The sequence below is a fragment of the Salvelinus namaycush genome, chromosome 25 (assembly GCF_016432855.1).
Source record: "Salvelinus namaycush isolate Seneca chromosome 25, SaNama_1.0, whole genome shotgun sequence".
Classification (NCBI taxonomy): Eukaryota; Metazoa; Chordata; class Actinopteri; order Salmoniformes; family Salmonidae; genus Salvelinus; species Salvelinus namaycush.
The window spans coordinates 28,138,269-28,210,357 of record NC_052331.1 but is presented as its reverse complement, the minus strand read 5'-3'; the positions used below and the strand labels follow the sequence as shown (position 1 = coordinate 28,210,357).

General features: G+C 42.1%; 3 protein-coding genes across 4 annotated transcripts in view; 1 reads left to right on the top strand and 2 right to left on the bottom strand.

Moving 5' to 3' along the window:
* LOC120019866 (chromodomain-helicase-DNA-binding protein 7-like) overlaps window positions 1-5,064 on the bottom strand; it is a 96,670-nt gene extending 91,606 nt beyond the window's left edge. Inside the window, exon 1 of the mRNA XM_038963280.1 lies at window positions 4,842-5,064. The gene's annotated coding sequence lies outside the window, so the exon portion shown is untranslated. The remainder of the gene's footprint in view (window positions 1-4,841) is intronic.
* Window positions 5,065-7,382: 2,318 nt separating this feature from the next.
* On the bottom strand, window positions 7,383-28,041 carry LOC120020423 (ras-related protein Rab-2A-like). The gene is made up of 8 exons (XM_038964079.1): window positions 27,839-28,041; window positions 24,606-24,677; window positions 23,242-23,309; window positions 12,962-13,044; window positions 12,489-12,581; window positions 11,943-12,054; window positions 10,833-10,901; window positions 7,383-9,712 (listed from the first exon to the last, which is right to left on the bottom strand). Exons 1-8 carry the CDS (start codon window positions 27,882-27,884, stop codon window positions 9,617-9,619), a joined length of 639 nt encoding a protein of 212 aa, XP_038820007.1. The 5' UTR covers window positions 27,885-28,041; the 3' UTR covers window positions 7,383-9,616.
* Window positions 28,042-42,565: 14,524 nt separating this feature from the next.
* LOC120019800 (carbonic anhydrase-related protein-like) lies at window positions 42,566-52,927 on the top strand. 2 transcript variants are annotated; one of them, XM_038963212.1, is made up of 8 exons: window positions 42,566-42,638; window positions 44,766-44,957; window positions 45,246-45,370; window positions 46,070-46,165; window positions 46,979-47,041; window positions 47,792-47,840; window positions 47,938-48,050; window positions 52,793-52,927. In XM_038963212.1, the coding sequence occupies exons 1-8, from the start codon at window positions 42,566-42,568 to the stop codon at window positions 52,925-52,927; spliced, it is 846 nt and encodes a 281-aa protein (XP_038819140.1). The 2 variants fall into 2 exon arrangements, with proteins under 2 accessions (XP_038819140.1, XP_038819141.1); XM_038963213.1 differs by lacking the exon at window positions 46,070-46,165.
* Window positions 52,928-72,089: the final 19,162 nt, after the last annotated feature.

Below are 72,089 nucleotides of genomic sequence, written 5' to 3'. Positions count from 1 at the left end.
TTCCTTGGCAAATTGCGCTGTTACGACACTGATGCCCTTTGCAACAATGTACCTATGTGAGAGTGGATTCTCAGCCCTCACTAGCATGAACACTAAATACAGGCACAGACTGTGTGGGAAATTATTTAAGACAGACTCTCTCCAATACAACCCAACATTGCAGAGATATGTGCATCCTTTCAAGCACACCCTTCTCATTAACCTCTTGAGCCTATGGGGGCGCCATTTCGACTTTGTAAAAATGAGTTCCCAAATTAAACTGCCTCGTACTCAATTCTTGCTCGTACAATATGCATATTATTATTACTATTGGATAGAAAACACTCTAGTTTCTAAAACCGTTTGAATTATTTCTCTGAGTGAAACAGAACTCATTCTGCAGCACATTTCCTGTCAGGGAGTGAGATTTCAGAAATCGAGGTCCCTGTTCTGAGGTCAGTTTATAAGTCCCCATGTAAGCCATCGGGCTACATGCACTGCATACGTCTTCCTCTAGATGTCAGTAAGCGGGGAGAATTTGAATGGAGTGGATTGCGCAATCTGGGACCTTATATAAGACCGTGGAACGGAAGTACCGTCCTTTTCAACGGTGCGCCTGGCGCATCAGGGACATCACTATGGCCTCCTGCAAAGCTTTCGTTTTAGCAGTTCTGTATCTCCGGTCATGTTTTTATTCGTTATAGTTGTTAAAGACATCATAAGGTAGTTAATTTAAACCGATTTATAGCAGTTTATATCAGTTTATTGCAATTTTCCTGGATTGCTTTGTCATGTGCTTTCACGAGTTGGACACCTCTCCAGTGGGTGGCTAACGTTAGCGGCTATTTCGACAGGACAAGAGGACATCTTTCAACCAAAAGACGATTGTTCTGGAGAAAGGACACCTTGCCCAAGATTTTGATGGAAGCTCAGCAAATAGTAAGCAGTCTTTATGCTGTTAATTCGTACTTATGTTGACAAATGTCAAATAATAATTCCGCCATGAATTATGGTGCGGTCTCGCTTTAGCGCACGCTGTATTGCGCAGTAACGTTAATTTTAAAAATCTAACACAGCGATTGCATTAAGAACTAATTTATCTTTCATTTGCTGTCCAACTTGTATTTTTTAGTCAAGTTTATGAATAGTTTTCGATTAGAATAGGTGCCTCTCCAAGATGGCGCCGGACAGATTGCTTGAAGTTTAGCCCTCTAATCACATTGTATAAGCACGATTTGTGCCGCTAAATATGCACATTTTCGAACAAACTCTATATGCATTGTGTAATATGATGTTATAGGACTGTCATCTGAAGAATTCTGAGAAGGTTAGTGAAAAAATTAATATATTTTGGTGGTTTATACGTTATCGCTATTTTTGCCTTGAATCAATGCTGTTGTGATGTTTGCTATTGTGGTAAGCTAATATAATGCTATATTGTGTTTTCGCTGTAAAACACTTAGAAAATCTGAAATATTGGCTGGATTCACAAGATCTGTGTCTTTCATCTGCTGTACGCTGTGTATTTTTAAGAAATGTTTTATGATGAGTAATTAGGTAATACACGTTGCTCTCTGTAGTTATTCTAGTCGCTTTGGTGAGAGTTGTGATGGTGGCTGCAATGGTAAACTATGATTTATACCTGAAATATGCAAATTTTTCTAACAAAACATATGCTATACAATAAATATGTTATCAGACTGTCATCTGATGAAGGTGTTTCTTGGTTAGTGGCTATTTATATCTTTATTTGGTCGAATTTGTGATAGCTACTGATGGAGTAAAAAAATGGTGGAGTAAGAAAGTGGTGTCTTTTGCTAACGTGGTTAGCTAATAGATTTAGATAGTGTCTTCCCTGTAAAACATTTTAAAAATCATAAATGATGGCTGGATTCACAAGATGTGTATCTTTCATCTGGTGTCTTGGACTTGTGATTTAATGATATTTAGATGCTAGTATTTACTTGTGACGCTATGCTAGGCTATGCTAGTCAGCTTTTTTACTGATGGGGGTGCTCCCGGATCCGGGTTTGGGAGGAACTAGAAGTTAACCTGTGGTGAGTTATTACATTTTTGATGAACAAATAAGGTTTTATGTAAGATGCTTAAATAAAGAGCAATGGCAAAACACATTTGAGAGTGCTCTGACCCTGGTGCTAGAGGGGGTAGGCAGCTGGAGGTTGAATGTTTGAAGGGGTACAGGAAGATAAAGTTTTGGAACCACTGCTCTACACCATAAAAATGGGGAGGGGGGCTGCTAAACAATGCTAATTTTCACAGAAAAAACAATATGGCACTGTTTACAAGGGCCCCTAGTGTTCACTCTGTCAAGAGGGAAACAATGTATCTGTTTCGTCTTGGTTTCCCCTCAACTCTCCAACTTTGCATTTTAAGTTTAGTTTCTCGAGCGTGGCCCCTGGGGATCGACGGTGTATGCTTGTTAGGATCCTGTAGTTGCATCTATTTTTACATTTTAGTAATTTAGCAGACGCTCTTATCCGGAGCGACTTACAGTAGTGAGTGCATACATTTTCATACTGGTCCCCTGTGGGAATCGAACCCACAATTCTATGCTCTACCAACTGAGCCCCACAGGACATATGGGGCTAAGATCGGAGACTGGGTTTTGAGTCATGTTTCTTTTAAATACTGACACCACAGATCTTCAAATCTGATCTTGCATACATCTTGCCGAACCACAGGTTTCTCTCCAGTCTAAAGATGGATGAACTGGCACAATATCATACAAATATTAGGTAGAAGAGATCACTCCCAAAGTACTGTATGCAATTTTCCTACACTTGTGCTAGGTGGATTCAGAAATGCCACGGTCATAATCCTTCAAATGATCTTGAACTCTGACAGGGCCTTGGATTTTTTTTGTCAGATAAATATATATTTTTGCAAAAACTGTTTAACAGTAGGGCATCAAAGAAAGCTGATCTCAACACTGGTACCATTGCTAAAAACGTTTGTTCAAGAGAACCCCACCACACTTCATACCCGACCACTTCATGAAGTTAACGCAGCTATATAAGACAGTCGAATAAAGTACCTCAACAACCACAAGAAAGGGCAGGCTATGGTGGAAGCCACAATAGTTAAAAACATCTGTTCCGCCCGACATACCCGGGACCTCTTATCTGTTGGCTGAGTGACCCAACTGACTTTAGAAGCTGCCATCTTAGGTTAGAGACTTCGCCGAAGGTGGGGTAGTATTTCATGGGATGCTCCATTATCAGTGAACACTTAGCTAGCTTGGTCGTTCAATAAAAGTGTGTTTTTTCTATGTGCCCTGTTTTTACCCCGAAAAATAACAGTTCGTTTTCGTTCTGTTATGAAAGGTTGAAAGTAGTCACGTCTGTAGTTGCTGGCGTCCCATTATGCTGGTTGACTGATTACAAAATAATGGAGAGAAAGACCGACGCGTTCGGGAAAACAATCGTCATCTCGCACTTAGAAATTCAGCCAGGATCTATACAGCGGCAGGTGCTTTTTAATCGAAAATACATGGATGAACCAACGGTAACAAGTGAAGTTATTCCAAGTTCACCCAGATCCAATGTTTAATGATAAACAAGCCCCCTTAAACGTTAAAATGCGGAAACGCACTAAACAAACTGCAACCGGATCACTTGCTGTTGATCAAAGTGGCACCGCAGGAAAATGTTTGTGCAGGTTTTTTTTTCGACGAGCAACAACCGCCATCAATGTAATCCACTGGCACATGATTAGCCTTTGGGCTAGCAGCAAGACAATGAGGGCGATGATACAGTGCTCGAATGTTGGCTACAGGCTAAACTTCTCCACTAAACAATGGGGCCACCTCCAACTAGCTAGCAGCAAGCTAATTAAGGCTATCATTACGCACAGTTGACGTTAACGCAGAGCTCGCCTAGTTATTCCCTACTAAAATATAACAATCCCGAACCATATAACCTGAATATATCTATGTACTTTAACAATTATATATAGATATAAAGGAGAGAAAAAAAACATATGGCTAAACAGGGATGACCGTCTGGCCTCAAGCAACCCTCTGTCCATATTCATCGTTCAATAACACTACAGACAGGCTACTTTCTTATCTCGTCATTAGCAAGTTAAATACCATGTGAATAAACTCAATTTAAGAAATGCAAATTGGGCTTCTGTCTGAACTATGTATCAAAATCCAGCTGTGTGGTATGCAGTATATATATTTTTTTTTATTAGTTTTCATGGCTAGTGTGCATCCAGGGAATATCCCTTGCGCTAGCAACCTACAGTATTAAATAATTCAGCTCGGCCACCGACTCAACTCTAACTACATTTGAGCCACCTCGTGTCTCACTAGCTGAACACAAAATTAGCTAGCTAACCCAAGCTAACGAACACTCACCCTTGCCTATTGTATTATAAATAAATAAATACAATTCAAAATGTTTCTAAATTCAACAAGTTGTTTACATTTGTCTACTTATCGAGATCTCGTCGTGTTGGCTATGTAATATTCTTCACATTGTGAAAAAAAACTATTCGACTCAGAGCGGAAGGCGAGTTAAACTTGCTAATTGTAGTTAGCGTTTCAGCATGGTAGTTTACGGACCTGCAATAACTTGTGTTGGAAATTATTGTATCCCCTTCTCATTTACTTAAAAGAATAAGCTGTGTTTACAGTAATTTGCTAAATAGACTAAAAGTCAGTTTCCAAACAAACTTGCATGGTAGATTAAAAGTCGATTGTAAGTGGGAAAACTCGTTCTATAAGATTACATGGGTTACTTACAGGTAAGAGTAACACACAACTAATTTACCATGTGAACAAATGGGATATAGAGCGACTACGGAATTCAACCATTCAAAAATCATTGCTTGCTTACCTAACAAGCTTGGTCAATTCAGGTTTTCTCAAATTAACTCCCGTTAGTATCTCCAGTACAATCCTTTCTGGTCCGTTAATAAATGACGAAATTCAAGTTATTTTATCATGTTCGGCGTGTCGGTATCCCGTCTTCACCGACTCGGTTTTTCTCCTTTGTGTTAATTTCACTCAATTCGAGTTTAATCCGATCGATCCCCGCAGTCGCGTACTCGAGTCGTCTCTTCCAGATACTCTCACCTTCTACGGGCAGGGGGCGCGTTCATGGCTCCAATGGATAAACATGCGTGCGCGTGAATGACCCTGCTGGGCTGTGACGAATGTGCGCTTTATTTTTCAGTTCTTGAAACATAGTAGCTGCACCTTTTAATTTCTTATTTTGGCGTAGGGTTATGGGTGTTATTCATACATGTAGTGTGGACATCAAGTTGCTTTTAAATTGATCCAATTGATTCTCAAATTATAAACTGGAACTTGGCATGGGATAATGACGTCTATAAATAAAAGCTTATTTTTCTGTTAAAACCTCAAATTATATGGTATTCTAAAAGCTCATACAGGTTCAAAACATGTTCCCAATTGAAATGGAACTGTATCAACTGAAATGAGTGGATGGTTTTATTTGTTGTTTGGAGCATCAGTTCGTCCCCGATAATGAGTTTCATAATAATTCCATGTGAACTGCAGATTAATAATTATGATTATTAGAGATGGACATCATGCTAGTTCACGATTCAAATTGACATAATACTTGCTCTACCGAGCCTGAGAGCCTATTCTACCTGGTCCCTTGGGCACGCACAGGGCCAACCTGAGACATAGTGGATTTCAGAGTAGTTCGAGTCCTTGAATTTTGCGAAGTTTAAAGCTAAACATGTGCAACCATTTTCGATAGAAATATATCAAAATGAAGAAATATATATTTCACACTTGTGTGAAGGTCTCATCCTTGATGAACACTGCATAGGAATCATCGGGCAAATAACCCGCAAGTCCCTTGCGCGGTCATTCATTTGCTTAGCATAACAACCTGCCCCACAGGAGTACCGTATTTAAAGGCGCAGGCATCCACTTTCTGTATGCCCAAATAAATATCCTCTCAAATCGACTGTATATATTTTTGTGTTTACATGTTTATGTGGTGATGAATATATGCTTGTAAATATTCCAATGGATCACTTATACATTTTGCAACATAATTTAAAAAAATAAATGTCCTTTGCGTTTGTGGGTCACACTACTTGAATTGCATTTACTAAAATCAAACTTACATTTTTGAAACAGTTAATCCAATTTATGCAGCGGGCATACTACTAACGTTTCAGAGGGTTCACTAATCTGTTCAACACAAGATTTTCCCTTTTCCTTTCTTTACTGCTTTCAAAAGTAGGTCATGAGAATTGTAAGGATTTGATCATGTGATCTCACCTATAACATCATAAGCTGTTGCTGTGTGTGCTACCAACAAAAAACTATTTCAGGTTAGATCCTAATGTTAAGGGATGTAATGGGGATGATGAGTAAAGATTATATCTCATGAACTATATCTGACTGCAATGCACCCCCACCCAACATAGATTTTTGATTTGCTGTAGGCCTATTTGACAAACCTTGCGCACTGGGCCGGTTTCCCAAAAGCATATTAAGAATAAATGGATTGTTTGAACTATAGGATCATATGGTTCTAAGGATGAACTTAGCCTTAGAATGCTTTTGGCAAACCAAGCCCAGAGCAGTGGTTCTTTTATAATAGACTAAAGCACACAAATAAGGTGAAATAAGGTGCATTTCCAGTAAGTTATGTGGAATTATTTCATAACGACATAGGAGACTTAGAAATTAAAATCACACTTTCGATTGAATATCACCTGAAAAGTATCAAGGCCTACCTGAAACGCATGTAACACAGAGCAAAGAAGTGTGTTAAAAAGCCAGTTGAATTGGTACTGGGTGCATATGCCCCTTTAACCTTAGTGTTAATAATTTAATGCGTAAATCGTAGTCCACAGACATACAGTAGCTACGCAGCTCTGCACCATCTGAGGATGCAAAGCCCAAACGTGCGCATCCCCACAATTCCCAACCAACTCGGCTCCAGTATGAATCCGCTATTCATTTGAATGTGTTGACAGTTGGAGAAATTGCTTGAGCCATGCTGAAATATTCAGAAAGTATGAAAGCCAACAGTCCAATATTCTAGAACACTGCTGTGTGTAGGGGTACACATTTTGGACTATGATAAATACATGGAAAGGGTGCAGTGATCATTTGAGAACCAAGCCTGTATGAAAGCGTTTCCCAAACTCAGTCCTGGGGACCCCAAGGGGTGCACATTTAGTTTTTGCCATAAAACTACACCGCTGATTCAAATAATCAAACTTTGATCATTTGAATCAGCTGTGTAGTGTGCCATGAAGAAAAACCAAAAGGTTCACCCCTTTGGGTTACGAGGATGCTGCATGATCTTACAGGAATTCCAAAACTCCAGGCAGCTCTGAGGACACACATGCTTCACTTTAAATTGATAAATCAAGAGATACAATACAGTATGGATCCATATATAATTGTTTCATTCATATACCAACACAGACACTCAGAAAAGTACTATAGGGAGATGCAAAATGCAAAACATTAACTCTAAAAAGGAAATTACAAAATGTAAGTTTAAACATTGCACATTTCTTCCACAAATTTATATTTCAGTTTATAATTTTGTATTATTTGTGATGGTTTTTCTTAAAAATAAAAAAATGCTAACACAGCAAACGTCAAGGGGGGGTCACAGACACTCCAGGTTCGGCTTTTCCCGCGCCGCTCTTACAACTGACGCGATGTTCACCATAATATCTACTAACAGAACGCACTGCCAAAGAAAGCAAGGCTTTACACAGCCACTCACACACCTACAGGAAAACGCTGCTCTGCACTGATGCTCCACAGCGGACTGCTTGGAAAACAAAATCCTGAAGAGAAAATATGTATGCATCTACGTATGCATGCAGATATGCAGACTTTTATGTATAAATAGACAATCGTGTGTGCGCATGTAGGTACACATATATGCATTTAGGAAGACATGTACTTTCTTAATATACGTGTATACATACACACACATTTAGAGCAGGGGTTCTCAATCCTGGTCCTGGTGATCCAAAGGAGTGTACAGTTTTGTTTTTGCCATAGCACTGCACACCTGAGTCAAATGATCAACTCATCATCAGGCTTCGATGATTAGAGTCAGGTGTGTAGTGCAAAAATAAAAATGTGCACCCCTTTGGGTCCACAGGACCAGGATTGAGAACCAGTGATTTAGAGTATGCATGTCTGAATGTATGCAACGCGTGTTTGAATGTAAAAAACATTGCTGTGTATGTGCTGTGCATGTATAAGACTATGCATATGTAGTTAGTGGAATGATTCCTTCGCAACCCGATTATATTTTTCTATTGTTTTTCTGCTGTCCCAATCTTTTCGTTAAGGCAAACAGCTGAGATCCCTTTCCAGAGTAGAAGTGATCAAATTCTGGGGTTTGTGGTTATTGAACACAGGTAAACACAACATTTTGGCATTAAAATAGATAAGATGCAGAATATTGAGCCAAAGTTTCTATACACAGTCATAGCAGATCTAGGGCACAGAGAGATAGCGAGGGGAGGGGGATGGCAGATGGCAGGACAAACTAAAAGTAAAATCTTAAAATGGTGTTAAAGTAGGTTTTTTAGCAATACTGTTGCAGTTTCAAGCTCTATTCGTACAGTATAGATTTTTCCAGGAAATTAAGAATTCTAGCTCGGTCAACATACACCAAAGCAAGAAAGGATTACTATATATATATACAGAATGTGAGTGATAAATACAGAATTAAAACAGCCCTGTTTTTTCTCCTTTTAGCTTCTTCACTTCAGACATGGCCGCTGCTCGACACAACTCTACGTTTCTTTTTCTCTTTTATTTCAAACTTCTGTGTTCACCACACGTTCCCAAAGCTTTCTTTCTCCCACATGAAACCAATTAAAATACTAATTGATGACCAAGCTTGTAGTGTTCGATACAATTCAGCTTTAAGTCAAAACATCACAAAAAGAAAGACATGATCCACAACTGGCTCACAGATGTACAGATATATAGGAGACCCTATCCTAAAGCATCCTGCCTGTTTGATGTACAGATAGATGAGACCATATCCTAAAGCATCCTGCCTGTTTGATGTACAGATATATAGGAGACCCTATCCTAAAGCATCCTGCCTGTTTGATGTACAGATATATAGGAGACCCTATCCTAAAGCATCCTGCCTGTTTGATGTACAGATAGATATGAGACCCTATCCTAAAGCATCCTGCCTGTTTGATGTACAGATATATAGGAGTCCCTATCCTAAAGCATCCTGCCTGTTTGATGTAAAGATAGATATGAGACCCTATCCTAAAGCATCCTGCCTGTTTGATGTACAGATAGATATGAGACCCTATCCTAAAGCATCCTGCCTGTTTTGCCACAATAGTAACAGTAAACCCTACCATTCTACAACCCAGACAGGCTCCAATGCTCTGATGCAGGACAAGCATTTTTTCCCCAGGACCGGGGGTACTTTAACGTGTTTTGCTTGGTATATTTTGACTGACAGTCATGGAGTATACAATTAGACTCTCCTGTGGCAAGGCTGTGTGTAGGGAGGGGTTAAGAAAATGTTAGTGAGCCCGACCAGTCCAGAAGAAACGCGAGGGGCAGGATGGGTGGTTGGGGGAGGGGTTATGAGACAGAGGGGCAGGGTGTTCAGCAGCATCCCCCGCCAGCCTGTTGGCCCCCCTGGCTACCGGAGAGTGTGGAGTTGTTGGCAGCGTGCTGGGGCCCAATCTTAATGCCGTTAGCCTGCCGAGAGAAAACCACAACACAATGCAACCGGTTAGTCAGGAAAATGGAACGTGATGATGGTCAGGTGTGGTTCGACGATTTAGATTTTGACTGTTTGTGTTTTTCTGGGGTGGATGAAATGGATATAACAACAAATATCAATGGTGACAAATTATCTTTGGCTCACAGTCACACTCTTTCGTAAGCATCTCTCCCACACACACCAGCAAGTGGCACTTTCATCAATTGCCCCACTTTCATCTCTCCAGCCCTTTAGTGGCTAAAGAGAACGCAGAGTGGCTAAAAGGCATCACTCCCATGTGAGCCTGTGCTGCTGTGGCTTTAAGCAGTAGTAGCTATTAAGTAAACTCTGAATCGTTCTAAATCACATTTATAGTGTTCAGGGAAGAGGAGGAGGGTGGAGAAGGGGGGGTTCTCACGACGCCTGCCAGCAAGCGACGGGAATTCTGACCAGGGCTTCCCCCTACGTCAGTCAGCTGATGCGGTTTGGACCGTGTGCCTAGCCTCACTTTTTCCCTCCCTCTCCCCCTTATTTTTTTACCCTTTACTACCTCTCAAAGAAAGCATACCCAATGGCTGCTCAGGGGCTCGCCTCCTTCACGCTGGCTGTAACCTTGTGGGATGTGAGGAATTTATGCGCTGGCCAGCAGCCAGGGCTAGCGGAGAGAGGGAAGGAGAGAGGGAGGGGAGAAGGGAAAAACAGTGGAAGTTTTGCTTGGCTCTGCAGACTTCCTTTAGAGGAGAGAGATGGGGTATGGGCCACTACAAATAAGCTGATGTGGAGGGGCTGCCTCGAAAATATGAATATGGGTGCAGTGTCTCCTAGGAGCATGTGACTATGTAACAGCGTAAGCTAACAATGTCTTTCTGGCCTTCAAATTGGCCTTTTTTCCAATAGGATGTATCCAACGTCTGCTCTGTCAAGGTTTTATCCTCTTCACTCTGTTTATGACGTGGGCTTAGGGCACTACGAAGGGAGCAAGGGCATTTGACCACTTGGCCATATCTCAGTTGATGACTTAAAACTCAGAAGTCAAGCCATGTCAAGAAGATGGTCTTAGTCAAAGCTGCGGTGTACAAAATGGACACCAAATGTGTCTCTCCCATGTCAAATGACCTCATTGTTGATGTCGAAGACACCCTCCTGGATCTTCTCGTAGATCTCCTTCGCTGTGTTGATGAATGCCTGAAAAGAGAGAGTGCCTAGTTAGTATAGGATCAGAGCTGAAATCCACAACATCTAGACGTGACCGTTGTAATAACTGATAAACTCCCCTGCAAGATATCAAGCCTTGGACCAGTCAAACCATATATGTGGTTCTCGTTAACTGAATAAGTTCTAAAAAGAGTGGGATTTACAGGAGTTTAGCCTCTGGCTTGTTGCCACAGAAAATACATCTACAGCGCTCCGCTTTACAAACGACACAAGCAGACGTATAAACAGAGCCTTAGTTTTAGCCTGAATGTACAGCATGGTAGGCCTTATATAATCATTACCTTATGTACACCCCAAAAGCGAGACTAGTCCAGGGTGCCCATCTATAGTAAATACTGCCTGTAATTCAGCTTTTTACCACAGAGGGAGGCCTACTTTAGAATTTGAAAACAAATGTCCACCTCAGTTTAGCTCAGGAGGCTCCGGCCTGATTTGGTCCCCTCTAACCTCCCTGCCTCTTCACACATGAAATGTTTAACAGCAACAGATGGGTTTCCCTCAGCCTGAGGCAGAGCTCCCCCACCTGACCATGGAGTCCCAGGGCATAACCCAGGGACCCAGCATTAGCCTCAACACATTACTCTCCATATAGTGCATACGGTAGTAGCACGGGAGCCTGATTGGCATTCGGCTGTCACTTAGGACAGGAGAGCAGAGGGGAGGCTATGAATGTAGGCGATGTACACGTCACTGTGAGGGAGAGGGGGACGGATGGAGATAGAGGAGAGGAGGAGAGGTATCGGGAGGATTCAGGGGACACTAATGAGACAAATTAATCATATCAGGGGTTTCTGCTGGGGGGAGGGGTTATATAAACCAGTCTCCCCCTGCCTTAAATCCTCAGAGCCTGGCTACCCAGCACACTGAAGAACAGATGTGTATGTGTGCGTTGGAGTGTTTGAGCAAGAGAGGTGGGTATATTAATAGGTGAACGTGTCAATGTGAGAAAATGTTCACAAACAAACAAATGCAAAACACACACACACACAATACAGTGTGAGCAGGAGGTACCTCTTCTACGTTGGATGCGGTCTTGGCGGAGGTCTCCATGAAGATAAGGCCGTGCTCTCTGGCGAAGGCCTCTCCCTCCTCCTTCTTCACCTCTCTCCTGGACTCCAGGTCACTATGGAGAAAACGCCACACACATTCAGTATTTCACACACATTACCATAGACCTGTTATGCTAGCATGGTCTTGTGTGTCTCTGTGTTTTATTGCAAATGATCTGTTAATTCAATCTGTTATGTTTTCCAGTTAGGAGATATGTCATTAACTAGAGGACACGAGCACACAGGGAGCAGGGCTGTGAACTGGGTGGGTGTATCTCAATTGTCAAAAATGGCTTGCTCACACTTTTTCCTTTCCTTCATTTGAAAGCAAAGAACACAAAGCATCCACCATTTAGACTTGACATAACCCACGCTTTCAGATAAGTATGGACAAAGACAAAATGAAGAAAGGATGCCATTTCAGACCTGAGGCATAGCCTGTTTAGTAGCCATGACAACCATGACTAGGTTGTTTGGTAACCATGAGTGACAGGGAGATGAATCTGACCTCTTGTTCCCAATGAGCATGATGACCATGTTGGAGTTGGAATGTTGGCGAGCGTCCTCTAACCAGGTTGTCAAGTGGTTGAAGGTGTCCCTTCTAAAACAAAAACAGTTGAGCAACACTTAACATAAGAACAATACATTTTCCTTTCCTAGTAAACTAATGCATAAACATGTCCTTCATTAGGTGAATGTAGGTCCCTTTTGTAACAACAGTTGACCCACATGAGCAAAATAAGGGCATTGGTGTGGGAGATTAAATTACATCCAAAATGTATTATACAAACAAATCTCAGTGGCTCCAACTATTGTTAAACTGAATGAACTGGATAAGAAAACAACATTTCCTTTCCTCCTAAACAAACTAATATATATATTTTACATTTGTCAAGAGCAATACCTAAATCCTAGGGTAGACTTAGTGGCCAAAGTATTTACATAGATAAGGCCTGGGGAGAAAATGGCCACCAGACTGACCTTGTGATGTCATACACGAGCAGGGCGCCAGCTGCCCCTCTGTAGTAAGACCGGGTGATGGAGCGGAAGGACTCTTGGCCGGCCTGACACACACACACACACACACACACACAATTAGTGCCAAAGACAAACAGACTTTGTCTTTGCTTTAACAGAGCGTCTGTGTGTGTACAAAGTTCAGCACAGAAGCATAGTAACCCATAGAAAGTGTACAAACAATAGCCAGCAGTACTTCAAAGTAGTAGTAGTAAGCTGAACAAAGCAACTACTCTTAAAGGAGTCTTACTTCAATGCTCAAGGGTGTGTTGAACAAAATACCAACACAGATGTACTGTGTTACTAGGGTCAAATCAAATCAAATTTATTTATATAGCCCTTCTTACATCAGCTGATATCTCAAAGTGCTGTACAGAAACCCAGCCTAAAACCCCAAACAGCAAGCAATGCAGGTGTAGAAGCACGGTGGCTAGGAAAATCTCCCGAGAAAGGGCAAAACCTAGGAAGAAACCTAGAGAGGAACCAGGCTATGAGGGGTGGCCAGTCCTCTTCTGGCTGTGCCGGGTAGAGATTATAACAGAACATGGCCAAGATGTTCAAATGTTCATAAATGACCAGCATGGTCAAACAATAATAATCACAGTAGTTGTCGAGGGTGCAGCAAGTCAGTACCTCAGGAGTAAATGTCAGTTGGCTTTTCATAGCAGCTCATTAAGAGTATCTCTACCGCTCCTGCTGTCTCTAGAGAGTTGAAAACAGCAGGTCTGGGACAGGTAGCACGTCCGGTGAACAGGTCAGAGGTTCTTCTGAGCCCATGTCCTGAAAAACTCCTGGCCCGAGCCATGTTTTACTCATGCATGTCCTGCCTAGTGCCTACTACTCTCTTCCAGTCCAGGCTTTCCAGCAGCTTTCTCCTAGATATTACTCATAGATATTCCCAACCAGAGAGCCAAGCCTCCTGATTTTCCTTGTGCAGAGAGGCAGAGCACAGGCAAACCTCTGTCACTGTGTACAAAAGACTCCTCTCTTTCTCTGCATCCCATACCTGACTGACTGACTGACTCCTCATAAACAAGGGGCCCATTGTGTTCCACTATAGCCCACAATACAACATTCTACCTCTCTCCCCACACTCAGTGTTGGGTTAAAACAGCAGGCAGGCAGATCAGACCTGTCGATAGATGCCATTGTCAGCAGCTTATAAAATGGCTAGCAGCCGTTGTACCTTGGCTTACTCTACGCTGTTCTACCTCAATTCCGGCCTGGCAGCAGGTGAGTGAGAACCAGGCAGCCCAGCACTGCAGCACATTTGAATTCAATAAGGCCCTGTTGCCACTGACTGTTGAGTCAGTGGCAACAGTCCCCCTGAGGCAGCTGCTAACGTTGGAGCTAATGGAGGCCATTGTGAATAAATGATGAATGACACCTTTATGCCTGCCATCTGCCGGATCTCAAAGGTTACAGGAACGCCAGAAATGCAGATTTTGGCTATTACATCACTCCCAGGGCAGGCAGTACCTCCCTACTCCTCCTCCTGTGCTCACACACATGCCGGAACACACACCGATACAGCTACACAGACGGTACACATGCCCTGTGTTTGATTTGAACTCTGTCTTGGCAGGGTGGACATGTAGTGGTCTGGGGATGTAAGCTAAACCACAGATCATTCTAATAGAGAGGGTATATTCATAGTGGTGTTTCGAATATATAAAAGTGAAAGTGTTTCTCAAAATGCCAGCTAGATGACCAAAGTGCCCAATCAAAGGTTGCCATTCTTATCCCCCTTGGCATCAATTTCTGCTGAATTCCAGGCTTACCTTTTAATCAACCAAAATGCACCTGTGTTGCCATGTGGCCTAGTAAGCACACAGCAGCGGGCTCGGTCTGAAGGCCAAAAGGCCTTGCACCATTCAGAATTACTGCTGAGATTCTATTCTTATTTATAGAACTGTGTCTCCCCCTACAGGCCAATAGAAATACTACACTAACACCAAGATCATATCCTGTAGTGTTCATATTTCCTCAGCACAGTCAGTAGGGCTCTATAAAATCTGCACGAAATCATGGAATCCAAACTTTTAAACGGAATTTAACAATATATTAAACTTGAAATTAATACATTTGCCCAAGTTAATCATACGACATGAAACTGCATCAGTGTATTTTCCTGCAAAGGCACAGGAATGCCTTTGTGTGCCCGGTGCACGCGTATGCCTACATTTATGTAACCGTCAGTGATGATGTAATGATTAGCTTCTTCTGGTAGATATGGAAAGGCTTCCCCAAAATGATCCTTTTTTTTAATGTACTACAAAAGTAGCCTATACCTATTTCATGACATTGCCCTCTTTGGGTGCAGCGAGCACCATCCCCCTCTCTGTCTCCTACACTCAGGCTGCTGCGACCTCAGGTCGTAGATTCCTGGAGGAGATTATCTCCTTATGGCCACAGTATAGAGAGAAAGTGAGTTTTCATAGAGAGAACAAAGGAATTTCTTCCACCTCACAGAACTTGAGGTCCGAACAACATTTATGTTCTGGAGAAGGTATAAAAGATCGGTGAAGAATCCAGCTACGAACTTGTCCGTTTGGTACAATTTTGTGAAACTCATGGGAGACCATACGGCCACATTACCATAACGCTGTTTATACAATAGCCTCAGATATGAGGCTTACATCTAATTGTTGTATAAGATGAATGAGTGAGGATGATACTGTTTGTGGAATTGTGTAATGTGATTTTGGACTGTTTAATGAAGGAAACTCCAATTCCCTTTGGAGTTTAACTAAATCAGAGGACCGCCCATGAGCACAGTTAGGACCTGGCGTCATGAGACAGCCTTTTTCTGCTCTTCCGAATAAAACCCCCACCCGGGTTTTCTATCACCAGACCAGCTTACCTCGATAACGAGAGGGACAAGGTTTGAGAGGAGACCATAAAGCTAAGGTTTGAGTAGATGGCTGAATCTTTTAACCACATGGTTAAACTCTTAGACTATCGATACCGACAGAATAAGAACAAGTCTTTGATATTAATTACTAGTCTGCAGCTAGGAATTCGGTATCATTGAACGCGAAGACCGACAACCGCCGAAACATCTATTCTATAACGACATGAATGAATGTCACTCTGAACTATCCATTCTAACCGCGACAGAGACAGGGCGGACAAACTCTCCAACAGAAACAAACTTTTCAACAGAGATCCCAACGACACACTGAGCGTAAATATATATATTGATTGCAATTATTCCCGAAGGGGTGGGCGTTCATGTGCAAAGGATTAGCATTTCAATTGTTATTATTATCAACTTTGTAGGTTTCTCATCTCAGTTTACCCCCACTTCCCTTTTTGTCCACCAAGCCGCGATACCGGTTTATCCCACTAGGGAAACTCCGTTATCATTTCCTTGTAACTATCTACTGTTTGTTTATGCATTTCTGTGAATGACTTATAATTTATTTACTTTAAGACAATTGATGTATGGATGACTCATAGTGAAGACTGGGTTCGTGCAGATAACCAACAATTTACGACGTTTGGAATGAGACTACATGAGGTAAATAATAATTCATTAATTCGAAGACTAATTGATCAGATATTAAATATCTGAAAGTTATATTAGGAAAATTATAACTTTATAATCTGAATATTTTCCTTGGTGCCCCGACTTCCTAGTTAATTACAGTTACATGATTAATCAGTTTAATCGCGTAATAATAATTACAGAGTTATTTGATAAATAAGTGTTCAGTTTAATGATGCCAAAGACACGACACCTACCTGGCAGAACAATATGATGATAGTTTTCATCAATCCAGTGCCAATTTGTTTTGCACACACCAAAAAATTTAAATATTTTTCCTAGACCTCAAAGGTCTCATGATGTGGTTTAAGCAGTGTTGTGGACTTAAAGAACTACAAATTGGATGATGTTCTATATATTTTTTAAGTATGATTTTGAGAGCTAAATAAATAAATAAAAAGAAACTTAGAAAAACAGAATGGGATGGAATTATCTGGAATTTGGGAAAAATTCTAAAAGAAAAATAAGGCCAAAAAATGTAAACAGCTTTTAAAATGGGCCCTAGCAAAGCACAGGGAATCCCACAGAATTAACAGTAGGGCACACTGAGAAACCCTAATTAACACTTCAATCTTCACTCCTAATTAGGGATGTTAAATGGTTAACGGCTAATTGGTTAGGCACCGAAAACACATTTGACTGGTCATGCTTATCAGTCTATAGGTTAATTTGCATAATTTAGTGTAATTAAAAATTGCGGTGTGTGTTTGCCGTCATGCATCTTATTTATCACATGCGCACAGCATATAGAGCCTAGTTTGAGAAGCGGAATAGCCTATCAAATCAAACTCCAATTTATTTGTCACATGCTTCGTAAACGAGAGGTGCAGACTAGCAGTGAAATGGTTACATGTCTTCTCAACAATGCAGAGAACAGACAATAGAAAAGTAACACGTAATAATAAAAGTTCAATAAGTAACGATAACATGGCTTTATACACAGGGTACCATTCCTGAGTTGATGTGCAGAGGTACGAGATAATTGAGGTAGGTACAGTGGGGCAAAAAAGTATTTAGTCAGCCACCAATTGTGCAAGTTCTCCCACTTAAAAAGATGACAGACAACTATGACAGACAAAATGAGAAGAAAAAGAAATCCAGAAAATCACATTGTAGGACTTTTAATGAATTTATTTGCAAATTATGGTGGAAAATAAGTATTTGGTCAACAACAAAAGTTTCTCAATACTTTGTTATATACCCTTTGTTGGCAATGACCGAGGTCAAACGTTTTCTGTAAGTTTTCACAAGGTTTTCACACACTGTTGCTGGTATTTTGGCCCATTCCTCCATGCAGATCTCCTCTAGAGCAGTGATGTTTTGGGGCTGTTGCTAGGCAACACGGACTTTCAACTCCCTCCAAAGATTTTCTATGGGGTTGAGATCTGGAGACTGGCTAGGCCACTCCAGGACCTTGAAATGCTTCTTACGAAGTTCTATTTTGGTTTCATCTGACCATATGACATTCTCCCAATCTTCTTCTGGATCATCCAAATGCTCTCTAGCAAACTTCAGACGGGCCTGGACATGTACTGGCTTAAGCAGGGGGACACGTCTGGCACTGCAGGATTTGAGTCCCTGGCGGCGTAGTGTGTTACTGATGGTGGGCTTTGTTACTTTGGTCCCAGCTCTCTGCAGGTCATTCACTAGGTCCCCCCGTGTGGTTCTGGGATTTTTGCTCACCGTTCTTGTGATCATTTTGACCCCACGGGGTGAGATCTTGCGTGGAGCCCCAGATCGAGGGAGATTATCAGTGGTCTTGTATGTCTTCCATTTCCTAATAATTGCTCCCACAGTTGATTTCTTCAAACCAAGCTGCTTACCTATTGCAGATTCAGTCTTCCCAGCCTGGTGCAGGTCTACAATTTTGTTTCTGGTGTCCTTTGACAGCTCTTTGGTCTTGGCCATAGTGGAGTTTGGAGTGTGACTGTTTGAGGTTGTGGACAGGTGTCTTTTATACTGATAACAAGTTCAAACAGGTGCCATTAATACAGGTAACGAGTGGAGGACAGAGGAGCCTCTTAAAGAAGAAGTTACAGGTCTGTGAGAGCCAGAAATCTTGCTTGTTTGTAGGTGACCAAATACTTATTTTCCGCCATAATTTGCAAATAAATTCATTAAAAATCCTACAATGTGATTTTCTGGATTTTTTTTTCTCATTTTGTCTGTCATAGTTGAAGTGATGAAAATTACAGGCCTCTCATCTTTTTAAGTGGGAGAACTTGCACAATTGGTGGACGACTAAATACTTTTTTGCCCCACTGTATGTACGTATAACTAGGAATAAAGTGACTAGGCAACAGGACAGAAACTGTAGCAGCAGTGTATGTGATGAGTCCAAAAAGTTAGTGCAAAAAGGATCAATGCAGATAGTTAAATAATTAACCAATAGCTACCCGGACTAACTATTTAACAGTCTTATGACTTGGGGGTAGAAGCTGTTCAGGGTCCTTTTGGTTCCAGACTTGGTGCATGGTACCGCTTGCCGTGCGGTAGCAGAGAGAATAATCTATGACTTGGGTGGCTGGAGTCTGACAATTTTAAGGCCTTCCTCTATACCAGGCTGTGTCAGAGGTCCTGGAAGGAAGGGAGCTCGGCCCCAATGGGCCGTACTCACTACCCTCTGCAGCGCCTTAGGGTCGGATGGCAGTAATTGCCATACCAAGCAGTCATGGAGCCAGTCAAGATGCTCTCAAATGGTGCAGCTGTAGAACTGAGTATCTGAGGCTCCATACCAAATCTTTTCATCTCCTGAGGGGGAAGAGTAATTATCCTACCCTTTTCATGACTGTGTTGGTGTGTGCGGACCATGATAGATACTAAGTAATGTGGACACCGAGGAACTTGAAGACCTCGACCAGCTCCACTACAGCCCTGTCAATGTGAATGGGAGTGTGCTCGGCCCTCCTTTTTCTGTAGTCCACGATCAGCTCCTTGCTGACGTTGAGGGAGAGGTTGTTGTCTCATCGTCGTCGGTGATCAGGCATACCACCGTCGTGTCATCAGCAAACTTAACGGTGTTGGAGTCGTGCGTGGCAACGCAGTCGTGGGTGAAGAGGGAGTACAGGAGGGTACTAAGCACGCACCCCCAAGGGGCCCATGTTGAGTGCCAGTGTGGCGGCTGTGTTGTTGCCTACCCACACCACCTGGGGACGGTCTGTCAGGAAGTCCAGGATTCAGTTGCAGAGGGAGGTTTTCAGACTCAGGGTCCTTAGCTTAGTGATGAGCTTAGAGGACACTATGGTGTTGAACACTGCGCTGTATCACCCATCAGACAGCACTAGAGCAGCTGCTCAAAGAGCTGGTACTGGACTGAAACGTGCTTTTGTAAGCCCAGGCATTAAGCAACAAATAACAATTCTAAAATGCAATCGCATGTTAAACTGTTTTGACGGCCACGATTAAACAGAGCTACTATTTTTATTTCTCAATCGGTAATTAAAGCGCGCCTCCAATTTGTTATTTGAGTGCATAGGCTATAGTCAACAGTACGCAGGCTATCAGTGCGTCACAACCACTTTGCAACGTGAGCTTGAGGCAGTGATTGTTTGAAACTAGAGGTCGACCGATTAATCGGAATGGCCGATTAATTAGGGCCGATTTCAAGTTTTCATAACAATCGGAAATCGGTATTTTTGGACACCGATTTGGCCGTTTTTTTTTACACCTTTATTTAACTAGGTAAGTCAGTTAAGAACACATTCTTATGTTCAATGACGGCCTAGGAACGGTGGGTTAACTGCTTGTTCAGGTGCTGAACGACAGATATTTACCTTGTCAGCTCGGGGATTCAATCTTGTAACCTTACAGTTAACTAGTCCAATGCTTTAACCACCTGCTTTACATTGCACTCCATGAGGAGCCTGCCTGTTACGCGAATGCAGTAAGAAGCCAAGGTAAGTTGCTAGCTAGCATTAAAAACGTATCTTATAAAAAACAATCATTCATAATCACTAGTTAACTACACATGGCTGATGATATTACTAGTTTATCTAGTGTGTCCTGCGTTGCATATAATCGATGCTGTGCGCATTCGCGAAAAAGGACTGTCGTTGCTCCAACGTGTACCTAACCATAAACATCAATGCCTTTCTTAAAATCAATAGACAAGTACATATTTTTAAACCTGCATATTTAGTTAAAAGAAATCCAGGTTAGCAGGCAATATTAACCAGGTGAAATGGTGTCACTTCTCTTGCAACAGAGTCAGGGTATATGCAGCAGTTTGGGCCGCCTGGCTCGTTGCGAACTGTGTGAAGACTATTTCTTCCTAACAAAGACAGCCAACTTCGCCAAACGGGGGATGATTTAACAAAAGCGCATTTGCGAAAAAAGCACAATCGTTGCACGACTGTACCTAACCATAAACATCAATGCCTTTCTTAAAATCAATACACAGAAGTATATATTTTTAAACCTGCATATTTAGCTAAAAGAAATCCAGGTTAGCAGGCAATATTAACCAGGTGAAATTGTGTCACTTCTCTTGCGTTCATTGCATGCAGAGTCAGGGTATATGCAACAGTTTGGGCCGCCTGGCTCGTTGCGAACTAATTTGCCAGAATTTTACATAATTATGACATAACATTGAAGGTTGTGCAATGTAACAGGAATATTTAGACTTATGGATGCCACCCGTTAGATAAAATACGGAACGGTTACGTATTTCACTGAAAGAATAAACGTTTTGTTTTCGAGATGATAGTTTCCGGATTCGACCATATTAATGACCTAAGATTCGTATTTCTGTGTGTTATTATGTTATAATTAAGTCTATGATTTGATAGAGCAGTCTGACCGAGCGGTGGTAGGCAGCAGCAGGCTCGTAAGCATTCATTCAAACAGCACTTTCGTGCGTTTTGCCAGCTCTTCGCAATGCTTCAAGCATTGAGCTGTTTATGACTTCAAGCATATCAACTCCCGAGATTAGGCTGGTGTAACCGATGTGAAATGTCTAGCTAGTTAGCGGGGTGCGCGCTAATAGCGTTTCAAACGTCACTCGCCCTGAGACTTGGAGTGGTTGTTCCCCTTGCTCTGCAGGGTAACGCTGCTTCGAGGGTCGATGTGTTCCTGGTTCGAGCCCAGGTAGGGGCGAGGAGAGGGACGGAAGCTATACTGTTACACTGGCAATACTAAAGTGCCTATAAGAACATCCAATAGTCAAAGGTATATGAAATACAAATGGTATAGAGAGAAATAGTCCGATAATAATTACAACCTAAAACTTCTCACCTGGGAATATTGAAGACTCATGTTAAAAGGAACCACCAGCTTTCATATGTTCTCATGTTCTGAGCAAGGAACTTAAACGTTAGCTTTCTTACATGGCACATATTGCACCTTTACTTCTCCAACACTTTGTTTTTGCATTATTTAAACCAAATTGAACATGTTTCATTATTTACTTGAGGTTAAATTGATTTTTATTGAAGTATTATATTAAGTTAAAATAAGTGTTAATTCAGTATTGTTGTAATTGTCATTATTACAAAACGAATATATATATATATTTTTTATTATTATATATATTTTTTATTTAAATGTATTAATATATATGATTATTTATTTTTTTATTATTAAAAAAATATATATATATAAAAAATTTAAAAAAAATTACTTTTTTTATTACTATTATTATTATTATTATTATTTATTTATTTTTATTATTTTAATTTTAAATCGTCTGATTAATTGGTATCAGGTTTTTTTGGTCCTCCAATAATAGGTATCGGCGTTGAAAAATCATAATCGGTCGACCTCTATTTGAAACCTGAACGTTTTACTTTATTTCATATTATGAGTCATGTCTTACCTTGCTTCAAAGTACCCTAGCCGAAATCCAGCCATAGAAACGTAAAAAGACTTCCTCATGACATCAAACCACCATTTCTCTGCTGTTCTATTGGTTTTACATCAACTTTTGTTGTCCAGAAGCCAAAGTCACAATCCTAGTCATATTAGCAACCCATCCTAGTGGTTATTAGATTCTCCCTCTTTCTAACAGACATTTTCATTATGGAACCGCTCTCATTATGTGTACTGTTTAGAACAGTGTTTTCCTGTAAAATGCATTTTGGTAAATGTAAAAATACGTTTTATTTGCTGCTTCATTACAAGAGTTGAATGTTCAATAATAGACTATAGCCTTGCTATTGTTGCATGTCTCCATTAACTACTTCGTGAAAAATGTCCGGTCCTTGTATGCATGCACAGTACAGTATTTTCTGTTGGTCACATCATTTTACTGTTTGGAAAGAATGTAACCGTTTGTTGACTGGTTAATGAGGGTCAGTTAGTATGCAACAAAAAATATTTCAAAATAGAAAACTTCTCACAATGACAAAGCTGAGGTTATTTGAGAAGAGGGTGAAACATGTGAACAGCGAACTGACACAAATGCTGTTGTGTAGGGCTCTGTCATTCTTCTCTTTACAAGGCAAGCAACATGATTACAGTCGACCCCTGATAAGTGCACTTGAGATAGGCCAAGTATAAACTGTTTAATTGGCAGAATGAACCTGTATCACTTCAACAGTACATTGACTACATTCTTTATGATTGAACTGCATGCAGTAGTTGATAACTTAACTGGTGAGAACTGTCCCACACTGCTGCATGTATCAGGAGTCGACTGTATCGTGTGTTCAGGTAAATAATCATATCTGTTCAATGTGCAACAGGGCAAGTATCTTACCGTGTCCCAGATCTGCAGCTTGATCTGTTTACCATCTATGGTGATCATCCGCGCCCCAAACTCCACACCTCGGAAAGACACACCCACCACAAGGACACAGTCAGTCTACAACTCACTTGCATGAAAACACTAACACCAAGATTCAATGGAAATCATGCATGGTTAGTACTATATGGGATCCTTGGGACGTCCCTATCCTAAACATTTTAAATGTCAAATTCAATGACCTGGTCAGGTCATGTGGTATGGTAAAAACCTTGGCGCTAATCATGAGGTGTAATCCTAAACCCGAAACTAACTTTAACCACTAGCCTTATTAACCATAACCCACTAGCCCTAACCACCTAGACCATGGTTGCCCTAGCACTAGATTGATGATTAGTTGGTTATTTGAATCAGCTGTGTAGTGCTAGGGCAAAAAACAAAACGTGCACTGGGGGGGGGGGGGGGGGGGGGCAGGACTGGGTTTGGGAAACCCTGTTCTAGAACCCCTCCCCTGCTTCCACTACAGAAACACCCTAAAAGCCTATGGTGAATAATGGTTAGAGCTGACACAGTGTAGTAGAGGAGAGACACTGGCCAAACATTAAATGATTAATAAAATAATCAAAAACTGAATGAAATTGTTGCCAGTAACAGTGCAGTCACTAACCCTCTTGATAACATTTTACTCGCCCTAGCAGAGCTGATGTGTGTTAAGAGTGAGGTGTTCTGTTATTCGTGTCTGGAAGTAGCTAGCAAGCTAAAATAAAATCCATCTCCCTCATCGTCACAGGTTAGACCAGAGGAGAGATGAAAATCCTTAAGAAATTAATTAACACAAGGGCAGGGCGTGACATTAACGCTTGTCCGCTTGCCTGGGGCAACTAAAAAAAAGTTGTCCGATATGGAGATCACAATATGGAAACAATTAGGCTGCGCCAATCAGAATTGGAACAAAGCCTTTACACCCAGTAGCTCTCCAGATGGAGGCTTGACGGATCACATGTGTTTTATACAGTAGCATATAAGTGCAATATTTCACTTTGTGGGGGGAGGAGATATAATGCATGGGATCAGAGACCAGCAGCCTTACATTGTCAATACCAGTGAAAATAATGAACGTTATTTTGTGAAGTGGGTCCTTGCATCATACAACACAATTTGTCACCTTTTTGGCCCATGGTGTTATACCTTTTTTGGGGGAGGAGGGGCAAGAGACCTGAGCTTTCAGACAAGTGCCTAAAAAAGTTAATGTCAAGCCCTGGACGTGGAGATCTGAGCCGAGCACATATGATTTAATTGAGGTCCCTCCAGTGCAGAGGCAGGATACATTTCAATCACAGTCGTTGTTAAACGTTATAATGAATATAGAGGAGCCTTACCGATAGTGAGGTCGTGCACCGGCTGAAACCGCTTGTCTGTGAACTGTAATAATAGGCATGATTTCCCCACACCTGTAAAACAAACATGCACAGTTAAACAGAGGCACACACAGGAACAAATAGGCACTCTGTATGCATAAGTAACATAATTTAGCCAGTCACACACACGTTGGAAAACCAACAACACATCTGGTCGCACACACACATTAAAGAAGTTGAATCCCAGTCTTTGATATGATGTGTCAGAACAAAAAATTACATAAGGAGGGTAATTTAATGAGATAAAAATGTCAGGCTGTATCAGGCCCTACAGCCCTCTGACTACACCCACACAATGGTAAAGAAGCTCATAGTCAGCCCTGCTGAAGCCAAGAGGCTTGTCAAACAAGTAGAATTCTGGTTGTCATTTTTTCTGGAGTATGTAGAGGATGCATTAAAACACATTCAGGGTCAAGTATTGTTTTATTCCCTCAATTGTTCAGAGTGGGATAGTGTTATCCGGTCCTAGATCAGTGGTTAAGAAGAGCCATTTCGTCCTCAAGCTTCTTTAGGAGGACCTGTGTTCGAGGCACTGTCAACATGATGATGAAGCTCCTGATAGGGATGGACATTTTATCAAAAATGTCAACACACAAATGTCATGACTCATGAGGTTGTTTGGTGTGATGAAACAAAGATATTCCTAGGTAGCACTGACCATAATGAATGCAACAATTAGCCTAATGATGGGCGGCTAACTCCATTTATTACAAAGTAGAGCTAAATATAATGTGTGGCGTGCGCCTGTGTGAGAAAAAAATAACGTAAAACGTGACAGTGAAACACACTGCCATATCGTGGAGGAGGGACCTGTGAAAACACGTGTCCCGCACTGTATGGTTATAATGCAAACAGGTGAAACCTTTTGGACACCAGAGAAGGCTATCATTAGTGTTTCTATGGGTTACCACCACTGTTGCTAGGCAGGGGAGTCAGGGTGATAGAAGACATCATGAGAAGGATGTAACAAAACAAAGCTATGTCACCCTTTTAACTGTGTACCTGCTAGCCAATCAGCCTCTAGCGCTGAATAGATAGTCCATCTGGTTCTTTAGTGGTCAGGTCATTATCTTAAAGCAACAGTAATTAGACATGGGTGCCAAATCAAAGACTAGCCTAATTACACCCCCCCCCCCCATCACTAATTGTGCATTTGATTGGGCAGGAAGAGATGTACAACTGGATTTAGATTCAGGTGAAAACTAAGGTTTATGGTATGGAGGCATCCTTTTGGATAGGGGTTTCTCAACTATCCTCTCATCTAGCCAAGTTACCAACCACATAGCATAGACTATATCTAACTGCTTGAACAGCTGGGATAGCCATACCTACACAGCAAAGACATGTAGAACGTGAGTGAGTAATGTGAAAACACTGAATGATCAACAACTTGGGTTGCAGGGGGTCACATGATGGCCCCCAGTGAAGCCAGGACGATGACAGGTCTGCAGTGTTGCAACTAGGGCTGTGACGATACCAGTATAGCAACAAAAAAAATCCATGGCAGAAATGAAAACAAAGCAGACCAAACTCTTTGGTCCTTTAAAAACCTATTGTATGTAAAATAGTGTGCTATAGTTTAGAAAATAAATAAATGTGACTCTGGATGACAACATGATGTTTGTTTCCACATTAGGGCTGTTTTTCTTGAAGTGTAAACCCTTCGTGTTTTCTTTCCTAGCCACAATACTAACGAGTATCGCAATACTGGTATCGTCCTGACCCTACTAATTATACAAATAAAACAAGGGGGAAAACTCTGCTGGATGTAGCCTGGTGAAAAAAAATGCACTGACAGATTTGTACTCCCAAATGCTGACCACTGTTTTGGGTTGGAAATGATGTCTCCAGTTTGAAACAAGCATCATATGATATGCGGTCCTGTAAGCAAATAGTCTGGTTCAAGTAAAATTCTGCCCTTTCATCTCAGAGAAATGCAGGGGAGCATGCTGTTTAATCTGTTATTGGCCTTCCTGTAAACAGGGTACACTTCCCTTCACTGATACTTTCAAACAGAGTAAACCACAGTAAATTGTTACTTTTAAAAAGGCAGCATGTACAAGCCTTGAATGTACAAGCCTTATTGATCAATTAATAAATTAAAGTCATGGAAGTCACAACATTAGCATCACAACATTCCCCCTGTGGACTTGAGATGCCAACCAGGTACATGTGTTTATTTCTCAGCATCAAACACTGTCAATCTGTAGTCAAAGAGATAGGTCATCTCAGTATCCCTCGTTTTCCCTGGGTAAAATGCATAGCAAGCGGTGCTGCTGTTAGGCTATTTCAACAAGGATCCGGCTTGAGCAATAGATGTATAACAGATCTAATCAAATAAGATGATGCACATAGTTGTACTGTTCTTGATAAACAAGTACCTACGTCGCCTGCTTCTAATGCAACCTGCAATAAATTATCTGGACAAAAATGTAGGTTGGCTTTGGCAGCATCCACAATATTTGGGAAACCTACTACCGGTAAGTCCACCTCGTCTAGGTAAACAAACGACAGTGAACTGCTTAACTTCATTAACATAACACCCGTGTAAAAGTACATTATGTCGGGTTAACAACACGTGCATAAACGCCTAGACAGCTAAACTAGAATGCTGCCGTAGTAGGCAACCGTACAAAAAAAGTATGTAAAACGCCATTTCGAGGGAGGGCGCTTGGTGCTTATGGCCTAGCAATACAACCGCGCAAAAGAAAGACAGCTCAAACCCTTGGCTTGACTCTGTCCAAGTGACTGACATAGTCAGTGCAAACGCCCATGTTGTAGAGAAGCTGTCAAACTAGCTGTTGTTTATGTCGCTGTAAACAGCTACTTTACCAACGTTAGCCTATTAGCTAGCAATGTAACGTTAGGTAGCAAAGATAGCTTAGCACCCCCACCCTCAGTGCAAAACAGAAGGACAATAGGCAGTCGGCTTGTTGGATGTGTTGCTAAACTAACACGCTACTAGTTGACCACAACATTATGTGATGTAAGGTGGGAATTTTAGGGGGGATTATTTCACGTTAATGACAAGCTATTAACGACGTTTGCAAGCGAGAAATCTGTCAGTCATCCCACCTCTTGCGTCTCCGCTTGTACCACGTCATATTGGACTCTCCAACACTGCGGAAATAAAAGATAGCTGCTTGCTAACTATCGTTAGCAATATTTGCTGCCATTGACTAGTGCTTGCTTACCTGTGTCTCCGATAATGATGTATTTGAAAAGGTATGCATATGCCATGGCCACTGGGTCCTGTGTCAACCTTCCTCTGCCGTTGTTTTGTGTAATTGAAACCGTATGAAAATGGTCTATGTAAACGTCTCGGTAATCGTTAAAGCTTCGCCTTTCTAGCCTCCTTTCTCTCTTCGAAGGGAAGGAACAATAAACACCTCCAAGCTTCGGCTGAAAACGTCATAAGTTCCGCCCTCGCCACGCAAGCTAAAAGCAATTATTCACCCCAGTTGCCACTGGTAGTAGGCTATTAATTTATATTATGTCACTTAGACTCTTTAAAACAAATCTAAACCTGATTAACTAAACAATTTGCAAGACATGTAATTAGTGTGCACATGATATAGCATAGCTGTTTAGACCTGCACAATCTGATGTAGGCCTAGTAGTCCTAGTTAAAAAAGGGTCCCCCTTAACGCATTCCATTCTCTCCCAAGGAGCACCTGTAAATCCATTTGTTTTTATTCTTTGATAGTTGCTTGCAGATTATTTAAAACCCCTTATGACATGTCAATATGAATTTTGTTGGGAGCAGAGAAGGGTCAGTGAAAGACACTCAAAAGGGGTGCATGATATGTCCACCAGAACTGTTGGAGAGCAGAATGACAACGAGGTAAGTATTTTCTCTTTAACAGGAAATAGTTGATTACCAATGCAATGCATATTCTGCTGTGGTGTACATGACCATGAAGATACACAAATCAGGCTACTATTCTGGAACCCACTCAGACCTGTGATACCAGAAGTGCCCCATTACTTCAATATTTTTTCTTAATTGATTTGCCATTTCTTCTAAAATGCTGAAAACTCCACTTATGTATATGGGAAAACTCATTCTGGGCAAATCGCCTGTGGAACAAGAATAACAATTATTTACATCACAGCTACTTCAGCCATATGTTATATTTCTGCAAAATAAAAGCTCTGCTATTGAAATGTATTAATTTAGGAAGGACTGTCCAGAGTTATACCTCAATAGGGTAGAGTGCATGGGGCAAGTTTCTGCCTGCCAACCTGGGAGCAATTAAATGGCACAGCCTGTCTGCCAACCTGGGAGCAATCAAATGGCACAGCCACGAGGGTGGTGTGTGGGCAAGGGAGCTGGCCAGGCCCCTGGCTTTGAGGCATTGTGACGGTCATATTAGGGTACAGCACTGTAGGGTATCTGCTGCCCCATAGACCTGCTGTCCTTCCTAAATTACCTGAACAGGTAACCAAATGGTTACCTGGACTATTTGCATTGTGTGCCCCCCCAACCCCTCTTTTACGCTGCTGCTACTCTCTGTTTATCTTATATGCATAGTCACTTTAACTATACATTCATGTACATACTACCTAAATTGGCCCGACCAACCAGTGCTCCCACACATTGGCTAACAGGGCAATCTGCATTGTGTCCCACCACCCGCCAACCCCTCTTTTTACGCTTCTGCTACTCTCTGTTCATCATATATGCATAGTCACTTTAACGATACCTACATGTACATACTACCTCAATAAGCCTGACTAGCAGGTGTATGTATATAGCCTTGCTACTCTTTTTTCACATTTCTTTTTACTGTTGTTTTATTTCTTTACTTACCTACATACACACACACATACCTTATTTTTTTCTCGCACCATTGGTTAGAGCCTGTAAGTTACCATTTCACTGTAAGGTCTACACCTGTTGTATTCGGCGCACGTGACAAATTAACTTTGATTTGATTTGTAAGAGTTAAATATGTTAGCAGGAGATCACCAGAGAGAGGAATGACTGGCTGGCACAGTATTGGAGCAATATTCAACTGCTTTCATGGAGTAAGAATTCACTCCTTTGGAAAGACTGCCAGAGTTCCCCAGATACAAGCTTGTTCTGTAAAACACATCAACATATTTTCAAAATTAGTGACATTCTCACATTGAAATTCAACACTCATCAATTGATTTAAATTGATCTGATTAATTGGAGTGAATACCTCAGCATTGGGCTCACTTTTGTCGATCAACTCCGTATGACCTGATCCCAGACAATCTGAGGGAGCAATGTGAATCAAGCCACAGAGAAAAAGATGAATCCACTGAAGTGTCTGTATAAAGAATAGAAATAACAGGTTCTTTATGGAGTTGTCTTTGTCATCAGGTAGATGAACCTCTTTCTTTTTGCCACCAATGACCCAGCTGAGCCAGCCTCCACTGTTTGGTGATTTCTGTACTGCAGGGGTCTCAGGCTAATCTGCTTGGCCTCAGGTTGGTGGTGGTCATCATAGCAGGGTCCACAACATATCTACTTCGGATATCTGCGACAAATGGGAGAAGTCAGGAGACTCCGCTCATGTCACTACACAGAACAATTACTACTAGCTGACAGTAGGAGCATCTTGTGCTGATACTCTGTTACAGCCCAAAGTATAACAGCCTTACAACCATATGAATAGCAGCCATTCCTCCAAACAGCCAGCGTACCTGCGCAGAGGGATGGGATCCTCTCCACAGGTATCATTCCTCCACCACCACCTCCCATCATCCCCATGGTAGAAAAAGAAATACCCAGATTCTGCATTCAAATCTAATTTTATTTGTCACATACGTCAAATACAACCTTACCGTGGAATGCTTACTTACGAGCCCTTAACCAACAATGCAGTTGAAGAAATAGATTTAAGAAAATATTTACTAAATAAACTAAAGTAAAAAATGTAATAAAAAGTAACACAATAAAACAGAGTCAATGTGTGGGGGTACAGGTTAGCCAAGGTAATTTGTACATGTAGGTAGGAGTAAAGTGACTATGCATAGATAATAAACAGTGAGTAGCAGCAGTGTAAAAACAAAGGGGGGGTCAATGTAAATAGTCCGGGTGGCCATTTCATTAATTGTTCACTATTCTGGGCGACTTTAACAACACCAGTCTGAGCCATGAGCTGTACAGTTACAAACAACTGTTGAAAGGCCACACAAGAAAACCGAAAACTTTAGATCACTGTTACAACACCATCAAAGGAGCATACCACGCTACCCCCGCTCCCCCCTGGGGAACTTTGACCATGTGATGATCCAACTCATCCCCTTATACAGACAGAAACTGACAACCGCCAAGCCTTTTTTTTAAATGGTGAGGAAATGGAAAAAAGGCCATAGGGAAATTTAAGGACAGCCTGGAATCCAACGATTGGGATATTTTCAAAAATGAAAATACCACAATTCACGACTTTTGACAGGGTCACATCTTACATCAGTATCTGTGAGGAAAACTGCATTCCAACCAGCACTTTTGACACATTCAGCAAAGACAAACCCTGATTCAATGCAGAGCTGAAAGGTCTATGCCACAGGTGTCAAACTCATTCCACGGGGGGCCGAGTGTCTGCGGGTTTTCGCTCCTCCCTTGTACTTGATTGATGAATTAACATCACTAATTAGTTAGGAACTCCCCACACCTGGTTGTCTAGGGCTTTATTGAAAGGAAAAACCAAAAACCTGCAGACACTAGGCCCTCCGTGGAATGAGTTTGACACCCCTGGTCTATGCTCTGCCAAAGAAGGCACATAGGAGTGGTAATATGGACCATTACAGATTGGCAAAGCAGCAACTGAATTGACAATGGACATTACAAGGAGAGGCTAGAACAACAACTCTCCACCTATGAATAAACAGGTACAAATTATTTTGGTTTAGGCATATGCTCTGGGGTCCTATTGTCACGCCCTGACCATAGTTTGCTTTGTATGTTTCTATGTTTTTTTTGGTCAGGGTGTGATCTGAGTGGGCATTCTATGTTGTATGTCTAGTTTGTCTATTTCTATGTGTTTGGCCTGATATGGTTCTCAATCAGAGGCAGGTGTTAGTCGTTGTCTCTGATTGGGAACCATATTTAGGTAGTCTGTTTTGTATTGTGGGTGATTGTTCCTGTTTCTGTGTCTTTTTGTATGTCACCATACGGGACTGTTGCGTTTTCGTTCGTTTGGCCGTTTATTGTTTTGTTCTTTGTTTTCAAGTTTTCTAATTAAAATGGATAATCATCACGCTGCATTTTGGTCCTCCGATCCTTCTTACTACTCCTCCTCAGATGAGGAGGACGACGATCGTGACACCTATAATCTAATAACGTCAAGACTGGACACTAGATCATAAATTATTTGTTGTATTTCTGTGATGTTTTAGCCTACTTTTCATTATTTCTGTGATTTTTTTTTTCTCCCATTATAGCTGTAACATGGTTGACCTTGACCTTGACAAAGCCCTTGGCACAATTTTTCTTGCGTGCTGTTGTGAAACCCAGTGCAGGCCAGGTTAGGTTTATTAATACCAGGTGTGATGAGACCTGGGTGCGGCCACCCAGAGGAAGGAGCAGGTGAGAGGGAATAAGAAATTGATTTTGGTGATTTGAGATCTAAGTTTGACTCCGTTTTTGGAGAATAATGTATAGTTTGATGCCCAATACTAAACTGTTACGAGGTGTTTTGCTAATTTCCACATTTACCAGCTCAACATGGATTGATAGAACCTGTGCATAGTGTTAGGCAGAGCTCCCTATGATCTTGTTTAAACCTGGTAGTATGTCAGCGTTCCATAGCCTATAGCCTATAGGCCAAAAAAGAGATTTGCTAATCTCAATATGATTGAGGTGGCAGGTAGCCTAGTGGTTAGAGTGTTGGGCCAGTAACCAAAAGGTTGCTAGATCAAATCCCCGAGCTGACAAGGTAAAAATCTGTCGTTCTTCCCTAAACAAGGTCGTCATTGTAAAAAAGAAAGTGTTCTTAACTGGCTTGCCTACTTAAATAAAAATTCTCATTATTTGATAAATAGGCCTACAAATAAATACTGGACACAATTGAGATAGGCTTAAAACAAATAGTGTAGGTTGTGATGTTTTACTTTTCATATTAAAATAAAACCTCAAGATGCGCTTTTCACGGCCTGCCACCTGCCCCGTATCAAGTGTCTGGCCTAGGCAACAAACATGAGCTGGTAGATTCCCATGCTGGAGAGGGGGAAATTTGTTTTAAAACATTTAATTTCCAAGAGAATGTAAGTGTCATGATTTTACATTTAAGTCATTTAGCAGACGCTCTTATCCAGAGCGACTTACAAATTGGAAAGTTCATACATATTCATCCTGGTCCCCCCGTGGGGAATGAACCCACAACCCTGGCGTTGCAAGCGCCATGTTCTACCAACTGAGCCACACGGGACCACGTGATCTTACGGGGAATATATTCAAATGAGTGGATTCAGCTATTTCAGCCACACCCATTGCTGAGAGGTGTAGAAAATCGAGCACTCAGCCATGCAATCTCCATAGACAAACATTGACAGTAGAATGACCTTATTGAAAAGCTCAGTGACTTTCAACGTGGCACCGTCATAGGGTGCCACATTTCCAACAAGTCAGTTCATCAAATGTCTGCCCTGCTAGAGCTGCCCTGGTCAACTGTAAGTGCTGTTATTGTGAAGTGGAAACGTCTAGGACCAGCAACAGCTCAGCCGCGAAGTGGTAAGCCACACAAGCTCACAGAACGGGACCTTTGAGTGCTGAAGTGCATCGCGTGTAAAAATTGGCTGTCCTCACTACTGAGTTCCAAACTGCCTCTGGAAGCAACGTCAGCACAATAACTGTTTGTCGGGAGCTTCATGAAATGGGTTTCCATATCTGAGCAGCCGCATGCAAGCCTAAGATCACCATGCGCCATGCCAAGCGTCGGCTGGAGTGGTGTAAAGCTCGCCACCATTGAACTCTGGAGCAGTGGAAACGGGTTCTCTGGATTGATGGATCACGCTTCACCATCTGGCAGTCCGTCGGACGAATCTGGGTTTGGTGGATACAAGGAGAACACTACCTGCCCCAATACATAGTGCCAGCTGTAAAGTTTGGTGGAGGAGGAATAATGGTCTGGTGCTGTTTTTTATGATTCGGGCTAAGCCCCTTAATTGGAACTAAGGGAAATCTTAACGCTACAGCATACAATGACATTCTATCAATCAATCAATCAAATGTATTTATAAAGCCCTTTTTACATCAGCCGATGTCACAAAGTGCTATACAGAAACCCAGCCTAAAACCCCAAACAGCAAGCAATGCAGGTGTAGAAGCACAGTGGCTAGGAAAAACTCCCTAGAAAGGCAGGAACCTAGGAAGAAACCTAGAGAGGAACCAGGCTAGAAGGGGTGGCCAGTCCTTTTCTGGCTGTGCCGGGTGGAGATTATAACAGAACATAGCCAAGATGTTCAAATGTTCATAGATGACCAGCAGGGTCAAATAATAATAATCACAGTGGTTGTAGAAGGTGCAACAGGTCAGCACCTCAGGAGTAAATGTCAGTTGGCTTTTCATAGCCGACCATTCAGAGTTAGAGACAGCAGGTGCGTCAGAGAGAGAGAGTCGAAACAGCAGGTCCGGGACAAGGTTCCATAGCCACAGGTCAGGGTTCCATAGCCGCAGGCAGAACAGTTAAAACTGGAGCAGCAGCACAACCAGGTGGACTGGGGACAGCAAGGAGTTATCATGCCAGGTAGTCCTGAGGCAGGCCTCAGGTCCTCCGAGAGAGAGAAAGAAAGAAAGAACTAGAGAGAGCATACTTAATTTCACACAGGACACTGGATAAGACAGGAGAAATACTCCAGATATAACAGACTGATCCTAGCCCCCCGACACATAAACTATTGCACCATAAATACTGGAGGCTGAGACAGGAGGGGTCGGGAGACACTGTGGCCCCGTCCAACGATACCCCCAGTCAGGGCCAACCAGGCAGGATATAACCCCACTTACTTTGCCAAAACACAGCCCCCACACCACGAGAGATATCTTCAACCCACCAACTTACTACCCTAAGACAAGGCCGAGTATAGCCCACGAAGATCTCCCCCATTGCACAAACCCAATGGGGGCGCCAACCCGGACAGGAAGATCACGTCAGTGACTCTATCCACTCAAGTGACACACCCCTCCTAGGGACGGCATGGAAGAGCACCAGTAAGCCAGCGACTTAGCCCCCGTAATAGGGTTAGAGGCAGAGAATCCCAGTGGAGAGAGGGGAACCGGCCAGGCAGAGACAGCAAGGGCCGTTCGTGGCTCCAGTGCCTTTCCGTTCACCTTCACACCCCTGGGCCAGACTACACTCAATCATAGGACCTACTGAAGAGATGAGTCTTCAATAAAGACTTAAAGGTTGAGACTGAGTCTGCATCTCTCATATGGATAGGCAGACCATTCCATAAAAATGGAGCTCTATAGGAGAAAGTATTGCCTCCAGCTGTTTGCTTAGAAATTCTAGGGACAATAAGGAGGCCTGCGTCTTGTGACCATTGCGTACGTGTAGGTATGTACGGCAGGACCAAATCGGAAAGATAGGTAGGAGCAAGCCCATGTAATGCTTTGTAGGTTAGCAGTAAAACCTTGAAATCAGCCCTAGCCTTAACAGGAAGCCAGTGTAGAGAGGCTAGCACTGGAGTAATATGATCACATTTTTTGGTTCTAGTCAAGCTATTTAGAAAAGCCTTACCTTGAAAGACGCCTTTGGACTGATGGGATGTCTTGCTCACTGATGGAAAAATGTGATTCAGATAAGAGGACAAAACCGGAAATTTGAATATTTTTAGTGGCATATCCAGAGACCAAAAACCTGATTGTAAATCATTCATTTTTTATGATATACCGCCCAGGAGGGCGGGGTGCTGCTAGTAATTGTTAAAAGAATAACACCAGCTCTGGGGTTCACTCTCACTTTTAGATAAAGTTATACAAGCATTAGACACATCAGAAGGGTAATTGCTTAGCGCCGTGAAAATATTGGCCCCTGTTATTTTTGGCATATATTGTCCCCGTTTTGCACATATTGTGAAGAATCCTTAGTCAAGTCAACATTTTGTTAGCAATTCCAGAGAAAGAACATTAACAATTCTACTTAAGGCAGTGCTTCTAGGTATGAGATGTATAAAAGAAAGTCAAGAATCTGGTGTCTGAGTACTCATTGGAGAGGTGTCCATGGTTAGCTTTCTAGATGAATGAAGCCAGAAGCTAGCATCCTGGCTGGGTCCACAATAGATTGATACACAGCATTGAGCCTGGAGGATGAGACAGTACAGGTATCCCTCAGTTTTATGACATATTATTGAGTCATAATCACGACTGCTTAACTAGTGAATCTCGAGGTCATAGTGATATTCACCAATGTCATAGTAACCACTAACCAGACAAACTGTTATTACTAACTATGTTATGATTGTGATGTAATCAATCAATATGTATGTAATCCATTATTGCATAGTATTTTCTGACTGTCTATATGGAAGAAATGTGGTCATAATTATGACAAACAATTCCAACCTTTTTCCAACAATAGTCTTATAGGCCAATATCTTATTCAGTAATTTTCTCATACTGTGGCGTATATACCAAACTAATAACAAAATGCCAAGGACCCTACCCAATCAACATAATAATATCAAACGCCTGCCTCCTACAAACCAAATGCCCACCAAGTTTTTAGGATGATCACATCATAGTTAAGGAAAGTCATGGGTTTCACCCTTGGCGATAGAACATTTTAATGCGGCGGAAAGTAGCCTAGCGGTTGAGCATATGGTTAAGAGCGTTGGGCCAGGAACTGAAAGGTCGCTGGTTCGAATCCCCGAGCCGACTAGGTGAAAAATCTGTCGATGTGCCCTTGAGCAAAGCACGGTACACTTTACTTGACACCCAGCGTTATGTCGCGGTCGTAGCCATGTCATAATATGGTCATAAAACTGCCATGACTCATATATTTACACTTGTTGTGTCATATATTGCACTATTTTATGACACCTAGTAGTTTTTTGGGGTATCTGTACTTTACTCTTAGAATTTTTGACAACTTCTACTTTTACTTCACAACATTCCTAAAGAAAATAATGTACTTTTTACTCCATACATTCTCCCTGACACCAAAAAGTACTCGTTAGATTTTGAATGCTAAGCAGGACAGGAAAATGGTCCAATTCACGCACTTACAGTATCAAGAAAACATCTATGGTCATCCCTACTGCCTCTGATCTGGTAGACTCACTAAACACAAATGCTTCGTTTGTAAATTATGTCTGAGTGTGTCCCTGGCTATCCGTAAAAAAAGAAAAGAAAATAGTGCCGCCTGGTTTGCTTAATATAAGGAATTTGAAATGATTTATACTTTAACTTTTGATACTTAAGTATATTTTAGCAATTACATTTACTTTTGATACTTAAGTATATTTAAAACCAAATGCTTTTAAACTTTTACTCAAGTAGTATTTTACTGGGTGACTTTCACTTTTACTTGAGTCATTTTCTTTTAAGATTTACTTTTACTCAAGTATGACAATTGTGTACTTTTTCCACTACTGCTTATAAGCCATATAGACCTAGCACGTATAGATCTAGTACATATGTCAGTCATCAGTCAAAAAGAGGGTGTCTTGTCCTGCTCCTGAAATTAGCTTCTGCATTCCTCTCAGTCATCAGCAACAGAGCATTGGGGTAGGTGCATGTCTGACATCAATGAGGGCACAATTACAATAATCATTTAATATAGTCAATTTTAGAAAATGACAATGAAAATGAAAATGATAACATAAGCATACTGTTGACAAGTAGGCTATGGTTTAATGGAATGTTTTGCCTTGTGTGGTAGGTTTTGTGGGTTTTGACCCTCTTATGTAGGTGTCATAACCAGCCATAAAGTAACGCAATATGTCCCATTAGGTCTAAATATATGTGTCATGACAGTGTTATGACAAGTTATGTCAGCTGTTATGACATATATTATGACATAGTTATGACCATATCAAAACGTGTTATGACGCTGGGTGTCTAGTAAAGTGTTACCCACAGTTAACCCTAATGGCTCCTGTAAGATGCTCTAGATAAGAGCGCTTGCTAAAATGTAAATAGAATCTGTCTTTCCCAACCAATTTTTTATTAGCCTATCCCCAATTTTTTCTTCTACATTGATTTAATAAGAAGTTTCAGGGGGAACAGAAAGCTAGGTTGAAAATAATGTATCCCCGGCATAGAGCAGGATAGAGGCATCTAGTGGCCAAAAGGCTGTTATAAACTGGTTGGTTTGAGCCCTGAATGCTGATTGACTGACAGGCGTGGTATATCAGACCGTATACTACGGGTATGACAAAACACTTATTTTTACTGCTCTAATTCTGTTGGTAACCAGTTTATAATAGCAATAAGGCACCTCGGGGGTTTGTGTTATATGGCCAATATACCACACCCCCTCAGGCCTTATTGCTTAATTATAGCATTGGCAGCACCATTGAGGGCTTCCATCATTTTAATGTAGTCAACTGGGTGGGACTTCAAACTTTATTGGCTGATCCCTGCTGATGACCCTGTTGGAGGGAGTAGCCAATTGTGAAGAAGAAAATGTACTACTTCTGAATGGAGATTGCCTTAATGGCGGTGCCCGTGTGCTCACAGACAAAATAATGGGAACTAACCTGAACTAAAATATGAACGCAATATGTAAAGTGTTTGTGCCATGTTTCATGAGCTGAAATAAAAGATCACAGAAATATTCCATACTCACAAAAAGCTTATTTCTCTCAAATGTTGTGCACAAATTTGTTTACATCCATGTTAGTGAGCATTTCTCCTTTGCCAAGATAATCCATCCACCTGACAGGTGTGGCATATCAAGAAGCTGATTAAACAGCATGATCATTACACAGGTGCTGCGGACAATAAAAGGCCACTCTAAAATGTGCAGTTTTGTTACACAACACAATGCCACAGATGTCTCAAGTTGAGGGAATGTGCAATTGGCATGCTGATTGCAGGAATGTCTACCAGAGCTGTTGCCAGATAATTAAATGTTAATTTCTCTACCATAAGCCGACTCCAACGTCGTTTTAGAGAATTTGGCAGTACGTTCAACCGGCCTCACAACCGCAGACCAAGTGTAACGATGCTAGCACAGGACCTCCATATCCGGCTTCATCTCCTGTGGGATCGTCTGAGACCAGACACCCGGACAGCTGATGAAACTGTGGGTTTTTACAACCGAATAATTTCTGCACAAACTGTCAGAAACCGTCTCAGGAAAGCTCATCTGCAGTTCGGCGTCATAACCGACTTCAGTGGGCAAATGCTCACCTTCTATGGCCACTGGCACGCTGGACAAGTGTGCCCTTTACGGATGAACCCCCATTTCAACTCTACCGGGTAGATGGCAGACAGCGTGTGCGTTGTGTGGGCGAACAGTTTGCTGATGTCAATGTTGTGAACAGAGTGCCCCATGGTGGGGTTAGTTATTGGGCAGGCATAAGCTACGGACAACGAACACAATTGCATTTCATCTATGGCAATTTGAATGCACAGATATACCGTGACGAGATCCTGAGGCCCATTGTTGTGCCGTTCATCCGCCGCCATCACCTCAGGTTTCAGCATGATAATGCACGGCCCCATGTCGCAGGGATCTGTACACAATTCCTGGTATCTGAAAATGGTCTAGTTCTTCAATGGCCTGCATACTCACCAGACATTTCACCCATTGAGAATGTTTGGGATGCTCTGGGTCAACATGTATGACAGCGTGTTCCAGTTCCTGCCAACATCCAGCAACTTCGCACAGCCATTGAAGAGGAGTGGGACAATGTTCCACAGGCCACAATCAACAGCCTGATCAACTCTATGCAAAGGAGATGTGTCGTGCTGCATGAGGCAAATGGTGGTCACACCAGATACTGACTGGTTTTCTGATCCACACCCCTACCTTTTTTTTAAAGGTACAGTAAGTGTCCTGCAATATCCTATATTGTCCACCAGAGAGCGGTGGTGTTATTGACTTTAGATCCAAATTGAATAAGGCACCTTGGACAGGAGTTGAGAATCAGATCTGGCATACTCTGATGGCTGGAGAAACTATTTGTTATAAGAAATGCCTACAGCATTATAAAAATCTGACAAAATACATTTAATAATACTGTATTATAACACTAATAGATTTAGTGAGTGTATATACAGTACCAGTCAAAAGTTTGGACACACCTACTCGTTCAAGGGGCTGTTCTTTATTTTTACTATTTTCTGCATTGTAGAATCATAGTGAAGAAGACATCAAAACTATGAAATAACACGTATGGAATCATGTAGTAACCAAAAAAGTGTTAAGCAAATCAAAATATATTTGAGATTTGAGATTTTTCAAAGTAGCCACCCTTTTTCTTGATGACAGCTTTGCACACTCTTGGCATTCTCTCAACCAGATCATGGGGTAGTCACCTGGAATGCTTTTCCAACAGTATTGAAGGAGTTCCCACATATGCTGAGCACTTGTTGGCAGCTTTTCCTTCACTCTGCGGTCCAACTCATCCCAAACCATCTCAATTGGGTTGAGGTCAGGTGATTGTGGAGGCCAGGTCATCTGATGCAGCACTCCATCACTCTCCTTCTTGGTCAAATAGCCCTTAAATAGCCTGAAGGTGTGTTGGGTCATTGTCCTGTTGAAAAACAAATGATAGTCCCACTAAGCTCAAACCAGATGGGATGGCGTATTGCTGCTGAATGCTGTGGTAGACATGCTGGTTAAGTGTGCCTTGAATTCTAAATAAATCACTAACAGTGTCACCAGCAAAGCACCCCCACACCATCACACCTTCTCCTCCATGCTTCACGGTGGGAACCACACATGCAGAGATCATCCGTTCACCTACTCTGCATCTCACAAAGACACGGCGGTTGGAAACCAAAAATCTCAAATTTGGGCCAAGCAAGTCTCTTCTTATTATTGGTGTCCTTTAGTAGTGGTTTCTTTGGGGGGGGGGGGGTCTCAATATCAGGAAGGTGTTCCTAATGTTTGGTATAGTCAGTGTATACAAGGTTGTTATCAAAATGAATCAACAAAGAATATGAGAAAATTAACATAACTACAGTATATGAAGAAGTCAAGATTAGAAAAGAAAGAAAAGTAGACCAGTTTCCAAAATATATCCAGAATTTATTCGCGTTCGAAGAGGATTATCAGGCTAAAGTCAGGCTATTTAAAAACAAATAGTTTTAACCTCATATCTGGTCCTATGGGATCTAAATGACCTCATTATGAAGATTTTGACAGAGAGTGGGATATGCAATCTATTCAATTTAGGAAATGAGGGTCAAGGTGGTTTCTTAGTACAGAATATTAAGCGATTAATCAATCTTATTCTCTTTGACAAATTCTACACTTTGGGACAGGCATATGACACAGCGGGATTTATCATATCTTGCCGGAACAGTACTGGTCAGTTCTAGTCTATAAGCTAATCATCTATGTTTGCATCTATTGACAATGAAATAATTGGTTTACTTTGTGCTGTAAGTAAGGAGCCCTGCACAAGACTTGTGCGAGCAGGAATGGCTCATAGGAGCTGGAGTCGTGTTTCTGTAGCATGAGACAGTTTGATGTACACCACCTCGACAGGACACTTGTCTTACCCCCAATCTCTCTCCTTAATTCTGAGTGCCAAGCAGAGACGCACTGGGTACCAGTTTTTGTCTTCGGTATGACTTGGCCGGGGATCAAACTCCCAACCTTCCAATCTCAAGACAGACACAAGGCAACAAGGCCACTAAGTGCTGAGTTAGTCAACAAAAAGCCTAGCCAGTAAAGGACTTCCACAGGAATGTGTACGTGTAATATGTGACAACAATTTTACATAAACCTATTTTTCAAGAATAGTGTTAATCTGTTCTCTTTGCACAAACAGATAGACATTTTTTTCCCGGAAATCTCTGAGGAAACACAAATCTGGACAAACGGATCACATTCTAATATTGAAATGCTGACTGTCAATTTCTTCACCTCAAAAACATCAGGATCATAATATCTATTCCTAACAGTGACCCCTCTGAAAAGCTCTCCACTTCTCTTCCCCGTCTCCCTCTCCCTCTCTTTTTGTTGTTGTTGGTATTGATCCCCATTAGCTGTTGCGAAAGCTGCAGCTACTATTCCTGGGGTCCATACAGAACATGAAACATGACATAATACAGAACATTAATAGACAAGAATAACTCAAGGACAGAACTACATACATTTAAAAATGGCACACAGCCTACATATCTAGGTCAAATAGGGGTGAGGTGTTGCTTTATCTGTTTTTTCAAACCAGGTTTAAAAAAACAGCAATATGAGATGGAAGGGAGTTCCATGCAATAATGGCTCTATATAATACTGTACGCTTTCTTGAATTTGTTCTGGATTTGCGGACTATGAAAAGACTCTTGTTGGCATGTCTGGTGAGGTAAGTGTGTGTGTCACACTTACCCCACCAGACACACACACACACACACACACACACACACACACACACACACACACACACACACACACACACACACACACACACACACTCACACACTCACACACAGATCTTCCTCTCCTTACACCACAGTGAATTGCTGAGCTGTTTATAAGGTGCTCCACTTTGACAGGGACTTGACTCATCCAATCCAAGCTTTCGCTGTCTGTGTGGGGCGGGGACTCTGGGCTGCTAGTGCTGAAAGAGAGTTTTGAAACTTACCTAGAGTGTCTGTTGATGGGAGAGTCTACACTGCAGCCGAGAGAGAGAGAGAGAGAGACTTTCACTCTCTCCTATTAGATGGACTGAGCAGGAAGAAAGAAAACGGATAAAATCAAAAGCCAAAGACTTTGACTTAAAATCAAAGCAAGTGTGTTCAGTAAAAAGACTTGTTCCATACTGCCATGGCAGACAGCATGATTGAGGAGTCTGACTACTACCCTGGGAAGGATGATCTGGACTGGGGATATCAGGAAGGTAAGGGCTTTGGAGGTTTTTAGTAAACACTTGTGTACCGAACACTTGTTTCCTTTTCTCTCACAAAACATAACTTTCTTTACCATTTAGGCACTAAACAATGCATTGATATGGAAATTCTTTCTTCTCAGATATAAACAGAAAAAATAGCCATCTCTTCTCTCTCGTTCTCTATTCTCTCTTTCCCCCTCTTTCGTTCTCTCTTCTCTCTCTCTCTCTCTCTCTCTCTCTCTCTCTCTCTCACACATACAGTAGGTAAAGAACCCAAAGAAGGTAGGGTATTTTGATCAATGCACTTCTTATTGGGGTAACTTGATCATGCAAATGATGTATAGAGCTGAACTTGAGATTCTGGAGTCACACCCATGATTAAGTATTCTAAGAGAGTAGTGGTCTAGCTACCATGCTTTTATGGTTCTGGGCTTTTAAGAACTCTTGTCCAGGGCACCATTGTGTGCATTGTCTCAAAATGCCTCTGGGCTCTTGGAGGGTAATTGTCAAGGTTTCCAGTAGCTGGAAAAAAACAAGAGAGCTTTTATAACCAAAGTCAAGAGCTAAACTTTTAGTAACTAATGTTGTTATTGGTGTTGACTTGAAATAAAAAGAATCTGGTTGGTAGGGGATAAAGTCAACCATACACTGAAAGAGAAGAGAGGACTTGTCTGTAGCGCTAACTAACTTAGCCTCATAAGCCAATGACTGTTTCCGCACATTCTTTTTATTCTGTTTTTCACACTGTGTATTCATATATTCACACAGCTCATTCTAATATATCTACTACTCTACATTGCATTTTGTTACACTGTTTATTCACACGGTGTATTTATATACTGGATTCTTGACATGGCTCACTGTCATTTATCTACCTCTGTACATTTCATTCTTACCCACTGGGCACACACTGGTTGAATCAACGTGGTTTCCACGTCATTTCAATGAAATTTCGTTGAACCAACGTGGTATAGATGTTGAATTGACGTCTGTGCCCAGTGAGTAGTATATATTTTTGTATACGCATAGATTGCATTTGGATTACTGATAGTGTTGTTTGGCTTGTTAACTGGATTTGATGTGTGACATTTGTGATTTCTTGTTCTAGTTTTTGATTATTATTTGTGTACTTGTTTGACATTTTACTGCATTGTAAGGAACGAGTAACAAACAATTCGCTGCACCGCTATAACATCTGCTCAACTGTGTACGTGACCAATAAAGTTTGATTTTGTGCTCGGGGCTCTCTCTGCGATTCAAAGCAATGGTTTCATCATCTTAATTACAACTCTAAATGTGTGTGTGAGGTCAGACATTTCAGAGTGGGAGTGACTTTGTCCAGTTTATGTCCCATCTGGGGACTAGAGACAGAGATATATACTCTAGGTGGGTGTGTCCCTGACAGATTGAGTTATCTAAAATCTGATATGACAAATTGAGTTTTGCACTCTCTCTGCGCTTACAGCCAAGTGATAAATAACTTTGAAATAATTCAGGGCATGCTATGGAAAGAGCAGAGACCTAAGACCGCTAGCTAACAGAATGTTCTTACAAAGTGTGAAAAGAAGTGACAATGAGAAGGAGAAGATTGACAATGTGACAATGAGAAGTACTCTTTGTGGAAAATTGAAGGAGGGGGTATGACGAAATATGAAAAAGAGAGGAAGATAGTGTCAGTGAGGTATAGACAGAGAGGAAGAGGATCAAGTAAAAAGAGAGAAAGTGTGAGCGGTGTTAAGAAAGAAGCGCGAGAACATCCTTGTGTCCCTCTGGTGAGGGTTATTCCTGGTACAGACTCCCCAAGTGCTCAGTTCAGTGACACTCAGGGATTGGTGTACTCTTAGCCCAGTTTAGCTTCAGTGTGTGTGTGTGTGTGTGTGTGTGTGTGCGTGCGTGTGTGTGTGCGTGCGTACACATTTGTGTGTCCTCAGGTATACTTTGTTTATGCTTCTTGTGTATTCAAAGGCTGGATTTACACTCCACCAGACATACTCCGTCACCACTTTGTGACTTCACCACACACCATAGAGGACTCTGCATGGAGGTCTCAGTGCAAGCCAGAGGTTGTAACCTCACTGAGGTTACACTAAGGAGAGCATTTGGTGGAGTTCAAGTCTAAGTTGTGTGGGTTTTCAGGTGTAGAGTGGGGTTTGCTGTTCCCTGATGCGAATGGGGAGTACCAGTCCCCGATCAACCTGAACTCCCGGGAGGCCCGTTATGACCCTTCTCTCCTGGACGTGGGGCTCACGCCCAATTATGTGGTGTGTCGGGACTGTGAGGTCATCAACGATGGACACACCGCACGCATCATTCTGAGGTCCAAATCAGGTGAAAGTTGATATTACATTACCACAGTATCATCAAAACAATGAATGGGTTAACTGTACCTGAACACTCCACTAGACTGGGGATCTTGCATACACCTTTTCAATGAGCTCATATTAGCCGTAATAACTGAACGTTGAGTCAATGACTGTGTGCTGCGTGTGATACACACTTAGAGAAATCAGAGTTGCACCAGAATTCAGACCTACATTCAAAAACCCCAGGTAATTTAATGTGGTCTTCATTTCCTGTGTCTGCTCTCCCATGACACTCTGGGTTTCCTGTCTGCAGTGGTAACTGGTGGCCCATTGCCAAGTGACCACGAGTATGAGCTGCATGAGGTGCGCTTCCACTGGGGCAAGGAGAACCAGCGGGGGTCAGAACACACCGTCAACTTTAAGGCCTTCCCCATGGAGGTATGAGTCTCAGCCACACACACACACACACACACACACACACACACACACACACACACACACACACACACAGTCTACTTCAAGGCCATGACCATGGATGTTTGTCTCAGTTAGAGGCCACTGTCCCGGTACTCAGACAGAGGGAGTTGGTATGTTATTTTCACATAAAACAAGGTTATTTCAGGTCAGGGCTTTTGTAACGGAGTCCTGTATGGCTCAGTTAGTAGAGCAGGGATGTAATTCCTTGGGCCACCTATACACAAAAATGTACGCACAAATGACTAAGTTGCTTTGGATAAAGCATCTGCTAAATGGCATTTCTTCTTCTTATTATTATTATACAGTATATTAGCTCATTACTATGTTTCATGTATTTACAAATCACTGAGACCATTGATGTAAACAAGCGTTTGAAAGGCCCTGAAGAAGCTATGCCGCTGGTGCTTTGGCTTTATAAGCTTCCTTCTCTATCACAGGTGCTTGGTACTCTATTTCAAATTGAAGAGTGCACTTACGTCCCATACACCTGCTCTGTCTCGGCCCTGTCTTCTACAGCCTCATTCTGCCTATGATCTTTCTGTCTGTCTGTCTGTATCTTTCTTTCTCTGAATATCATATGTGGTTGATCTCTTTTGTGATCAACTTCCCTATAATATGATACAATATAAACATGATACAATAAGTGTGCTTCCCCCCCAGCTCCATCTGATCCACTGGAACACAACGCTGTTCAACAGTGTGGAAGAAGCCCTGGCGAAGAAGAACGGAGTTCTCATCATCGCTCTGTTTGTGCAGGTATTGATTGGTTCACTCTGTAGTGATATGAGTCCTCTCTTCTCATGGTTAGTATGGTTAGAGACTTGTCAACTTGGTACTGTAATTTATATCATATCATATATTCATATGAGCTTTGACACTAAAGTCAACATATGTCCACTTGTTTTTGAATTGGACTGAGAAAACCCCCAACATTCAAATAACCACAATAACATTTGATTGACGTGAGCTGGCTTGAGGCTTACTGTTTACCTAAACGTATAAAACCGTCTGTTTTAAGTGAACCCATCACTTTGTCCTTCCTGGTTTTGAAAGCTCCAAGAGTTTCCCCGCCCACCACCACATCCTGGCAGGACTCACGTCAGCAGCCCCATGTTAAGACCTGTTAACGTCACAACATAATGCTTATATGTTAGGACAGTGATATTCGAACTCGGTGTCGCAAAAACTGCAGTGGGGTCGCCAAATTATTAATATTATTTAAATATTTTTTTATTTTTTAGGAAGAGTACAGATTATTGTATGGGACGTTTTTGAGATAGAATTTCAAAAATGTAATTGGTTTATTTTCATTTTGATAAGAGATTAAAATGTAACGAATTGAAGGTTATTTGTTAATGTAAAAATCGAAATGGATGCATTTTTAATTAAGGTTGTGTCATTATATTTGGGGTGGGGTGGGGTCTTGAAAAAAATGCTAAAACAAATGGGGTCCCCAGAAATTCTGGCAGAAAAAAAGGGTCCCTGCTGAAAAGGTTTGAATACCACTGTGTTAGGACCTTCTTTCCTTAACTCTTTTTGACTCAATGCCCTTGACGTTGTTTCCTTCAGATAGGGAAGGAGCATCTTGGGTTAAAGGCCATAACAGAAGTGCTGCAGGACCTACAATACAAGGTAAGACGTTGCTGTCCATTTTGTTGTCCAAGTGATATTGTTATGGCGATGATGTTATGGCCAAGTGTCCATTTTATCATTTTGGATAAGGGACGTTTCATAAAGGAGAATAAGTTGTCTTTTTAATTCTTAGATTTCAATCTTCTGATAAAATGTTAGCTTAATGAAATGCCTGCATATATATTATTTATTATAAGTTTAAATTTGTCATTTTTATTTCTTTATCTTTTATAGTTTTCATGATAAATTACTGATATGACCTAAGGGTGTAGAAGCCAAATGCTTAACTGAGAGATAGAGGAAGACATACAGAACATAGACATTGAAATTAGGGTCCGTGCTATCAGGGTCCTTGGGACGTCCCTACTCCAATGAAGTTGACATTTAAAAGGGTTAAAGTAAGGGTTAAGGTTAGGGTAAGGGTAGGAGTTCAAGTCCCAAGACGTCCCTACCCTAAATAGCATTAACCATCAAATTAGGCAGTTAACAGACAAATCAGCAGAGCTGCAACGGTTGGAGCATGCAGCAATTTATTAATTTATTGATTTTTCAACGAAACCTGATGCAATTAATGCTCCAGATTGATTTGAGACCATGTGAAACATTTAAGATTAGACAGGAGAAATGTTGATGCAGAATGTGAAGGAAGAGGTCCAGTAGTACAGATGACATGGTGGCTAAATGAAGAGTACATTACAAATGAAGCAAAACAACCAATATTCTTTGTTTTATTTTGACTTATCTATACAGGGGAAGACCAAAATAATACCGTGCTTCAACCCCAACACACTACTTCCTGGTGAGTCCTTCATCTAATTGTGTATAATTCCTGCTTGCATGTATGGTGTGACACAGTATTAGATGAAGTTATGGTATGTGTTTGTTGCTCCCTCCAGACCCTCTCCTGAGAGACTACTGGATGTATGAGGGCTCCCTGACCACACCTCCATGTAGTGAGAACGTCACCTGGATCCTGTACCGCTACCCACTCACTATCTCACAGTTGCAGGTAGGCCATCTGACACAATGGCCTGGTTCAAGCAATTACATCAGCAGTTGTCACACTTAAATCTTTTGTCTTGCCAATTCACCCTCTTCATACACAATCAATGTCTCAATTGTCTCAAAGCTTAAAAATCCTTATTTAACCTGTGTCCTCCCCTTCATCTACACTGATTGAAGTGTATGTAACAAGTGACATCAATAAGGGATCATAATGTTTTGTACACTGTGTACTGCCGACGTGATCGCCCGATGTGGTCAACAACAGGCTATTCTGTTACGATGTCGCCGAAGAACCATCTACCAGCCCCGGCCCACTAGCTTTTCTGAATGCTGTGTCCCCTGCTCGCTTAGTGTAGTAGTGACAACCGAACGGCACCCTGACTCACCTATTGCTGCTCTTTTGACCCTATGATCACTCGGATACACAGCTGATGCCCCCTGGACTGTTTCAATAACACGGTACCTGATTTTGTTTACCTGTCGGCCCCAGCCTTGAACTCAGGTCCTGTATGTACCTAACTAACCCGCTCTGCCCATTCATCGACATTTACCCTTTGTTGTCTTAGCTCTCCTGATCAACACCTGTGATTGCTTTATGCCTCTCTCTAATGTCAGTATGCCTTGTCTACTGCTGTCTTGGCTAGTTCTTATTGTTTTATTTCACTGTACAGCCGTCAGTCCCGCTCAACATGTCTTAGATAGCTCTTTTGTCGCACCCAGACTTCACCTGGCTTAACTGGTGCCTCCAGAGACTAAACCTCTCTCATCGTCACTCAACACCTAGGTTTACCTCCACTGTACTCACATCTTACCATACCATTGTCTGTACATTATGCCCTGAATATATTCTACCATGCCCAGAAATCTGCTCCTTTTATTCTCTGTTCCCAACGCACTAGATGACCAATTCTTACAGCCTTTAGCCATACCCTTATCCTATTCCTCCTCTGTTCCTCTGGTGATGTAGAGGTTAACCCAGGCCCTGTAGCCCCTAGTTCCACTCCTATTCCCCAGGCGCTCTCATTTGTTGACTTCTGTAACCGTAAAAGCCTTGGTTTCATGCATGTTAACATTAGAAGCCTACTCCCTAAGTTTGTTTTATTCACTGCTTTAGCACACTCCGCCAACCCTGATGTCTTAGCCGTGTCTGAAATCCTGGCTTAGGAAGGCCACCAAAAATTCTGTAATTTACATCCCCAACTACAACATTTTCCGCCAAGATAGAACTACCAAAGGGGGTGGAGTTGCAATCTACTGCAGAGATAGCCTGCAGAGTTCTGCCATGCTATCCAGGTCTGTGCCCAAACAGTTCGAGCTTTACCTTTTAAAAATCCACCTTTCCAGAAACAAGTCTCTCACTGTTGCCGCTTGTTATAGACCCCCCCTCAGCCCCCAGCTGTGCCCTGGACACCATATGTGAATTAATTGCCCCCCATTTATCTTCAGAGTTCGTACTGTTAGGTGACCTAAACTGGGATATGCTTAACACCCCGGCCGTCCTACAATCTAAGCTAGATGCCCTCAATCTCACACAAACTATCAAGGAACCTACCAGGTACAACCCTAAATCCGTAAACACGCACACCCTCATAGATATCATCCTGACCAACCTGCCCTCCAAATACACCTCTGCTGTCTTCAACCAGGATCTCAGCGATCATTGCCTGCGTCCGTAATTGGGTCCGCGGTCAAACGACCACCCCTCATCAATGTCAAACACTCCCTAAAACACTTCAGCGAGCAGGCCTTTCTAATCGACCTGGCCCGGGTATCCTGGAAGGATATTGACCTCATTCCGTCAGTAGAGGATGCTTGGTTATTCTTTAAAAGTGCTGTCCTCACCATCTTAAATAAGCATGCCCCATTCAAAAAATGTAGAACTAAGAACAGATATATCCCTTGGTTCACTCCAGACTTGACTGCCCTTGACCAGCACAAAAACATCCTGTGGTGTACTGCATTAGCATCGAATAGCCCCGCGATATACAACTTTTCAGGGAAGTTAGGAACCAATATACACAGGCAGTTAGGAAAGCAAAGGCTAGCTTTTTCAAACTGAAATTTGCATCCTGTAGCACTAACTCCAAAAAGTTCTGGGACACTAAAGTCCATGGAGAATAAGAGCATATCCTCCCAGCTGGGAAACACTGTCACCACCGATAAGTCTACAATAATCGCTAATTTCAATAAGCATTTTTCTATGGCTGGCCATGCTTTCCAGCTGGCTACCCCTACCCCGGTCAACAGCTTTGCGCCCCCCACATCAACTTGCTGTTCTGAAAGAGCTGCAAAACCTGGACCTCTACAAATCAGCTGGGCTAGACAATCTGGACCCTCTCTTTCTAAAATTATCCACCAAAACTGTTGCAACCTCTATTACTAGCCTGTTCAACCTCTCTTTCGTATCGTCTGAGATCCCTAAAGATTGGAAAGCTGCCACAGTCATCCCCCTCTTCAAAGGGGGAGACACTCTAGACCCAAACTATTACAGACCTATATCTATCCTACCGTCTTTCTAAAGTCTTCGAAAGCCAAGTTAACAAACACATCACCGACCATTTAGAATCCCACCGTACCTTCTCCGCTATGCAATCTGGTTTCCGAGCTGGTCATGGGTGCACCTCAGCCACGCTCAAGGTGCTAAACGATATCATAAGCACCATCGATAAAAGACAATACTGTGCAGCCTTCTTCATCGACCTGGCCAAGGCTTTCGACGCTGTCAATCACCACATTCTTATCGGCAGACTCAACAGCCTTGGTTTCTCAAATGACTGCCTCACCTGGTTCACCAACTACTTCTCAGATAGAGTTCAGTGTGTCAAATCGGAGGGCCTGTTGTCCGGACCTCTGGCAGTCTCTATGGGGGTGCCACAGGGTTAAATTCTCTGTATACATCAATGATGTCGCTCTTGCTGCTGGTGATTCTCTGATCCACCTCTACGCAGACGACACCATTCTGTATACTTCTGGCCCTTCTTTGGACACTGTGTTAACAAACCTCCAGACGAGCTTCAATGCCATACAACACTCCTTCCGTGGCCTCCAACTGCTCTTAAATGTAAGTAAAACTAAATGCATGCTCTTCAACCGATCGCTGTCTGCACCTGCTCGCCCGTCCAGCATCACTACTCTGGACGGTTCTGACTTAGAATATGTGGACAACTACAAATACCTAGGTGTCTGGTTAGACTGTAAACTCTCCTTCCAGACTCACATTAAGCATCTCCAATCCAAAATGAAATCTAGAAACGGCTTCCTATTTCGCAACAAAGCTTCCTTCACTCATCCTGCCAAACATACCCTTGTAAAACTGACTATCCTACCGATCCTTGATTTCGGCGATGTCATTTACAAAATAGCCTCCAACACTCTATTCAGCAAATTGGATGCAGTCTATCACAGTGCCATCCGGTTTGTCACCAAAGACCCATATACAACCCACCACTGCGACCTGTATGCTCTCGTTGGCTGGCCCTCGCTTCATATTCGTCACCAAACCCACTGGCTCCAGGTCATCTATAAGTCTTTGCTAGGTAAAGCCCCGCCTTATCTCAGCTCACTGGTCACCATAGCAGCACCCACCCGTAGCACACGCTCCAGCAGGTATATTTCACTGGTCATCCCCAAACCCAACTCCTCCTTTGGCCACCTTTCCTTCCAGTTCTCTGCTGCCAATGACTGGAACGAATTGCAAAAATCACTCAAGCTGGAGTCTTATATCTCCCTCACTAACTTTAAGCATCAACTGTCAGAGCAGCTTACCGATCATTGCACCTTTTCACAGCCTATCTGTAAATAGCCCACCCTACTACCTCATCCCCATATTGTTATTTCTTTTTTTGCTCCTTTGCACTCCAGTATCTCTACTTGCACACTCATATTCTGCACATCTATCACTCCAGTGTTAATGCTAAATTGTAATTATTTCACCACTATGGCCTATTTATTGCCTTACCTCCCTAATCTTACTACATTTGCACACAGTGTATATAGATTTTTCTATTGTGTTATTGTCACGGCCGTCAAAGGAAGAGGACCAAAGCGCAGCGTGGTGAGCGTACATATTCCTTTTATTAGGTGATGACGCCGACAAAACAATAAACAATACAAAAACAACCGTGAAGCTTAAGGCTATGTGCCACAAACAAAGTTAACTTCCCACAAAGAAAGGATGGAAAAGGGCTACCTAAGTATGGTTCCCAATCAGAGACAATAATAGACAGCTGTCCCTGATTGAGAACCATACCCGGCCAAAACATAGAAATACAAAATCATAGAAAAACAAAACATAGAATGCCCACCCCAAATCACACCCTGACCAAACCAAATAGAGACATAAAAAGGCTCTCTAAGGTCAGGGCGTGACAGTTATTGACTGTACGTTTGTTTATCCCATGTATAACTCTGTGTTGTTTGTGTCACACTGCTTTGCTTTATCTTGGCCAGGTTGCAGTTCTAAATGAGAACTTGTTCTCAACTGGCCTACCTGGTTAAATAAAGGTGAAATAAGAAAATATAGAAAATAACCAGAATAGGGCTCACATGGAAGGAGGAGTTTAAAATAGCCCAGGACAGGCTATGCTACAGTAAAATGCTAATATTTATCCACACCATAATCACTACACAGAACACTTAATTAATCTATCACCACTCATTCCCTTCCATGTAACTTCTCTCTCTTTCTTCCTCCAGTTCCCTAATTTCCCTCATCTCATCACTCTCTTTCTCATCCCTCTCTCCCAGATAGAGGAGTTCAGAAGGCTGAGGTCCCATCTAAAAGGTGCTGAGCTTCCTGAGGGAAACGATGGGATGTTGGGAGACAACTTCCGCCCCACTCAGCCCCTTAGTGACAGGACGGTCCGGGCTGCCTTCCAGTGACACCCCCTCCCCCAGTCCATCCTCCATGGGAAATACCTAGCTACATGTTCCACAGGTAAAGGTCAACAGTTAGACTGTTCTGAGCCCCTCACAACCTCACATATAGTTTCAGGCCCTTAGAAGGTTTGTTTTTAGAAGTTGTGGCCCTCTTTCTTGCGGAGAGGTACTTTTAGCAATACAGCCAATAGTTTAGCAGCGGTCATGAGTGGCGCAGCGGTCTAAGGCACTGCATCGCAGTGCTAGAGGCGTCACTACAGACCAGGGTTTGAGCCCATGCTGTATCACAACCAGCCGTGATTGGGAGTCCTATAGGGGGGCGCACAATTGGCCCAGCGTCCAGGTTATGGGAGGGTTTGGCTGGGGTGGACTTTACAAGTAGGCCGTCATTGTAAATACTAATTTGTTCTTAACCTACTTGCCTCATTTAAAAAGGTTAAATAAATAAAAAATATTGATGCATAGCCTAGGTTCTTCCATGACCTGGATTGATGGATAATAATGTATACCACAAAGAACCATGTATCAGGGTCACATTGGCTTGCCCTGGAAGTTATAGTTTAACGGAAATAGGTCAGGTATTTCCCAGAGGTACAATCATAATGGTACCACTAAACACTGGAGCAGTGGCAGAGCTATAGTAATAATGAGCTAACCCAGTTCTCCCACTAATCTAGGACTAGCTGTGTTGTGTGTGGACCGGAGCGATATATCTATTTTAGAGCTAGCATTGGGAACACCTAGGATACTGGCAAATTACTCATTTTGAAAGGAGTGGGTGGATTTGGATGTGCTCAATTGAGGGCACATGGACAAAGTGTGTCTAGACTCACAACTGTATTATGCAAACAGTGAAGAGAAAGAACAGGATTGTATCAGAGAGCCAGATAAGCCCATTGTTTGGTAGTTTGACAGTGTAAGTATAAGTATATCAACGTTTCAACTGGGTGGAAAAGGTTGTATAATAGTTGTGAGCTGCTATGTAGCTACAGAGGGAAATGCCAGAGGGATTGTGGAAGAGATAGTGGAGTATTGTCTCTGGTAAGGGATATTTAAGTGGTCATGTGACCTGGCCAGACCTGAGAGGGGCCAGGAAAAGGGGAATAGAGGAAGAAGTAGGAGGGATAGAGGAAGGGGGTTCTGAAGGGACTCCAATTGCATAATTAAGCAATACCTTAAATTACATTGCCAAACCATTCGTAGTTAATTATAAGGGAATAATGCATGTAATTACATTGTAGCATGTTTGTAAATGCAGGTACTGTAGATAAATGGGTCTGCCAAATGTTAGTTCTGTTTACCATGGAAATACAAAAAGGACAGTGGTCAGTACTGCATAATTGCATGTACTTACTAGATATAATTGTAACAATCATATAAAGTGCATAAGTGATTTTATAGGTTATTGCACCAGTAGGTACTCTGGAATAAGGATTATGTGACAAAACGTGTGGCCGAAAACATCACATTTCTAGCTCTGTAACCATCATAGCTCACCCAAAGAAAACAGGATATTAGTTTGTGGATTTAAGAGTGGAAAATATTACATCTTAACATTGCACAATGTCCAACAATTCCAATCCAAAACATGGGACTTATAAAATAACACTTTGCTCTTCTATCTGCCACCTATGTTTCCAAAGTCATAGGGTGACATTATTGCTGGAATGTTCCGACATCTACAAAATATTCCCTTTTTTCTTTTCATAGTGAAACAAGAGGAGGAGATGAAGGAGGGGAGAGGGAGAAACAACCTTGCTGACCTGGCTGGATGGTTGGATGTTATGTTACATTGGATCACTTGGACTGGGAGAGAGCTAACAAAGGCACCATTTTACTCTGTGTTGATGAAGGCAGTGCTGACAGATCAACCGGCTGACTTCACCTGTGACCTGGAACCAATGGCATTAATAGGTGTCATATATCAGTTTTCAAACAATGTAAAAAAAGATATATATTGAGTTAATAAAGTCGCATACAAACATGGTCTCTTTTTTTCTTTCTTGAGTAAGGCAGCTCCAAAATGCAGGTGTTTCAGCCTAGCTCAGTGCTTTCTGTGGAGGGACAGCCAGTGGAAAATAAAGTGTAGGAATTGGTAATCTTCTCTAGTTGCGCTGTGATTGGCTCTGTCTTGTCACTCACGGAGACACTGCGTCACAGCAAAATCTATAGGGAGAGCTAGAAAGTTCAAGCCCCTTTGGGTGCTGCCATAGATTTATATTAGAAGTGCCCATCCAAGAAGGCTCAAGGTCATTGGCCACAGATAGCAAGCTAGATAAGCAGTTATCATCATGAATCACGTCGACAATCTACTGCCAAATCCTTTTTAATCCTTGTCATATGAAGAGAAATTATAGATAAAAAGTATTGGTGCTCATCGGCCATTGGACATAAACATTACACAACAAGTTGGAAATCGCAAATTCAACAATGAGGTGGTGGAAGGAATCAGTGGCTAACTGCAAGCGTTGCAAAGCAATCACCATTTTTCTTCCCTTGCCTGCTATTCGGTGGAGAAGGTGTGTGGTCCAAGTCTGGGTTTAAGGGTCTCTTTTCCAAGCTTTAAAGGATAAACATTCACAAGTTAACAAGGTTAGGTAGGTTACGTTCAAACGGCTCTCCTGTGAAGTCGTGGCTTGCAACGTACACGTGTTTTCCTGAATCGGGTCACAAATTACAGTTACTAGTTACCTGTCCAAAATTGTAATCAGTAACATAACTTTTGGATTATCCAAACTCAGTAATGTAATCTGATTACATTCAGTTACTTTTAGATTACTTTCCCCTTAAGAGGCATTATAAAAAGACAAACATGTATGTTACCAATTGAATGACATCAATTGCAGGATAAATCAATGTTAAAGTTTACATAGCTGGCCATATATGGATGTTAAATTTTACTTTATGCGTCGGTTATGTAGGCTTCTTCTAACCCATCGCTTTCTACCACATATAGTAATACGATTCAATTAGACATTGATTTTTTATGTAAATATATATCAGAATTCCAGTCATTCCAATAAATGTTATACCCCTTGATCTTCAAGAATAGGACTTGGAAATATGAAGGTATAGATTAGCCAAATTGTTTTACCTGAGCATAACCCCAAAACTAAGGACTTCTTAGCCAGCCCTACTCTGTTGTTTATGATTTTGTTGTCATAGAGGACTGAGTGGGCTCATTGATTCAAGTTGGAAAAATAAATAATGCCCTCATTGAATGGCATGCTTTGAGCACTACTGAAAAGTGCTATTTACATGTGAAAAATGAATGCCATATGCTGCATTTGCTATAGGCCTATTGCTGACCTTTTTGTTGGTGACACTTTGGTATATTATGATCTTCATAATATGTAGCTGTTTAAAGGGCAAATCCACAGATGAAACAATAATAAAACATACACTGGACAAAGGAAGATTGGAAAAAAGTGTTATGGACAGACGAATCTAAGTTTGAGGTGTTCGGATCACAAAGAAGAACATTCATGAGACGCAGAAAAAATGAAAAGATGCTGGAGTAGTGCTTGACGCCATCTGTCAAGCATGATGGAGGCAATGTGATGGTCTGGGGGTGCTTTGGTGGTGGTAAAGTGGGAGATTTGTACAGGGTTAAAAGGTATCTTGAAGAAGGAAGGCTATCGCTCCATTTTGCAACGCCATGTCATACCCTGTGGATGGTGCTTAATTGGAGCCAATTTCCTCCTACAACAGGACAATGACCCAAGCACAGCTCCAAACTATGCAATAACTATTTAGGGAAGAAGCAGTCAGCTGGTATACTGTCTTTAATGGAGTGGCCAGCACAGTCACCAGATCTCAACCCTATTGAGCTGTTGTGGGAGCAGCTTGACCGTATGGTACTTAAGAAGTGCCCATCAAGCCAATCCAATTTGTGGGAGGTGCTTCAGGAAGCATGGGGTGAAATCTCTTCAGATTACCTCACCAAATTGACAACTAGAATGCCAAAGGTCTGCAAGGTTGTAATTGCTGCAAATGGAGGATTCTTTGACGAAAGCAAAGTTTAAAGGACACAATTATTATTTCAATTAAAAATCATTATTTATAACCTTGTCAACGTCTTGACTATATTTCCTATTCATTTTGCAACTCATTTCATGTATGTTTTCATGGAAAACAAGGTCTTTTCTAAGTGACCCCAAACTTTTGAACGGTAGTGTACATCAATACGGGATCAAAGCATTCCCCTGGATTCACCTGGTTAGTCTATGTCATGGAAAGAGCAGGTGTTCTTAATGTTTTGTATACTCAGTGCATGTGGGCAGGTCTGTTTTAATGATGTATAATAATTTCAGGAGACTCATAAGCTGATATTTGTTGAGATATTTCGGTTGGCTTCTAGCTCCTGTCCTTGCGGTATTGAAAGCTGAAGAGTGTTTTGGTGTTTTTAGATATCTGATATCTAGTGGTAGGAAGCTTGACAATAGACGTTTAGACCACAGGGTGCCCTCTCTTGTAAAAACAAAGGAAACATGCATCAAAGGTAAATTACCTCAAGGGCTACAGACACACAGAATGGCTCAGATTTATAGGTTATGAAAATGAAACAATGAGAGACTTGTTGTGATGTTTTTAGACATTTTAGACGTTATGGTACTGTGGTTCTTGTACTGATAGTCATTTGATGATGATAAAGATGACTATTACTGTAAGTTAACAAGAAAAGGTCAAACTGTTCTTAGTAATACATTTGTCACTGGTGTTATGTCAACCATCTAGCCTGTTACATGGACCTACTCAATTTCCCATTACACCACTAAAAAAGTTCACTACCATCCAACTAACTGCCAAAATAAAGGAAACACTTGAGTAAATGAGGGATATAAAGTATATTCAAAGCAGGTGCTTCCACACAGGTGTAGTTCCTGAGTTTATTAAGCATTTAACATCCCTTCATGCTTAGGGTCATGTATAAAAAGGCCCAGTTGCTCATTTTTTTGGCTACCATGGCTAGAAGAAGAGATCTCAGTGACTTTAAAAGAAGGGTTGTGCGTGCATGTGTGTCTCTCAGTTACCAAATCTCAACCCAATTGAATACTTATGGGAGATTTTGGAGCGGCGCCTGAGAGAGCGTTTTCCACCACCATCAGCAAAACACCAAATTATGTAATTTCTCGTGGAAGAATGGTGAATCACTTCTTGACAGTAATGTACTGTTAAACCAAAGTTTATTTGGAATTTACGGTAACATCCTATACTTTTTTTAAACTGTAGCTTACAGGTAACTAGCTGCCAGTAAATTACCGTAAAAACAACAGGATTTTTTTTACAGTGTACATCCTGGTATAATCACACCTACCTATCTAACACACAACTAATCTGCCCATAGGGAGCTCTCATCTCACAGCGCAACAGTACAACAAAGTTCCACACACAGTATTAGCATAAGCTTAAACACACAGCTAAGCCATAAACATGCTGTAATACAGTACCGGACTGTGACTGAGGTCCCTGAGACCATAGCATCAGAAATCCTTTGCCAACAGCACCTGTTGAGTTCAAAAGGATTGTGAGTTGGGCAAGGAGTTTTTCCTGGCCATGTGATCTGGGCCAGAAATGTTTCCTGGCCAAGAATGGCTACATTTTTAAATTTATATTTGAATCATTTAGCAGACGCGAGTGACTTACTTACTTCCAGAGTGACTTACAATTAGTGCATTCATCTTAAGATAGCTGGGTGAGACAACCACATATCACAGTAACAGCAAGTATATTTTCCCTCAATAAAGTAGTTATCAGCAACATCAGTGCTACAAGCATGTCCAAACAAGCATGTCAATGCAAATAGTCCGGGTAACCATTTGATTAGCTGTTCAGGAGTCTTATAGCTTGGGGGTAGAAGCTGTTAACTTCTTGAGCCTATGGGGGCGCCATTTCGACTTTGTAAAAATGAGTTCCCAAATTAAACTGCCTCGTACTCAATTCTTGCTCGTACAATATGCATATTATTATTACTATTGGATAGAAAACACTCTCTAGTTTCTAAACTCATTCTGCAGCACATTTCCTGTCAGGGAGTGAGATTTCAGAAATCGAGGTCCCTGTTCTGAGGTCAGTTTATAAGTCCCCATGTAAGCCATCGGGCTACATGCACTGCATACGTCTTCCTCTAGATGTCAGTAAGCGGGGAGAATTTGAATGGAGTGGATTGTGCAATCTGGGGCCCTATATAAGACCGTGGAACGGAAGTACCGTTCTTTTCAACGGTGCGCCTGGCGCAAGAAGACATCACAATGGCGTCCTGCAAACGCTTTCGTTTTAGTAGTTCTATATCTCCGGTCATGTTTTTATTCGTTATAGGTGTTAAAGACATCATAAGGTAGTTAATTTAAACCGACTTATAGCAGTTTATAGCAGTTTATTGCGATTTTCTGGGATTTCTTTGTCATGCGCTTTCACGAGTTGGACACGTCTCCAGTGGGTGGCTATCGTTAGCTGCTATTTCGACAGGAGAAGAGGACATCTTTCAACCCAAAGACGATTGTTCTGGAGAAAGGACACCTTGCCCAAGATTCTGATGGAAGCTCAGCTAATAGTAAGCAGTCTTTATGCTGTTAATTCGTACTTATGTTGACAAATGTCAAATAATAATTCCGCCATGAATTATGGTGCGGTCTCGCTTTGGCGCACGCTGTATTGCGCAGTAACGTTAATTTTAAAAATCTAACACAGCGATTGCATTAAGAACTAATTTATCTTTCATTTGCTGTCCAACTTGTATTTTTTAGTCAAGTTTATGAATAGTTTTCGATTAGAATAGGTGCCTCTCCAAGATGGCGCCGGACAGATTGCTTGAATTTTTGGCCACTAATCACATTGTATAACCACGATTTGTGCCGCTAAATATGCACATTTTCGAACAAACTCTATATGCATTGTGTAATATGATGTTATAGGACTGTCATCTGAAGAATTCTGAGAAGGTTAGTGAAAAAATTAATATATTTTGGTGGTTTATACGTTATCGCTATTTTTGCCTTGAATCAATGCTGTTGTGATGTTTGCTATTGTGGTAAGCTAATATAACGCTATATTGTGTTTTCGCTGTAAAACACTTAGAAAATCTGAAATATTGGCTGGATTCACAAGATCTGTGTCTTTCATCTGCTGTACGCTGTGTATTTTTAAGAAATGTTTTATGATGAGTAATTAGGTAATACACGATGGTCTCTGTAGTTATTCTAGTCGCTTTGGTGAGAGTTGTGATGGTGGCTGCAATGGTAAACTATGATTTATACCTGAAATATGCACATTTTTCTAACAAAACATATGCTATACAATAAATATGTTATCAGACTGTCATCTGATGAAGTTGTTTCTTGGTTAGTGGCTATTTATATCTTTATTTGGTCGAATTTGTGATAGCTACTGATGGAGTAAAAAAATGGTGGAGTAAGAAAGTGGTGTCTTTTGCTAACGTGGTTAGCTAATAGATTTACATATTGTGTCTTCCCTGTAAAACATTTTAAAAATCAGAAATGATGGCTGGATTCACAAGATGTGTATCTTTCATTTGGTGTCTTGGACTTGTGATTTCATGAACATTTTATTATATGATATCCCTGTGGCTTTAGGCTAGGCTATGCTAGTCAGCTTTTTTGATGGGGGGGATCCCGGATCCGGGTTTGGGAGGTGTTAGAGTTAAGAAGCCTGCTGGTACCGCTTGCCATGCGGTAGCAGAGAGAACAGTCTATGACTAGGGTAGCTGGAGTCTTTGGCAATTTTTAGGGCCTTCCTCTGACACAGCCTGGTATAGAGGTCCTGGATGGCAGGAAGCTTGGCCCTGGTGATGTACTGGGCCGTGCGCATTACCCTCTGTAGTGTCTTGTGGTTGGAGGCCGAGCAGTTGCAATACCAGGCGGTGATGCAACCAGTCAGGATGCTCTCAATGGTGCAGATGTAGAACTTTTTGAGGATCTGAGGACCCATGCCAAATCTCTTCAGTCTCCTGAGGTGGAAAAGGCGTTGTCTTGTCCTCTTCACGGCTGTCTTGGTGTGTTTGGACCATGATAGTTCGTTGGTGATGTGGACACCAAGGAACTTGATGCGCTCAACCTGCTCCACTACAGCCCCGTTGATGAGAATGGGGGCGTGCTCGACCCTCCTTTTCCTGTGGTCCACGATCATCTCACTGCCAGGTCTCTGACCTCTTCCCTATAGGCTGTCTCATCATTGTCAGTGATCAGGCCAACCACTGTTGTGTCATCGGCAAACTTAATGATGGTGTTGGAGTCGTGCTTGGCCATGCAGTCATGGGTGAACAGGGAGTTCAGGAGGGGACTGAGCACGCACCCTGAGGGGCCCCCGTGTTGAGGATCAGCGTGGCAGATGTGTTGTTACCTACCCTCACCACCTGGGGGCGGCCCGTCAGGAAGTCCAGGATCCAGTTGCAGAGGGAGGTGTTCAGTCCCAAGGACCTTAGCTGAGTGATGAGCTTTTAGGGCACTATTGTGTTGAACACTGAGCTGTAATCAATGAATAGCATTCTCACATAGGTGTTCCTTTTGTCCAGGTGGGAAAGGGCAGTGTGGAGTGCAATAGAGATTGCGTCATCTGTGGATCTGTTGGGGCGGTATGCAAATTGGAGTGGGTCTAGGATTTCTGGGATAATGGTGTTGATGTGAGCCATGACCAGCCCTTCAAAGCACTTCATGGCTTTGAAAAAAATCCATCCAGGAAGTGGGATTTTTTCATGTTTGTAGTTTTCCATTGACTGCCTATACAGATTCCATTTACTTAGGACTCAAATTGCACTTCCTATGGCTTCCACTAGATGTCAACAGTCTTTAGAAATTGTTTCAGGCTTGTATTCTGAAAAATGAGGGAGTAAGACCACTCTGAATGAGTGGACACTGCAGTGTCCCAGAGGTTTTTCATGCGCACGACCGAGAGCGCACTTTTCTTGTTTTCCTTTTATATTGACGAAGCTTTTGTCCGGTTGAAATATTATTGATTATTATGACTAAAAACAACCTGGGGATTGATTATAAACATCGTTTGACATGTTTCTATGAACTTTACTGATACTTTTCTGATTTTTCGTCTGCCTGTTGTGACTGCCTTTGAGCCTGTGGATTACTGAACAAATGTGTGGATATAAAGAGGGACTTTATCGAACAAAACAAACATTTATTGAGTAAATGGGAGTCTTGTGAGTGCAACCATATGAAGATCATCAAAGGTAAGTGATTAATTTTATCGCTATTTCTGACTTGTGTAACTCCTCTACTTGGCTGGTAACTGTTTGTAATGATTTGTCTGCTGGGCGCTGTTCTCAGATAATCGCATGGTATGCTTTCACCGTAAACCCTTTTTGAAATCTGACACCGTGGTTGGATTAACAAGAAGTTAATCTTTAAACCAATGTATAACACTTGTATGTTTTATAAATTTTTATAATGAGTATTTCTGTTTTTGAATTTGGCGCTCTGCAATTTCACTGGATGTTGGCCAGGTGGGACGCTACCGTCCCACACCCCCTAGAGAGGTTAATGTCCCGTTTGTAGGATAGTCTTGATCGGAGCTCATTCAGTTTATTTTCCAATGATTGCACGTTGGCTAATAGGACTGATGGTAGAGGCAGATTCCTCACTTGCCATCGGTTCCTTACAAGGCACCCCGACCTACGTCCCCATTATCTCCGTCTCTTCTTCATGTGAATGACGGGGATTTGGGCCTTGTCCAGTGTCTGAAGTAAATCCTTAGCGTCCAACTCGTTAAAGAAAAAATCTTTGTCCAGTACGAGGCGAGTAATCGCTGTCCTGATATCCAGAAGCTCTTTTTGGTTATAAGAGATGGTGGCAGAACCATTATGTACAAAATATAATTTTTAAACACACACAATAGCACAATTGGTTAGGAGCCCGTAAAACGGCAGCCATCTTGTCCGGCGCCATTCTATCCAGCATGTTTTACTGTTTGTGGCCTTGAAGAGAGCAGAACACAAGATAAAGAGACTGGAATTAATTGGTGTCGTGACCGGAACTGCAGTGCGTTCGCCAACATTTTTATTTTCCTTTTTAGGAACAAAAAATGAAGAGTACAGATTATTGTATGGGACAGTAAAAGATAATTTGAACATTTTAATTTTATTGTGGAAATGTATTTACTGGTTTAATTTCATTTTGATAAGAGACAAAAATGTTATTAATTTAAAGTTATTTGTTGACATAAAAATGTACTGATTTTAAGGTTGTGTCATTACATTTGGGGTGGGATGGGGTCCCAAGAAATTAGAGTGGAAATTTTTTGAATACCACTGCTGTAAAAAAAAAAATACAAATATTCATACAAATATTGGGTTTATTCATAAAAAGAATAATGCCATTCAAATATTTTCCATCTGTCATAAAAGATATACATTATAATTCATTATATGATTGCTACACAGTTACAAGAGCAACTTAATATATAGTGTGATGGATTTCAGCAGGAAACCATATACAGTGCAGCAATACTAGCACGACAATGTGGCCAGACAAGTCTTACAGTGCCCTCCTTTGTCTGAAAGACTAATGGCAGCATAGAAAACAGAGCCCCCTCAAATGTTAGAGAAAACACACTGCACCTCATTACCATGCCTCGTACACTGATCAAATCAAATCAAATCAAATGTATTTATATAGCCCTTCGTACATCAGCTGATATCTCAAAGTGCTGTACAGAAACCCAGCCTAAAACCCCAAACAGCAAGCAATGCAGGTGTAGAAGCACGGTGGCTAGGAAAAACTCCCTAGAAAGGCCAAAACCTAGGAAGAAACCTAGAGAGGAACCAGGCTATGAGGGGTGGCCAGTCCTCTTCTGGCTGTGCCAGGTGGAGATTATAACAGAACATGGCCAAGATGTTCAAATGTTCATAAATGACCAGCATGGTCAAATAATAATAATCACAGTAGTTGTCAAGGGTGCAGCACCTCAGGAGTAAATGTCAGTTTGCTTTTCATAGCCGATCATTAAGAGTATCTCTACCGCTCCTGCGGTCTCTAGAGAGTTGAAAACAGCAGGTCTGGGACAGGTAGCACGTCCGGTGAACAGGTCAGGGTTCCATAGCCGCAGGCAGAACAGTTGATACTGGAGCAGCAGCTCGGCCAGGGGGACTGGGGACAGCAAGGAGTCATCATGTCAGGTCGTCCTGAGGCATGGTCCTAGGGCTCAGGTCCTCCAAGAGAGAGAAAGAAAGAGAGAAAGAGAGAATTAGAGAGAGCATACTTAAATTCACACAGGACACCGGATAAGACAGAAGTACTCCAGATATAACAAACTGACCCTAGCCCCCGACACATAAACTAATGCAGCATAAATACTGGAGGCTGAGACAGGAGGGGTCAGGAGACACTGTGGCCCCATCCGATGATACCCCCGGACAGGGCCAAACTTCCCACTTCAACTGTAGCAAACACGACACCTGGGGCAGCAGGTACCCTAGTGGTTAAGAGCATTTGGGTAGTAACCGAAAGGTTCGAATACTCGAGCTGACTAGGTGAAAAATCTGGTGATGTGCCTTTGTGCAAGGCACTTAACCCTAATTGCTACTGTAAGTTGCTCTGGATATTGTTTTATTTATTTAACTAGGCAAGTCGGTTAAGAACAAATTCTTATTTTCAATGACGGGCAACCCGGGAACAGTGCCTTGTTCAGGGGCAGAATGACAGATTTTCACCTTGTCAGCTCAGGGATTTGATCTTGCAACCTTTTCGGTTACTAGTCCAATGCTCTAATCACTGGGCTACCTGCTGTCCCGATTGTGGGCCACCCTATGGGACTCCCAATCACGGCCAGTTGTGAAACAGCCTTCAATCGAACCAAGGTCTGTAGTGACGCCTCTAGCACTGAGATGCAGTGCCTTAGACCGCTGCGCCACTCAGGAGCCCATATGAGTGTCTGCTAAATGACTAAAATGAAAGGTCACTGGTAAAGGAGGTCACATGACTGTGGCTAGATGTACTGTACGCTAATACCCTGACTACACTGCTCGCATCGCGTGCGCGAGCGTTGCAAAATACATTTTGAAATCTATATTATTCAATTATTGCACCCACACTGATCGTGCGCACCAACGAGCGTCTGCGTTGCCAAATGCTAAAATAGAAGTCAGTTCTATTTGTGATGCAGATCACGCAGCAAGTCCTGCCTCTCCCACCTCCTCATTGGTTTATAGAAGCAGGTACCCACGTGGGTGACTGAAAGACAAACGAGGCCAGTGCCGGTAATGCACCTAATTTATGAACGTAGCCAATCGCAATATAAAGTCAAGAGAAGAAAAAGCCTGGAAGAAGGAGAGATGACTAGAAACGATTCGGTTGACCGTTTTATGTGTGGATTAATTGGCGGAGTAGAGGACCTTGTGCATTTCAGGTAAAATAACAAATCAATGTTTATATCCCAGTACAAATTAGCTAGCAACAGCAAGCTAGCTAAATCGGACAAATTAGCTAGCAAGTGCAAGCTAGCTAGCTAAATTGCCATAAATGTTTAATACTTTTTGACCTGTCCTCAAATTAATATAATTGGTTCAGAGTTTGTTTTGATATTTTAACCTGCGTGTCGTGATCGCTTTTGGTGTGGGGGGACAAAATACATTTATGCATGATGGTGCACGATGGTGCACGTGCGCACGCTGGTTTGGGTTCCGTGTAATAGGGTGAGTCTCAGTGCAAAGACATGTATTTGACACAAATTTACCATCATTACCTTATCTGTTTGACAATCCTCTGTTTTTGTGACTTAATATTTCTTATCTGTTAGTCAAACTATCTTAAGATTCACCATTTAATTCTTTAAAATCATGGAGTTAATTGTGTGCATGCAGGGGAGTCATATGGGGGGAAGTTAGGACGATTCTAAGGGCCTGTGACTGCCTGTCACGTACTGTATATACTCCCTCTCCGGCCTCTAGATCATCAGGCTGCTGATTATCCTCCTTGATTATCTTCCCTATATCTGTCACTCCCCTTGGTTCTTTCCTCAGGTGTTATTGACTCTGTTTTCATGTCGGTGCGTTGTTTGTGTTTCGTGTTTATTGTTTTGTTTATTTATTGAAACACTCCCTGTATTTGCTTCCCGACTCTCAGCCTACTCGTTACAGAATAACACCTCACCTAAGGGAAGCATCAGGGAGTGTTTTTTAATTTTATTTTTGTGTCAGGGTAATGACGTTGGGTCCGGGAACTGCTACAGGCTCTCATGCTTCAACCAGATCGCCAGGCTCCCCTGCCTCAGCCGGCTCGTCAGGCTCTCATGCCTCAGCTGGATCGCCAGGCTCCCCTGCCTCAGGCGGCTTGTCGTGCTTTCATGCCGTAGCCGGATCGCCAGGCTCCCCTGCTTCCACCGGTTCATCAGGTTCTCATGCCTCAGCCGGATCGCAAGGTTCCCCTGCCTCAACCGATCTGTCAGGTTCCCGCGCCCCAGCGTGACAGGTTCTCGCGCATCAGCAGGGGTGACTGGTCCACTCCTGATCCCCGGGTTCGTCCCCTTTGACGGTGTCCTGCGGCTGGAGCCGCATGTTGGGGAGGGGGTGCTGTCACATTCTCCCACTCCGTCCAATAGGTCATCAGGCTGCTGATTATCCCGCACACCTGTCACCATCGTCTTGCGCACCTGCACCTCATGACACTCACCTGGACTCCATCACCTCCTTGATTATCTTCCCTATATCTGTCACTCCCCTTGGTTCTTTCCTCAGGTGTTAATGACCCTGTTTTCATGTCGGTGCGTTGTTTGTGTTTCGTGTTTATTGTTTTGTTTATTTATTGAAACACTCCCTGTATTTGCTTCCCGACTCTCAGCCACTCATTACACTGACAGGGGTCCTAAATTATTAGAACATTAGGTACATTTTTTTCAATATTAAATTATTAAACTATCATCATGAATATAATATTTTCTAATACTAATACTAATAAAACTAACGGTTTCTTTTTCTTTTCTTGTTTTTGGCAAAAAGTAAACATCCAGAGAGCCTCTGTATTCTGGCTTCCAAAAACGAAAAGAAAGAAAAGAAAGACAGGAGAGAATATTTGTCACAAAGGAAGGTGGGTGTAGTCCGTGAGTGGTGGAAATTAACCTGTTAGCTTAGTCCATCGTGAAAGGCTACTTTTGCTCCCGTAACATTAGTTACTTAATATCTTCACAGAAAATTCTGAGTGTTTACATTTCACTCCTATTTTAGCCGACATTTAATCAATGCAGGCAAACTTTTAGCAAGCTATTCATACTAAATCAGTTGTCTCTGCCCCTGCCTGGTGCCAGGCCCGACACATGTAGCTTCAGGCTCAGCAGCCCTGTCTCCCCATCCCCATAGCCCTGAACCAGCCCTGTCCCTCCATCCCCATACCCCTGAACCATCCCTGTCTCCCCATACCCCTGAACCAGCCCTTCTCCCCATCCCCATACCCCTGAACCATCCCTGTCTCCCCATACCCCTGAACCAGCCCTTCTCCCCATCCCCATACCCCTGAACCATCCCTGTCTCCCCATACCCCTGAACCATCCCTGTCTCCCCATACCCCTGAACCAGCCCTTCTCCCCATCCCCATACCCCTGAACCATCCCTGTCTCCCCATACCCCTGAACCAGCCCTTCTCCCCATCCCCATACCCCTGAACCATCCCTGTCTCCCCATACCCCTGAACCATCCCTGTCTCCCCATACCCCTGAACCAGCCCTGTCTCTCCATCCCCATACCCCTGAACCATCCCTGTCTCCCCATACCCCTGAACCAGCCCTTCTCCCCATCCCCATACCCCTGAACCAGCCCTGTCTCCCCATCCCCATAACCCTGAACCAGCCCTACTCCCAACTGAAGGAGGTGAGCAGCATTGTGTTGAATGACATGTCAGTTGGCAAAATTGCAGGTACTGCAATGCATTGAGGACAGGAATGTGATTCTCCAGTCAGGAAAAATCTCACTTGACACAAAGGCTGCCAATATCAGAGCCTTAAAGGAAGAGATGCAGACTCTTAGAGATGGAAGTCTCTCCTGTCTGAGGCAACACTGATTGTTACGCAAATGTATGTTGCACCTCAATTTAGCACGGAACATAGCCGCCAGAGGAAAAGGAAGAGATTCCATGATGAGACCTCTGAAGAGGAGACAGCTCAGGACAGTGCAGCAACGGTGTTTCTGAACACAGTGTTTTTTACTGCTATGGACAACATCATAAGTGACTTGGACACTAGGTTCCACACCACTGCAAAAATTGTAGAATCATTTTCTGCTGTTCTGAAAGTTGGGCAGATTAGTGAGGATAAAGTCCCTTCTGTGTGCCAACCACTGATCATGAAGTATTCCAGAGATCTTACACCTGAGTTTCAAAACGAAGTAAGACACCTGAACACTGTATATGCTGCCACTTTCCCCCCTAACTTGTCCCCGCTTGGTCCCCTGAATACAATTTGTAAGATGCAGCTGCAAAGCATTTTTGGAGAAGTGTGCATTGCTTTATGTATATTTTGCACACTGCCTGTGACTGTTGCTGATGGCGAGAGAGCTTTCAGTAAGCTAAAATTGATAAACTATTTGAGGTCCACTATGTCCCAGGACAGGCTTTGCAGTCTTGCCATGCTGTCCATTGAAAGTCAGTTAGCTAGAAAGCTGGACTTCAAAGACATTGCTAGCAAGAAGGCTCTGTGCTGGGCTCTTGGTGAGTAAGGCTGAGCAAGGGCCAGTGATAACTGTTAAATGGCATGGCTATGGATATTGGATCACTATACACATGATGCCCACAAGCTGAGAACAAGACTGAGAACAGACTGAGGACAAGATATATCTCAAGTAATGGCTGGATTGCCATGAAATTAGTTGTGCACAATCAAGACCCAGAGTGGAAGAAACCTATTGATTTGATGACCACTTGACCTTTCCTCTAGCGCCACCATCAGGCCTTTTCATTTCCATTTTGTTTTCCATTTCCACTTTTACAGCTGCTTATTTTCTAGTTCAAAAATCTGCTACTGATTTTATTATTTTGTTTGTTATATTATTCTATAGATGATGATGTTAATTTATTTTAATTGAAGAGGTTAATGTATATTTAAGTTATATTTATTTTAAGTTATTCATTAATGTTGAGAATTTTCCATTCAAGAATTTTACCATTAAAATTACATTTAGACTGTAAAAGATGGTCTTTTGCACATTTCTTATAGAGTGTATCAGTCCTGCATCAAATAGTGAATTCCACTGTATGCAGAATGCTGCATGCATGTCTGCGCAGTGTTATATTTTCACAGCTCACTGTCAGTAAATATCGTACAGTAAATATTGGACTACAAGAGAGTTGCAAGCCTGCAAAGGTAGTTATTTAAAGCTTTGAATGGGTTGATTGGGTTCTGGAGGTGTGTGGTTACAGCAATTGCGCAGGGTTGGTGTGGCGGGGCCCAATGTGATATCTTTTCATGGTGCCCAAAATCCCTGGCAGCGCCCCTGTGTGCATGCATCATTCACAGCAATTGCCTCCATAGTTTCCTTACTTATGTATCTGAGTTGCAGTTCTTCAGTGAAACAGCTGGGGGCACTCTAATCCAATCCTGCGAGAACCTGGTATCAACTACAGCAGTACAGAGATGGAGAGGCATGGAGAGCGGATATGGAGGAGAAGAGGGGAGACAGGGGGAATGTTCCGGGCCACAGAGCATCTAACTGTCTTATCAGCTGTGGCTTTTCACCCACCGAGAGAGACTATTGGAGATGATGGAACATCTCGTCTGACATTTCTTCTATTGTTCAGTTTCTTCTTCTCTCACAGAGAGGGAGGATAGAAAAAGCTACAATATTATATGATCGAGAGAGAGAGATAAAGCGAGAGAGAGGAGAAAAGAGAGAGAATTAAAATTGAGCCTTTCTGTCGTAAAATGTCCCTCTTGCATCCTCAAGAGATTGCAATTGTATAGCACAGTGTACCTTCACTTCACTAGTTGCTCTCTCACTGAGTAAGGAAAAAAGGCATCCAGGCACTAGCCTGGTTGCCATCTCTGTTCAGGTATTAAATTCCACTCCTTGCCACTCCTGTCATTTGCCAAAGAGACTGGCCTTTCGGCAATCTTCAAATATGAACGTTCTATCATTAATGAGCTCAAGGAGATTAGAAGATTTGGTCCTGGTTCGATAACCCTCAAAGCTATCATCCAATCACAATGTTTATGCAAATTAGACTGATAGGAAAACGTTCTAATTCATACATTTTATTGGATACATTCTAACTTTGGGCATTCTGACTTAGTACATTTCATTGTAAACATAAGCATTGGGCGTCAGGAGAAAAGAGGATTCATGTTTATTGCATTTTGACCACCACATCATGCCAGATAAGCTCTCACCATTCAAACTTCCGCTCCAGTTCATTGAAAACGCTGTAACCTATTTTATATCCAGTAAGCAAGAGCAAGGTGCTTATTTCCTCGAATATACAGTGGCCCAGTGGCCGGCAGTGGGAGAAAATGGAGCGTGATGGATTTTGGCCGACATTCTGCACATTTTCTCATCGATTAAACCTTTGATTTCCATACAGTTTTCTGTTTCAAAACTAGATCTGTAACAAACAGAGTGGACTGCGTTTTGTAGACTTTACCCTTTGCCAAAGTTTTTAAAAATTGGCTTGTTTAGAAGGAGTTCAAGGGCGAATTGAGTTATTGCAGACGCCCACTTCACAGAGTAAACGTTCCCAACGGAAATGTGCAAATAAATGCTAGAATGTGCCATTAGGATCTCACTAGCTCATGTTTGCCTATGCCCACCTCTTTGCTTGTTCTTTGAATGTTTTTATTTAACTAGACAAGTCAATTAAGAACAAATTCTTTTTTACAATGACGGCCTATCACGGAAAATGCTGGGCCAGTTGTCCGCCGCCCTATGGGACTCCCAATCACGGCCGGTTGTGCTACAGCCCAGGATCGAACCAGGGTCTGTAGTGACACCTCTAGCCCTGAGATGCATTGCCTTAGACCGCTGCGCCACTCAGGAGCCCTCTATGATTAATTTGCTCCCATTGGAAACAACAGGATCTGGTCTATCTTGGGTTAATTATACAAATCTTAGTCCTGTGTTTATTTGTTATTGGAACATACAATCTACCTGCAGTGACGCCGCTCAACATTTACATTATATTCAGTCATTTAACAGACTCCCATCCAGAGCGATCCACAGGAGCAACCAGGGTCAAGCGCCCCGACCAAGAGCACGTCGACAGATCTCCCACCAAGTCAAAAACAGGGACGTGTTACATGTAGTTTTGTAATTGACTAAAACAAGCAGACAACAAGAAAAATAATATAGACTCAGAGTATAGTCCCAGTCGGTATTAGATAGAATGTGTGGCCCACCTGCCTGTGGGGAAAACAACCTATGGTTACCTAGGTTACCCCATTGGATTACAGCAAAAACTTGACCTTTTTGAAACACATGTTGTCTGCTTGCTTTAGTCAATTACAAAACTACATTTAAGAACATGTTGAAAGATGACTTTTCAACATTGCCACGAGAATGAGTGCTAGCTAGCTACCGACCAGAACATTAAGGTATCCAAGACCAACAACACAAACAAACTGACTATGGAGCTACAACTAGTGAGTGGAATTACAAAAATACTTTACTAAACAAGTGAAATGTCTTACCTGTGATGAAATGTTTCCATACACACATAGCTACGTATGGCCTACTTGGACCCTGGGTCTCTTAATTTCCCACTCCTCCATGCCATGCCAAATAGCCTGAATCCACAGGGCTCTTCTTGCAGGCTCTATTTCCCTACATGGGAGCATTGTGAACCGCAGGTTGGGATTTTTGACCTGGTTACATATACATTGAACAATACAGCAACTTTCGGCATGTTTTGTTATTTCTTCTATGGGAAAGCATGTTTACTTACCCCAATTTGTGGTCGTGGTCGAGGGGAATTCCTTCTTATGACATGACTATGGACTCGGAGTATCCTCCTATTTGTCCACCTCAGCATTCTCTCAGGGGGTAATAGATGTATCTCCATAGAGCAGATGATGTTTTACGCAGAGATACTGACCATAGTTCAGCGATGGGGTCTTCTATTGTTCTGCGCACATTCAGAGGTTTATTGATGTACCTCTTAACGTGACCCTTTTGACTCAAGTTGTTTGGACAATAGAGACAGAAGCCAAACAGATGGGCAGGTCTCCA

Excerpts from the sequence above, each read along its gene's own strand:
- LOC120019800 (XM_038963212.1), top strand. The coding sequence starts at position 42,566 with ATGGCAGACAGCATGATTGAGGAGTCTGACTACTACCCTGGGAAGGAT. Across the intron at positions 42,639-44,765 it reads GGACTGGGGATATCAGGAAG|GTGTAGAGTGGGGTTTGCTG; the intron begins GTAAGGGCTTTG and ends GTGGGTTTTCAG. Across the intron at positions 47,042-47,791 it reads TGCAGGACCTACAATACAAG|GGGAAGACCAAAATAATACC; the intron begins GTAAGACGTTGC and ends TTATCTATACAG.
- LOC120020423 (XM_038964079.1), bottom strand. The coding sequence starts at position 27,884 with ATGGCATATGCATACCTTTTCAAATACATCATTATCGGAGACACAG. Across the intron at positions 13,045-23,241 it reads AGCTGCAGATCTGGGACACG|GCCGGCCAAGAGTCCTTCCG; the intron begins GTAAGATACTTG and ends TGTGTGTGTCAG. Across the intron at positions 12,055-12,488 it reads ATGCTCATTGGGAACAAGAG|TGACCTGGAGTCCAGGAGAG; the intron begins GTCAGATTCATC and ends TTTTCTCCATAG.